Here is a 72,089-nt window from a genome sequence, read left to right as displayed (position 1 = left end):
ATCTTACATCTATTTAAAATTACATGATTATAGTTATCTTATTTTAAATTTAAATAAGGTCAAAATATTTTAAAAAAAAAATTAATTTAAAAAATTTAATATCTAACCTTAAATTTAAAATAAGATAAGATATAATCAAATTTAAAAATAAGATAAATAATTAAGCAAAAAGATAGATATTTACTAATTTCAAATTCAAATTACACTAATATCATGAATTAAATTAAAAAAAAATATTAAATTAATTCATTATGATAATTAGAGTTGAATTAGGAATAGTAAATCTATAAATACAAAACTACACAAAAAATCGGAAGTTAATTCCATGAAAAAGCATGAAAAAATGAAAAAAAAAAAAAGAAAACGAAAAATTTGGGAGCTGTACGGACAGTATGCCAAGCATACTGTCCGCGCGCGTAGCCCTAAGTGACAGCCGAGAAAACTTGGCGGAATAGGGGATGTTGCAGGGTGTCCGCGCGCGTAGGGAGGCACCAGACGAGGTCCGCGCACGTAGGGAGGCACCTGACTCTAGGTCTGCGCGCGGATGAAGGATTCAGACAAGAAATTTGTCTGAATCCCCGCGCTCGTGTGAGTGCATAGTCCCTTATCTTTTTTCAAATCTTCAAAAAATCATAACTAATTCAAATTAAATCGAAATTGAGTTCTGTAAAAAAGTACCTTGCTTAATTTTTTCCATACTATCTAATAAAAATAATTCCAGAAAAAAATTTCAATTATTTTTCACGAAAATTCACAAACATCAATCAATCATCATATAACACTCAATACAACATGAAACCATCCAAATAAAAAACAATCGTTTTAAAGTTCAAATTTCATGCAAGTAAATCAATTACCATGGCTCTGAGGCCAGTTGTTAAAATTTATTTTACCAAGATCTTAGATCTACTCAAAAGTATGTTGTTTAAACACCCTAAATATGAACTTTCTAAAACGATAAATTAAACACATATAAAGTTAAGAAAACCTTACATTGATGCAGCAGAATTAATGTCTCCTTCCACTCAGATCTCTAATTCTTGTGTCCTTTCTATAGCAGAGTATAATCAAGATCTGAGCCCGAATGTCCTTCTTCTTCAAGTTTGATCCTTCATAGTCTTCCAATCTATGATTGAGTTACTGCTTGCTGTGTGTGGGCACTTACTCTTTTACTAGGGTTCGAAATTGATGAAGGAGAAAAGAGGAGAGAGGGTTTCGGCCAGGTATAGAAAGTGGGGAAGGCTCAGTTTTTCTGAAGAGAGAAATTTCTGTCAGAAAACTAATGAAAAGCATGTGATTTGACTGAGCCATCACTTTCTATTTATAGGCAACTAATAGGTTTAGGTTAGGAATTATTTGGCATTAAAATAATGAAAATATCAATTTGAAACTCCTCATTAAGTGGCCGGCCATGGTGTTGTAGTGGGCCCCACTTGATTTTGCAGTTTTATCAAATTTTATTTCTATTTTCTCAAACACGCCAATTTTCCAATTCTAACCTTTTAAATGCCAAAACTAATTATTTAATAACTAAAATAGATTATTAAATAATATTGTCATTTAATTTAATTATTAATTAGACATATAAAGTCCATTAATAAATAAATAAACCTAGAAACTCTTTTCTTTACAATTTCACCCCTGCTTAGTGAAAATTCATAAAATTAGACATAGTCTAACTTTAGAATTTATAATTGATTAATCACGAATCAATTAATGAGTCTCACAAGCAGAAAGTTCTCAACTAGAATGGGGACCATGGATCTATATGCTGAGCTTCCAATAAGTGAACCAAATTTACCAAGTAAATTCCTACTTATTAATTCTTCGTTGAATCCACTCTTAGAACTTAGAATTGCACTCTCAGACTTATATAGAGCATATTGTATGTTCCACGATATCAATATGCTATCTCAATATAGATTCCATATTTATGTTCAGCACTCCCACTCAATCATACTATCATGTTCCCAAAATATACGTATCACCCTAGCCTAAAAGTAGGCTTAACTAATGAATCAAAGAACATGAATAGCACTCCTGAGTTGAGCCTAAGCATATCAGGATTTAGATTCTTTTAATCTTAAGATCAACTACTAAAATTGACTTGGAAAGATATATATATAACGGTAAGTTTGTAATATCTTAACTTAGTTGCAATATCAGTCCAGTCCAATGTATACTCCATACATTCGAAACTAGTATACTTCACTAATGTCCTGGAAAGAACATAACACTTACTCCAAGTGTAATACACATCATCGCTGATTACCACATTTGTGTAAATCCAATAACACTGATGAAACAGGGACCAAGTCTTTTGATTCATATGATCACAATCACATTCCACTGTGTTGACAATACTGTAATTGTTAATAAACATATGATCTAGATTTAACTGATTCTGTGTGTAAATGTAATAAACATATTTAAACCATTAGCATGTAGAATTCATGCAAACATCAATCACTTCAAATTTCTTATATTGATAACTAATCAGATTGTAAAGAGTTTTATTTAGGGCATAAAACCCAACAAAATGATCTTAATCCTGACATGATTAGGTTCGATCTCAAGAGTGTTATTTGTGTTATTTGATTTGTTAGTTAAGCCTACTTTTTGGTCAGGGTGATACGTACATTTTGGGAACACGATAGTACAATTGAGTGGGAGCGCTAAACATAGATATGGAATCTATAGCTTCTATAGGTATTTAGAAGTGAAACGATGATTTCCTTCGCGCTTGCTAAATAGAGATAAATGATTGAGATCTCATTTTAGTGATTATTTTATTTTACTAAAATATCATTTATAGGTGGCAAGTGTTTTAAGGATAAAATACATTGAAAGGGTGTAACGGTAATTTTATCCCTATGCAATATAGATCATCTATAGAGGATCATTGATTATTGAGATTATAACAATGGATAATTAATAGCGTATCTATATCGTGGAACATATAGAGCGTTCTATGTAACTGAGAGTGCAATTCCAAGTTCTATGGTGGATGCAATGAGGGATTAATAAGTTAGTGAATTTACTTTGTAAATTCTAGATCTGCTTATTGGAAGCTCGGTTATATAGACACATGGTCCCCATACTAGTTGAGACAAACTACTTGTAAGACTCAGTTAATTGATTTTAATTAATCAATTATAATTCTAAAATTAGACTATGTCTAGTTTATGAATTTTTTCACTATGTTATGGCTTGATTGTGAAGAAATAGTATTTTAGGGTTTATTTGTTAATTAAGAGACTTTATGGAGTCTAATCAATAAATATTATAAATAATAATTTTATTTGATAAATATTTTAATTATTAAATAAATAGTTTTGGCATTTATAGGTTTGAATTGGAAAATATGGTATTATTGAAAAGAAGAATAAGTGCTTGAAATAAAGTGGTAAAATTGTAACTAGAGATTGGCCCTTTGAAGTGTACGACCAACAAGTTATTTTTGCCCAATATTTTATTTTTTTTTTAATCCATATAATTCAACCCTAACCCTATTGAAGATAGTATAAAAGGATAGCTATGGTCTCTTCATCCAAACTAATGCCTCCAAAGCTAATAACCTAGCTTTTGATGAGACCTCTTCCTTCTTCTTCTTCAATTCGAAAACACTTAGCCTTTCTTCACCAAATTATATTCAGCCTTGAGTGATAGAGTGAGTGCCCACACACATCAAGTGGTATCTCAATCATAGTGTGGAAGACTGTGAAGAATCCAATCAACAAGAAGGAGAATTGGCCAAAAGGAAGGAGAGAAAGAGATCCAGGCTCAGATCTTGCTAATGCTCTGCTACAGAAAGGAATCAAGGGCTAGAGATTTGAACAGAATGAGTCATTATATTCCGCTGCACCCAATGTAAGGTTTTCTTAAACCCTTATGTGTTTATTTCATTGTTTTAGAAATTCATATTAGGATGTTAATGAAATATACTTGTTAGTAAATCTAGACCCTGGCAAAATAATTCTAACAGACTATAGCTTGAATGTCATTTACAATTCTATTAATAGAAAAACAGCAACTCTTATGTACACAATTGTTTCTATTTTTCCAAATCAAATGCACTATAGCAGCAAAAACCAACAGCAACATTGCAGCAACATTCTTAACCTTGCTTGAGTCATTCAAAGTCAGCCAACAAAGGCAACTCTTGTAGGTTTTAGGCCAAACTTCAAACCCAAACCAGTCAAAGACTCCTCTAATAACAGCCTTAGAAGAAACACAGTCAAAAAAGAGGTGTTCATGGCTCTCTTTCTCACCCCAATACACAGGACAGCAGTCAATATCAAGCATAATATGAAACTTTGTTAAAATTGTCTCTCATGAGCAACTGGTTATGCACTAATTGCCACAATATAAACCTATGCTTAGGGAGGGAAAGATTGTTCCAAAAAACTCTATAATATTTATAAGTCTCCAACTGAATAGGGCTGTTATACAATAAGGAAGCAGAAAAATTACCTCTACAAGTCGCATCACTTAGATTAGCCTTACTGAATTTCTTCGTCAAATGACAAATCTTTCTCCAATACCAACTTGAGTCTGTCTTCAAGTCATAACTCTGAAAATCAGCTCCTTTTAAGTAAATTTCATTTATCCATTTAACCCAAAGGATATCATGCTTATCCATGATAGCCCAAACAAACTTGCTAAGGATAGCTCTATTCCAATTAGAACCATTCTTGAACCCGAGACCACCAAAAGGTTTGGGAGACAAACTTTGTCCTAAGAAGCCAAGTGGATCTTACTTCTATCAGCCTTCACACCCCAAAGAAAACCCAGACAAAGCCTTTCTATCTCCTTTATGATGCTTTGAGGAAGTATAAAGATATTCATCCAATAATTGCTAAGCCCCAAGAGCACCAAATGAATGAGTTGAGTACGACCTGTAAAAGACAAATGTCTAGTAGCCCAAGTTAGTTACCTCATTTTGATCTTCTTAAGAATAGCTTCACAATCCTCCCTTCTCCAATTGGTAGGTCTCAAGGGAACCCCAACATATCTAAGAGGAAAAGTTCCCTTAACAAATTGAAGAGCCATTAGAATGTCTTCTTTTGTATTGGGATCAACTCTGCCAAAATAAACCTGAGATTTAGAATCATTTGGACACAACCTTGTCACCTCCGAAAAGTGAAGTAAGATAGCCTTTAGATGTTACATAGCTGAAAGAGTATCTTTGCTAAAAAGAATAAGGTCATCCGCAAAGAAATGACTAACCGAATTCAGATTCTTGCATAAGGGATGGAATCTAAAAGTTTTCTTAGTAGTCTCCATCCTCAATCTTCTAGTAAGATACTCCATTATGAGAACAAACAACAATGGTGACATCGGATCACCTTGCCTAAGTGCCTTCTTCCCCTTGAAATTGCCTTGGAGTCTACCATTCATCATAAGCATATAAGAAGTTCCTTTCAAGCAAGTCATTATCCACATAACAAATTTAGAGGGAAAATTTAGGGCTTCAAGCAAGTCTTCCAGAAAACCCCAATCCACTATGTCATAGGCTTTACTAAGATCAATTTTTATAGCACATCTTAGAGAGATTAGTTTTCTACCATAGTTCTTAAACAGATCTTGAAACATTAAGATGTTATGAGCAATGGATCTATTTTTGATAAAAGCTCCCTAGTTTTGATGCACCAAGTCAGGAAGAACCTCAGCAAGCCTCTTACAAATCAACTTAGTGATGCACTTGTAGATAGTAGAACATCAAGCAATAGGTCTATAGTCAATTGCCATCACATGAATTTCCACTTTAGGAATAAGAGAAATAACAGTTTTATTAAACTGAAAAGGAATTTTACCTGTCCGAAAAAAATCTTTGACTGCATTGCTCACCTCAGACCCTATCTCCTTCCACATCACCTTGAAAAACTCTGAATTAAAACCATTAGGACCCGGGCTTTTAGAGCTAGGAATACTAAATAATTCTTCTTTGATTTCTTTACTAGAGAAAGGTTGAATCAACTTCAATTGTTGAGCTAAATCCAACCTCTTTCCATTCTCTATACATCCCATGTCCAGCTTGTTAGAAATTGAGCTTCTACTCCCATGTAGCTCTTAAAGTGATTAAGATAGTGTTTAACCACATCGGGGTAGTCATCAATCATAGAACCATGACTATCCGTATAGCTCGCTATTCTATTCTCTTCCTTTCTCTTCTTTAAGCAGGCATAAAAATAAGCTTTATTATTATTATTATTATTATTATTATTGTTGTTGTTGTTGTTGTTGTTGTTGTTGTTGTTGTTGTTGTTGTTGTTGTTGTTGTTGTTGTTGTTGTTGTTGTTGTTGACCGAGATTTTCGGCAACCAATTTAATAATATATATATAAGAAAGCTTTAGAAAGTTTAATGCATGGGATTTTTACGTGGTTGGGGCATTAACGAGCCTTAGTCCACGAGTCTTTGTTATTTATGAGAGTATTTATTACAGAGAATGTTCTTGGTAGATATCTCTCCTATTTGCTCTCTTTAATTCTTATGAACCCAGAATTCTCGACCCCTGTCTGAGTGTGTTTGGGGGATATTTATAGTATTTTTCTAGGGGGATCCCTAGAACTGAATCACTTGTCTTTCCGTGCAGGTTCAATAAGGGCACATATTCCTAGCAAATACAAAATAGGAAATACATGACCTATACCGTAGGTATCTTACGAGTAAGATGGATATAATCTTTTATCCCTTCTTGATTGATGTGATACTTCATAAAGTAGTCGTTACTAGCCTTATTAATCATAGCGTAATAGCTGCAAAAGAGGGGTTATGCCGTCAGTCATATTACTTATGGCAGTTCCAATACGTTTTCTCCCATGCGGCATTAAATACGAGGTGACTGTTCAAATATAGTCCAGTACCTCCCGGAGGTGCCTTAGCATGGCCCTGGCCTCCGGGAGTAAAGGGATCCTTCTCATATCTTCTCCGGGAGTTGTCTTCTCATCGACACTCTTGTTGCCAAAGACTTAGTCGATTTCTTTAAAAGTTGAGCCTCTCAGCTCCACGTGTCGTCTTGTCCACCTATTTTAGGCAAAATAAAGGGCAACAATTATTATTATTATTATATCTTAATTTTTTTAAAAAAAAAACCAAAAACGTTAAGATCTATTGATTGATATTTTATGTAGGTATATAAACAAAATTTATGATTAATTATATTTGATTTAAGTTTTAATTTTTTTTAGAATTTATATTTTATTTTCTAACTTTTTTAAAAAATTTATATTTTTATAGAAAAGTTACTAAATAATAGTAAAATATTAATTTGTAGATTTATGCTTTATATTTTTTTTAGAAAATTATTAAAATATTAGTTTGTAAATTTATATTTTTTTTATAGAAAAATTATGAAAATAATAGTAAAATATCAATTTGTAGATTTATGCTTTAATAAAATATTAAAATTAAGAGAATTAAAGAGAGAAGAGAAAAATAATTTTGGAGTGATTTTAAAATGTCATGTCACCGTCTCACACTTGTCTTTTATATATATACTAAGAAATATAACGGTCCGCTGTCTAAATAAAAAGATATTCTGTATAAAATAATTTTTCATACTTATTTAGTAATTATTTAAGAGTTTTAAAAAATATAATAATCATTATTTGACAATAAAATAATATAGTGGTAGAAAAATTTAATTAGTATCATATTTTTTTCGGTAAAATATATTTTTCCTCCATAAATTTTTATTAAAGTAATGTTATTAGTCCAATGTATACTTTTTTTTTCTTAGAGACTAATCTCTAATAAATAATATTTTTAGTTGTAATTTAATTGAGTTTTAATACTCACTCACTAAAGTATCATTGATTGATTATTTTTTAAGAGGATAGGGATGCGTAATTTATATTATTAATGTAATTAATAAATTATTAAAATTAAATAAAATAAATTTATTATAAAATTGAATTGCAACTCAATGAAAAATAAGGTTAATATAATGTAAGCCCAAAAACTCAATCTCATCATGTATTATTGCTGGTCTAATAGACTTAGTAACTCCTTGATTTTATTTTCAATTCTCTTGTAAAGTCCTTTATTTTTTTTTATAGTGAAATGACAGCTAATTAAATATAAAGAATCTTAATGGAGACTCTTTATTTACCCAAAATTAAGTTATGCCTGTAATAGTTCCACTATTTTTCTTCTTGTTGTGTTTGCCTCAATGAATAATTTTTTTCATTCAAAATGTAGAAGTTATTAAATATTAATAATAATAATAATAATAATAATAATAATAATAATAATAATAATAATAATAATATATTTTGAAAGAAGTAATCACATCAATTTACTTTGTGATATTAATTATATTTTCTCCCTTAAGTTATTGTTACTGTGTTGATATTCAAAATTCTGCTCAATAGGTTGATCAAGTAATCAAATTAAGCAGCCATTGAACTCTAGTTTTGAAAAACATGGTTACTTACCAAATATTACCTATGTTGAGTCAAATGTCAAAACAATGACCATAGAAAAAAAGTTCACATTGGTATGTCAAGAGAAAGAAAAAAAAAAGGAAAGACAATCAATAATCATACAAAGAAGGAAATCCATACCATAATTGTTGAAGTAATAGTCACGTCCTTCTCCTATTTTGATATATTCCATGGTAAGAGCATACCTTTCATAGTACAAAACTTGTGGTATAGATCCTTTCCCACAAAACAACTATCACTTCAAATCTTTTTCTCATAAAAAACAACATGAATTACTTTACTGTAAAAATAGAGCTTTAAATCAAAAACATAACTCAGAGTTAATTAATCAAATAAAATTGTTAAATAAAACAAACTATAAGTCATATCACACTTTGTATATTATATGAAGAGTGCTAGGGAAACTCTCTTTTGCACTCTCTTATACACTCTTTTCCTAATTGGGTGACATGTGTAACTTTGTAAAGTATGTTGAAAAATAGTTACAATTATGCCCTTTTTACTTTTCATTAATAATTAAAATGTGTTATCTTATTTACTTGTTTATTTTTTTTTTGGAATATTTTATTAATTTCTCATATTTTTTTATAAAATAATATGTACTACTATGTATCTTTCTTTTAATTTTTTTTATAATGAATATGTAATATTTTATGTTATTAAAAATAAAAAACACTAACTTTTTTTTCAACAAAATTTACATCAGTTTTTTTTTCTTTTCATAATGTATCATTCTTTAAATTATTTTATTTCATATTTGTTATTTATAAAGAAACAATAAAAGAAAAAAAAAATAAACTAATATAATTATGCTTAGTCATTAGTCAATAGTACATGTTAGATCGATTTACTTTTGTTTTATTTTTTTTAGTAAAAAAAATTCTTTTCATGAATGGGCAAAAGAAAATTAATTGATTTAACCTATATATATATAAACATATTCGATTAGAAAGAAATTTGAGAACAATTGTAAAAAAACAAAAAATACGATTTTTTTTTTAAAGAATGATACGGAGTAAAAAAAGAAAGAAAGAAAGAAAAATAATAAAAAAAAAATTGGTGCAAAATTTATGAAAAAAACATTTTTTCCATTTTTTATAAAGTAAATAGCCAATATTTATTATAAAAGAAATTAAAAGAATGATTCATTGTGAATTTGTGATACATATTATCTATTGAAAAAACAAAATTTTAATTAAAAAATATAATTTAATTAAGTTTTTTTTATTATCTGAAAAATAAACAAACAAGTAAATAGAATCAGACATTTTAATTATCAGTAAAAATTAATTAATTAATTATTAGTTTTATATAAAAAAAAAAGTAAATGAGATGACTAATTTTAATTATCATTAATAAAAACTAAATGAGGGTATAATTGTAACTATTTTTCAACATGCTTTAGAAAGTTACACATGTGACTCAATTAGAAAGAGAGTGTAAAAGAGAGTGCAAAAGAGAGTTTCCCTAACACTCCTCTATTTATAAATGCACACTATAAGAAATGTCACTTTTGCCCGCACAATTTGTTAATGCGCTGGAAAAAAATTACTTTTACCAGCGCATCTCGTCAATTACGTTGGCAAAAATTTCACAATTTCACTAGCACAGATTTGTGCTGGCAAAATATATTTTTACCAGCGCAACTCATATTTGCGCTGGCATAACAAGCCATGTAAAACCCTCCCCCTTGATACTTTTTACCAGCACTAAATGTGCGTTGGTAAAAATTACTTTTGCCGGCATCATAGTGTTATGTGTTGGTAAAAGTCACTTTTACCATCGCATCTCACAAACTGCGTTGGTAAAAATATCATAGTTTTACATAATTAATTTTAATTTTTTTTGGAATTTATTTTTTAAATTTTGTAATCTTTGATAATTATTAGTATTATAGGAATAAATAATATTCTAATTTTTTATGTAATATTAATAAAATAAAATAGTTTTGGAGTATATTTATTTAAAATTATTAAAATAAATATTATATATTTAAGTAGAAATTTATAAAATAAATTTATCAAAAATATAAATTTTCATTATTCAAAATATTTTTCCAGTTATAAAATGTGTAGGCACTGATTTTCCTTTTTACTAAATTCCTCTTACAACCTATTCTATACCAGCGCTTTTCACCAACAGCACTAGTAAAAGTTTTTTTTTTCTTAAGCGTTGGCAAAAATAAATTGGTAAATTCGAAATCCCTAATTTTCAGCCACTAGTTCATCTCTCTCTCTCTCTCTCTCTCTCTCTCTCTCTCTCTCTCTCTCTCTCTCTCTCTCTCTCTCTCTCTCTCTCTCTCTCTCTCTCTCTCTCTCTCTCTCTCTCTCTCTCTCTCTCTCTCTCTCTCTCTCTCCCCATTAACATATAAGTTTTTTTTTTTTTTATTTTATTTCTTATTCAGTTCTTCTTCTTCATTTTTTTAGTTTTTCTATTTTTCAGTCACGCTTTTGAGGAGAAAATAAGAGTGTGTTTTTTGATTCTGATTTTCCGAAATTGTTCTTGCAAATATAGCTGTTGTTGCATTTGGTGTTGAGGCTGTTTAGAAGATAATTAGTTTTTTTAGTCCTTTTTTCTTTTGTTTTTTTTTTATTTTAGTGTTGTTTTACGACTATTTTGCCATGATTTATTTATTTGACATCAATTTCACTGCTCATGCTCCATCTCGCCAGAATTAATAGTTGTTTTCCAAATGTTCTCGTGTTGATGTGGTGTTTCTATACGTGTGTGTGGAAGATGGAGGCTATAAATATATATATATATTTTTTGAATTAATCAGGAGATTTATTAAATAAAAAACTCGCTCAAAATAATAGAATGCACTTCAGAGGAACAATCCTCCAACTGAAGTACACAACCTGTAGAGAAACAAGTGTCTCTTGCCAAGCAATGAGCTAACTTATTTCCAGATCGTTTAAAAAAACATAACTCAACAAAAGATAAAGCCAAAAGTAAATTCCTAACATCTTGAACAATAAGACCAAACTGGGAGGCCATAAAAACTTTACTTTGGACTGCTTGGAGACACACCGAACTATCCGTTTCTTACACCACATTGTCCCAAGGATGAGTCGCAATCCAACTCAAAGCTTCTTTGATGCCTATGATCTCAGCAATTTCAGGTTGGACATACCCAACCTTACCCTTCTTGAAAGCTTCTACCAAAGTTCCATGATGATCCCGAGCTACACAGCCCACTCCAAACCGGCCCTCTTGTTCAAATAAAGTCCCATCAACATTAACTTTAATCTTGTTTAACACAGGTGCAATCCAACGCTCACAGTTCCGCCCCCCCCCCCATCATTCAAGGGAGACGACGAAAGGTCCTTCCTTTCCTGAGCAATTTTGTATTGATTAAGCATGTTTCTAGCTGATGTAACAATATTTGAAGCAAGCCAACTCTTCTTTTGCCAAACAAAGTCATTCTGCGCACGCCAAATTGCCCAACTCACCATCGCCGCTTCCACCATTTCACCTTTGTGTCCCCTGGTGAAAAGCCCGAACAACCAGCTACTGAACGTTGCAGCCCCAGCCCCGACGTCCACTATGCTGCGATGCCAAGCAGCCTTTACAAACGAGCAGTCCACCAACGCATGTTGAATAGTTTCAGTACTAGAGTTGCACAAAGGGCAGTCGGGATTGACAAGAACATGACGCTTTTGGAGTTGAAAACAAGTTGGAAGGACACCCGAAGCAGCTCGCCATAAGAAATTACTGATCTTAGGAGGAATTTTTAATGACCAAATCCGCTTCCAAAAATCAGTATTAGCATCAGGACCCCAAACACCCTTAGATTCTTGCAAGAATTTATATGCACTTCTAACCGAATAATTCCCACAAGTCTCAAGTCGCCAACTCCAACCATCAGTAGCGGCCGAATCACTAAGCTGAATAGATAAAATAAGGTCCTGATAACATGCAACAAACAGGTCCCTCACAACATCCTCATCCCACGCGCGAGTACCAACTTTGAAGAGGCAGCTGACCGACTTATTCACAAGAGCAGGGTGCCATGAGACAACATAGTTGTTCAAATTATGTGGAAGCCATTGATCATTAAGAATGGATACATTTTCCCTAGTAGCAATTGTTCTTTGAGCACAGGCGTGGATAAGATCTTTTGCTTCAAGAATACTGCGCCAAATGAAACTAGGATTGTCTCCCAATACAGCAGAATACAGGTTACCAGTAGCATAATATTTAGCCTTATAAAGCCTACTAACCAGAGAATCAGCATTAACCAACAAATGCCAATACTGCTTCCCCAAAAGCGCCAAATTAAAATCTCTCAAACTTCAAAATCTCAATCCCCCTGCATGTTTATGGCGACACAACCGCTCCCAGCTCATCCAATTAATGCCCTTACCGCTACTTGAATCTGAGCGCCACCAGAACTTGGCCATAAGTCGCTCAAGCTCCTTACAAGTGTCTGACGGCAAAAGGAAAACATTCATAGCATAACTTGGCAAAACTTGAGCAATAGACTTTAACAATACCTCCTTTCCCGCACGAGATAAGATACGCCATTCCCACCCTTGAATTCTCTTCTGAAGCTTATCCTTAAGAAAACCAAGGATAGCATTCTTATTTCTCCCAATCGAACACGGTAGACCCAGGTAATAGCCATTCTCATCTTCCTCATAAATTTCCAACATAGCACAAATGGAATCCCACACCTCAATTCCCGTATTATTGCTAAAAAACACAGAAGACTTAGAGAAATTGATTCTTTGCCCCGAAGCCACCTCGTAAGTATGCAACAACTCCTTCACATTGTACGCTTCTTCCTCAGTTGCCTTACAGTAAATGTAGCTTGTTGGGTTTTATGCCCTAAATAAAACTCATTTCATATAATCAGATTTACTTATTAATAAAGATCAGAAATAACATTTTATGTTGCATGGTTCACATGATTTATTTCATGATTATATGTATATAATGTATGAATTCTTTTTAAGTCCAGAACATATGAGTTGGTTAAAGATTATAGTGTTGTCAGCACAGTGGAATATAATCTTAATTATATGTTCAAAAGTTTATTCCCTGATTTGTCAGAACACTGGATTTAGACTGACATTGTATAATCAGCGATATGTATTCTTACACCTTGGAAAAGTGTTATGTCCTTTCCAGGACATTGGCAAAGTTTACCATTATCGGATGTATGGAGTATACATCGGAAGGGACCGATATTGAACTATGATTAGATATATTAAAACTTACCGTAATATCTATTCAATTCAACATCACCTGTTGATCCTAGATCAAATCATCTTAATCCTGATATGGTTAGGTTCAATCTCAAGAGTGTTATCCGTGTTCTTTGATTTGTTAGTTAAGCCTACTTTTGGGTCAGGGTGATACGTACATTTTGGGAACACGGTAATGCAATTGAGTGGGAGCGCTAACATAAATATGGAATCTATAGCTTCTATTTGGCAAATAGAAAGTAAAGGATGATTTCCTTCGAGCTTAACCAAACGAAAATAAATGGTGGAGATCTCATTTCACTTAGTTGAAATATCATTTATACAGGATTAAGTGTTTTAAGGATAAAATACATTTTAGGGTGTTACGGTAATTTAATCCCTTTACAGTGTAAATCATCTATATAGAGGATCATTGATCACATTAGGGTTATAACAATGGATAACTAATGACGTGTCTATATCATGGAACATATAGAATGTTCTATATGACTGAGAGTGCAATTCCAAGTTCTAAGTGTGGATTCAATGAGGAATTAATAAGTTAGGGAATTTACTTGGTAAATTCGATTCGACTTATTGGAAGCTCGGTTATATAGACCTATGGTCCCCATACTAGTTGAGACCATACTGCTTGTAAGACTCAGTTAATTGATTTTAATTAATCAATTAAAATTCTAAAAGTTAGACTATGTCTACTTTATGAATTTTCACTAAGCAAGGGTGAAATTGTAAAGAAAAGAGATTTTAGGTTTATTTATTGATTAAGAGACTTTATATGTCTAAATTAATAAATATATTAAATGAAAATATTATTTAATAATTATTCTTAAGTTATTAAATAATTAGAATTGGGAGTTGAATGGTTAAATTGGAAAATTTGCATTTTTGAGAAAATGGGAATGAGAAATAACAAAATGGGAAAGTTGCAAAGTGAGACTCAATTTCCTTATATGGGCCGCCCACTATGCATAGGCTTTTACCATTTTATTTTTCCATTATTTTAATGCCACACAATTCTAACCTAAACCTAAATAGAAAGTAATGGCTTCAGGAAACAACACACAATTGTATCTCATTCTTTTCAGAGTGAATTCCTGAGCCACCACTTTCCTCTCTCTTTTCTTCTCTAAATTTCGAAAATCCTTGAGTGATGAGTAGTGCCCACACACATCAAGTGGTATCTCAATCATAGTATGTAAGACGATGGAATATTCTGCATCAAAGAAGGAGAAAAGAAGATCCAAATTCAGATCTTGATTATGCTCTGCTACAGAAAGGAATAAAGGGCTAGAGATCTAAATGGAAGGAGTCATATTATTCCGCTGCACCCACTGTAAGGTTTTCTTAACTTTATATGTGTTTATTTTCATTGTATTAGAATTCATATTAGGTTGTTAATAAACATACTTGTTAGTAAATCTAGATCCTGGTAAAATAATTTCCACCAACTGGCACCAGAGCCATGGTAATGATTTACTTTCATGAAATATGAATTAAAACAATTTTTTAAATGTTTCTGTATTGATTTGGATGGTTTCATGGTTGTTTATGTGTTGGTTGATGAATGTATATGTTGTACAGTACCTTTTTCAAAGAAAATTATTTTTTCGATTTTTGAAAATATTTTATTTGGATTCCTTATAAAAATTTAAGCAATTTTGTTTTTTACGGAACTCAATTCCGATAAAAAATGAGAAAGATATGAATTTTGGAAGATTGGAAATCATGGCTGCTGCATACAGCCTTTCCTCACAGCGCCTACAAATTGCGAATTTTTATGGGTTTTCCCCAAAAATCCAATTTTTTCATGGGATTGTTTCCCAAAATTCATTTTTCCATTTTTAAATATTTCTAAATTGAAATGTTTCCAATTTGAAATATTTTCAATTTAGAATTTTTCTAATTTTAAATATTTATATTTTGGAATGTTTCTAATTTTAAATATTTTCTATTATGGTCAGATTTAAAATTTTATTAACTTCTTTAATATTTATTTATTATTTAATTATAAGATTATATATTTTGATATTTAATATATTTTAAATTTAAAGATAACTTTGTCTTTTTATTTAAAATATTATATTAAAATTATCTTATGACAAATTAAATAATTAATAAATTTGAAATTAACATAGATATTTTTATAGATATACTTACCATAATGTTTTTCAAATGCAAAATTTGTTATTTTGTTAAATATTTAATATTTATAAATTATAAGTTTAAAAATGATATTTTTTCTATATATATATATATATATCATTTTTTTCCTTATTAGAAATTTATAAATCATATCTTAAATATTTAAATAACATTGATATTTTTGTAGATATTTGAATATTGCTTAATTTGAGATATTTTGACATATAATTATGGTAATTATTATTCATATATTATTTTATTCCTAAAATAATAATTATCTAACCAAATTTATTTTAAAATTGGTTTATTTTATTAAATTATAAGATCTGAAAGTGATATTGAAGATTCTTTCCTTTCAAATCATTGATCTTATTAGATATTTAATTTAATTTGATTCAAATAAACCTAGATATTTTAAAATTAGTTTCCTTTATTTGGTTAGTTTAAGAATAATAATTTAATTATATTAATATCTTATTTCACATCTGTTACATGGACAATGTTTGTTTATTAATATTGTTTATTCAAACTTTTTTTACAAACCTATTATTTATCTGATCTAAATTGCTATGATTAACTTGTTGACAGATCCAATGATCTGATTTTAATCATAGTCCAATTGACGATAGATCTTATAAATAATTTGTAATAGGTAAATTTTGTACTTCGTTCATCTGTGTAAACCTAGTAACATGATAGGGCCCATCCAAATCATTTGACCTGTGTGAGCCTATATGTTTGCTATTGGGCTTAGATGCATATAAGAAGCCTATTTAATTTTTTACTAAGTAAATGGCCTAGGTTGCTAAAATAAATTTTGACATAAGGAAATTTATTTAGGTCCAATTAGATTTGGGCTTATTCAATGAATAACAATTGTTTATTTAAAGGTTAAATTCCTCTCTTTTGGGCCTTGTGTAAGAGTTGGGGGCCAATAGAAGTGGGTACGACATACTGAACCCAGCTCCCCCTCACATGAACTACCTCAATTGTGAAGGCCCATTTGCCTTATTTAAATAATTGTATTAGGTTAATTATATTAGTCTAACCTAATTAAAATTGAATTAGCAACATAATTAACTTTTAAAATATATGAAATTTATTTTTCATGCAATATTTTAAAGTTAATTTTAGAAAAACACTTAGTTAATGATATATTCTAGATAGTTATTTCTAGTACTAGTTATTATTTCTAATATTAAATAGGAAAATATCATTGATTGTGAAATTAATTGTCTCATAATTAATTTTGGTACAATCTAAGTTTAGTATATTTTCCTAGTATTAAACTAGAATTAATAATTAAGTTTCCTCTATACTTAATTATTTATTTCTTGAATTTAATACATTTAATTAAATTGAAAATTCAATATCTAAGTTGATTTTCATCATGATACTTAAATATTGTTATTTTCATGTTATTTAATTAAAGTTGAAAATTATCTTAAGTTTGGAATCTTATTTCAGAATAACTTAAAGCTGAATAATTTTCAAAATATATTTTATTTTATTTTATTAATCATTTTTCCAAAATTGCGAAATTGCATTTCTTTAATGCAGAAATTTCGAATTTTATTTGAAAAATAGATTAAAGTTGAAATTGTTTATTTAATTTTGGACCAACTTAAATCAATGATTTTTTTTTCATTTAATGATTAATTAAAATAAATGAACTAAAATATATTATAATTAGAAATTGAATTAATTAGTCCATGAAAGTCTAGATAGATAATATCTGTTTTGCTTGAAGTATTTTTCTAATGTATTTAATTAAATAGAAAATTAATATTTAAGTTGATTTTTAATCATGATACTTAAATATTTGAAATTTTTCTTAGATATTTAATTAAATAGGAAAATTATATTTTTTGTTGAAAATTAATTTTTATTAATTTTGGGCCAACATAAAATTAGAGTAATTTTCCAGGATTTATTTTTATTTTATTTTAAAGCATTTTAGAAAGTCGTATTCTTATACACTTCATTTTTCGAAATGCAATATATATTTATAGAAAATTAACTTTGAGTTGTAAATTAATTTAAATTAATTTTGAAACAACTTAAATTGAATAATTTTCTAAATATTTATGGAAATTATTACTAAGATGGAAATAATTCACGTTATTTTCATATCCATCTAAGTATAATTTATAAATATTAAATTAAAATTTATATTTGGAATTTTTCATTCTAAATTGGAAATTTTAATTAAATAAATATATATTTAAAATAAATAAGAAAATACAACATTCATTAAATAATGAGCTTTTTTATTATAAGGATATTCGATCTCCATTGTTAGTTTTACATAGCTATTGTTTTAGTGAGTAATCCTCCCTAATGGAGGAACGTTCATTAGCAAGTTAGCACCGTTTAATCTTGAAAGATAAGTAATCTTGTAAGTTTTTATATAGTTTATGATCACCCTAATGGTGGCGACTGTATAAGACTTGCAAGAATATGAAACAATGGTGGAAGCTCATAAGATAGAATAGCCTTGACTCTCGCCTAAACGGGACAACGCGGATTCCAATCTTGATCGAATAAAAGGTTGCTAGAATGTTGATCATTTTAGATGAGCTGACAACTCTATTCAATGGATGGTAGCTTTGACTCTCGCCTAAACGAGACACTGATATCAGTTTGTTGAAAACCTTGGAAATTATTTAGGATTGTATGTTTTAGTATTTTCACTTGTCATTCCTACTTGCTATATGCTTCATAATTTCTGAATTGTGTATGAATTTGTATTGAACCATGTTATTTTCTGTTATTAAATTGTAGTTTAATTTTGAATCTTCATTGTTGGTCTAACTTGGCTTGTTCTTCTAATGAGATAAATTCCTAATGGATTTTCACCATTAGACTAACATAATAGTGTTAGATCTTGAAAGATAAATATTGTATATGCAACATCTAGCTGTTCATCAATTGATGACACCTTAGACTAGTATTTTACAATATAAAACAAGAAGATTGTATAAATAAGATTACTTTGACTCTCGCTAATCAGAGCATCGTTGGATTCTTATTTAAAACGAAATTATCCTAATTCCTCTTAGCTTATTCATTTCGAATCAGCTTAATAACATAGCATTGGATGAATGGTTTATAAATCATTTCATGTCATTTTATATTTTCTCTTAAGAAATTAAATGACGCATATGATTATATTCCCGAAATTCTATCCCAAAATGATATAAATCCTCAATCTTAGAAATCTCCTACTTGTATGGGCAAATCATCATAGAGTTAGATTAGTAATGGTGGTCCAAGAAAGAATTACTCATTATACAGTTACACATTCACAAGTGTTTCATAACCATTTTCTTTCAATGGATTTAAACTGTATGAGTTTAGTATTCTGTGACCAGAATCCACTTGCACTATTCTAAGAACTCTTTGATGTAACTTATCTTAAGTCATCAAAAGATACAACCACATATTTTATAAATCTATGGCATTTGTATCTTGTTCATAGTGGTTTTGACAAGATCATTCTCTGCAAAGAGTTAATATGCATATATCCACTGAAATTAAGTTCATTCGCAGATGGATGTACATTCAGGGGTGGATATGAGTTTTCGTTGTATTCTTAAAACGATCACTCTAGATTTTACCTTATGCAAAAGAAATTTGAAATGTTTGAAAAATTTCATGAATTTCTAGCAATGGTAAGTGGTTAAAGATCTTGCGAACTGATAGGGGTGGAGAGAAAAAGTTAGTAGATATGCAGTTCAAAGATCATTAATTTGATTTTGAATTATATCCAAACTTACCTCCCCAGAAATTTGAGTTGCATATTGATGATTCGTTACTAGTTGTTGCCTAAATCCTTCTATGGAAATAAAATTTCAGAATGATGCAATGGTTGTATACTTAATGTAAATCATTACTAGATTCATGGATAACATAATCGAAATCTTGAGAAAAGCTAGAACTGCTAACCCTAGTTTGCATGTTTATTAGCTATTCTAAGTGATTAGGGGTGGATCATCCCATAGTCATTAGATAAGAAAGTGTTTGTTTAAACAAATACTACTTTTCTAAGAAAATGACTAAGTCTGAAAATAAAGTAGCAAATAAAGGAGATATTTTTTCTTGATTCCATAAGTGTTCTATCATCTTATTCGTTACAAGATGATCCCACTGCCTCTGTTGTCTTAACACAACCGAAGAGGTCAATACCATTTAGTTTTCTTAGACATAATTCACGGTACCTTGTCGTAGTGGGAGAGTTAACTTTACCTTCTCATGACTTGGAAGATACTAGTGATTAAAATCCATTGTGAGTTTAAACAAGTAATGGATTGTCAAGATAAGAAACTAAGAAGAAAGCCAATAGAACTATGGTTTGATCCATTCACATGGAGTAACCTAAAGTTTTCTATTACAAGGACATGAAAGGAAATTTTCGTTCATAAGTCTATTCAATGGACTTAACAAAACTTCTTCTTCCTAGTATGATAGGTTTGAGTTTATCTAAACCTATGGCTTGTGGTATACCTGGTAATTAGTTACTCTAATCCAAGCATGAGATGCTGAAGCATTTTCTTTCCAATGGCAATCTATAGAAGCTTCACAACTTCTTAGACATAGATTTTATTTATCTAAGGAAAAGTCTCAACTATTCCAGAGAAGATAAAGCCATGAAAGAATTTCTTAAATTAACAGTGAGAGGTCTCAGATATGCTTTTGTATGCCTTAGACCAGACACCTGCTGTTGAGTGGGAGTAATGAGTAGGTATCAGATTAATCCAGGAGAGGAACATTGGAAGACAATCAAGTAAATTTTAAGATTAAGAAGAGGAACTATATGTTAGTCAATAAGGGTGGTTTTAAAACTCTTAGACTACACCACATCAGATTTCGAGACTTGCCTGTGTGCTAGAAAGTCTGCTGATGAGATGGTGATTACTTTAAGGGTGGAGTAGTGATTTTGGAGAAGTGTAAAAACCTATCTGAAATCTCTTACTCCACCAGAGAGAGACTGAATGTTAAAAGTTGCAGGAAAGGTACTTATTCAGTCTAAGGAAAGTTCTATACATATGTGGCAGTGTTCCAACCTGCCTTAACTACTAGGGTTATTTCCTGAATAACCAAGAAGTAGTTGCCCAAAAGTATAGAATCCAGTATCCCAAGAGAGTAGACATATAGAGAGGAATTTCACAATATCAAGGATTTTGTGATTAAGGGAAAGTAATAGTGGAGAAAAGGTTGTTGTTAATTCAACCTGTCAGATCCTATTACGAGGAGTTTACTACTATTACACTTGAATTGTGTATCAAGGTGTTAATGATTATTTGAATTGCACTTTTTGTTTTATATTAGTGCAAGTGGGAGTTTGTTGGGTTTTATGCCCTACATAAAACTCATTTCATATAATCAGATTTACTTATTAATAAAGATCAGAAATAACATTTTATGTTGCATGGTTCACATGATTTATTTCATGATTATATGTATATAATGTATGAATTTTTTTTAAGTCCAGAACATATGAGTTGGTTAAAGATTATAGTGTTGTCAGCACAGTGGAATATAATCTTAATTATATGTTCAAAAGTTTATTCCCTGATTTGTCAGAACACTGGATTTAGACTGACATGGTATAATCAGCGATAGGTATTCTTACACCTTGGAAAAGTGTTATGTCCTTTCCAGCACATTGGCAAAGTGTACCAGTATCGGATTTATGGAGTATACATCGGAAGGGACCGATATTGAACTTTGATTAGATATATTAAAACTTACCGTAATATCTATTCAATTCAATATCACCTGTTGATCCTAGATCAAATGATCTTAATCCTGATATGGTTAGGTTCAATCTCAAGAGTGTTATCCGTGTTCTTTGATTTGTTAGTTAAGCCTACTTTTGGGTCAGGGTGATACGTACATTTTGTTAGGTTTTATGCTCTAAATAAAACTCTTTACAATCTGATTAGTTATCAATATAAGAAATTTGAAGTGATTGATGTTTGCATGAATTTTACATGCTAATGGTTTAATATGTTTAATATGTTTATTACATTCATACACACAAAATCAGTTAAATCCAGATCATATGTTTATTCACAATTACAGTATCGTCAACACAGTGGAATGTGATTGTGATCATATGAATCAAAAGTTTTGGTCCCTGCTTCATCAGTGTTATTGGATTTACACTAATGTGATAATCAGCGATGATGTGTACTTACACTTGGAGTAAGTGTTATGTTCTTTCCAGGACATTAGTAAAGTATACCAGTTTCGAATGTATGGAGTATACATTGGACAGGACCGATATTGCAACTAAGTTAAGATATTACAAACTTACCGTTATACATATCTTTCCAAGTCAATATCAGTAGTTGATCTTAAGATTAAAAGAATCTAAATCCTGATATGCTTGGGCTCAACTCAGGAGTGCTATTCATGTTCTTTAATTTATTAGTTAAGCCTACTTTTGGGTCAGGGTGATACGTATATTTTGGGAACATGATAGTATGATTGAGTGGGAGTGCTGAACATAAATATGGAATCTATAGCTTCTACTGGTGTATAGAAGTTAAGTGATGATTCCCTTCGAGCTTAGCAAATAGAAGTAAATGGATGAGCTCTTGTTTAACTGACTAATTATTAGATCACTAAACACCATTTACAGGTAGCTAAGTGTTTTAAGGGGCAAAATACATTGAGGGGTGAGAACGGTAAAGAAATCCCATCTCGATGTAAATCATCTATATAGAGGATCTTTAAATCACAATAAGGTTATAACAATGGTTAAATGAGATAGTATATTGGTATCGTCAAACATACAATATGCTCTATATAAGTCTGAGAGTGCAATTCTAAGTTCTAAGAGTGGATTCAACGAAGAATTAATAAGTAGGAATTTACTTGGTAAATTTGGTTCACTTATTGGAAGCTTAGCATATAGATCCATGGTCCCCATTCTAGTTGAGAACATTCTGCTTGTAAGACTCATTAATTGATTCGTGATTGATCAATTATAATTCTAAAGTTAGACTATGTCTGATTTTATGAATTTTCACTAAGCAGGGGTGAAATTGTAAGGAAAAGAGTTTTCTAGGTTTATTTATTTATTAATGGACTTTTTATGTCTAATTAATAATTAAATTAAATGACAATATTATTTAATAATGTATTTTAATTATTAAATAATTAGTTTTGGCATTTAAAAGGTTAGAATTGGAAAATTGGTATTTTTGAGAAAATAGAGATAAAATTTGATAAAATTGCAAAATTAAGTGAGGCCCATTAACACCATATGGCCGGCCACTTAAGAGGCTTTTTCAAATTAATATTTTCATTATTTTAATGCCAAATAAATCCTAACCTAAACCTAGTAAGTTGCCTATAAATAGAAAGTGATGGCTCATTCACAACACATGCTTTCATTAGCTTTCTGACAGAAATTTCTCTCTTCAGAAAAAGTGAGCCCTCCCTCACTCTCTACCTTGGCCGAAATACTTCTCCCTCTTTTTCTTCATCTTTTCCGTGACCCTAGTGAAAGAGTAAGTGCCCACACACAGCAAGCAGTAACTCAATCATAGATTGGAAGACTGTGAAGGATCAAAGCTTGAAGAAGAAGAAGATTCGGGCTCAGATCTTGATTATACTCTGCTACAGAAAGGAATCAAGGGTTAGAGATCTGAGTGGAAGGAGACATTTATTCCGCTGCATCAATGTAAGGTTTTCTTAACTTTATATGTGTTTATTTTATCGTTTTAGAAAGTTCATATTTAGGGTGTTAATAAACATACTTGTGAGTAGATTTAAGATCCTGGTAAAATAATTCCCAATAACTGGCCTCAGAGCCATGGTAATTGATTTACTTACATGTAATTTGGACTTTAAAACGATTGTTTGTATGTTCTTTGGATGGTATCATGTTGTATTGAGTGTTATTTGATGATTTATTTATGATTGTGAAATTTTCGTGAAAAATAATTGTTATTTCGGTTCTGGAATTATTTTTATTGGATAGTATGGAAAAAATTAAGCAAGTTAGCCTTTTACAGAACTCAATTTGGATTTTATTTGAATTAGTTATGATTTTTTGAAGATTTGACAAAATCGGAAATTTTGTCTTGATAGTTTCCTGCGATCGCAGAACTGTCCGTACAGTTTCGAATTTTTTCAATTTTCTTCAATTTTTCATACTTTTTCATGGAATTAACTTCCAATTTTTTGTATGGTTTTATATATATACTATTACTATACCTAATTCAATTCTAATTATCATTTTGAATTAATTTAATTTTTTTTAAATTTAATTCAAGATATTAGTGTAATTTGAATTTGAATAGAACTAGTATTTATTTTTTTGCTTAAAAATCTATCTTACTTTTAAATTTGATTATATTTTTTTTAAATTTAAGGTCAGATTTTTTAAGATATTTATAATATCTTTTAAGATATTTATAATATCTTTTAAGATATTTAAAAATATCTTATCTTTTAAGATATTTTAAAAATATCTTATCTTTTAAGATTTTTTAATTAAATCTTTTTAGATATTTTGACCATATTTAAATTTAAAATAAGATATTTATAATCATGTAATTTTAAATAGATATAAGATATTTTGCTAGCTTTTAAATTTTGTTATTTTATTTATTTAAATTAAATTTAAAAATCTGAAAAGATATTTTATTTATCTTTTCCATTTTTATTTAATTTTTATTTTTAAAATAACATTTAATTTTTAAAAGTCATTAGCAAATTTTGAAATGATATTTAGGTTGGTTGAAACCTAATTTTTCAAATAGTAGGTTTAATTTTAAATATTTATTTTTAAAATAATTTCGAAATTTAAATTTATTTCATTTTCGAAATTAATTAAATTTTTTTTATTTTTCGAAATTAATTAAAATTTTTTTAATTATTTATTTTTCGAAATTATTTATTTAAAATTAAATAAATCCTACTTCCAACTATCCAGCTAACCTTGTTGCAGGAGTATATGGTTTTAGCTTGTGTGTAAGTTTTCAAAACCTATTATTACTTGATTGCAAATAGCCATGGTTACCTTTTGCCAGATCTATTGATCTGATGGCTCCTTTGGTCAAGTTAATAATTTGTAACAGGTAAATTTTACAATCTTCTTTCATCTGTGTAAGACCTAGCAACATGATAGGATCCATCCAAAGTGTGCCTGTGTGAGCCTATGTGTTTATTTTATTATATAGATACATATAGGTTGTTGCTAAATAAAATGTCACACCATGATAGATTTTATTTAGGTCCATTTAGTTTTTGGACCTATTCAATTAATAACAGTTATTCATTTTAAGGTTAAATTCCTCTCTTTTGGGCCTTGTGTGAGAGTTGGGTGCCATAGAAGTGGGTACGACATACTGAACCCAGCACCCCCTCACATGAACTACCCCAATTGTGAAGGCCCATTTGCCTGATTTGAATAACTGTACTAGGTTAATTATATTAGTTTGACCTAATAAAATTGAATTAGCAACATAATTAACTTTTAAAATATATGAAAATTTATTTTCATTTTAATATTTTAAAGTTAATTTTAAGAAAAACACTTTTAGTTTTAGATATTAATTCTAGACAAACTATTTGTATTTTTCTTGTATTTAATTAAATATAGAATTTTAACTAACTAAGATTCTTTCTGGAGCTTATTTAATTAAATATTCCTATTTAAGTTATAAATTAGTTGTATCAACTGATTTTTCTTATCTAACTTAAATTTGAATATTTGATTTAAATTTTAAATCAAGTTGAGGAATCTTAGGCATTAGTTATTAAAGATTCTTAAGATATTTTTTAAGTTAATATCTTTTCAAATATTAACTTGAAATGGAATATCTTAAATATTTTTTGGTTAATATCTTTTCAAATATTAACTTTAAAAGATATCTTCAAATTAAGTGGTTACAACTTAATTTGTGATATTTAATTAAATCTAGATTTGAAATTATTTAAGTTTTAGATTTTTTCTATACAACTTAAATTAGATATTTTTCAAATTTTGAAAAGATACTTAGTCAAATAAGATATTTTCTAGATAGTTATTTCTAGCCTACTTATTATTTCTAATATTTAAATAGGAAAATATTATACTTTTGTGAAATTAATTATTTAAATAATTAATTTTGGTACAATTTTATTAAGTATATTTTTCCTAGTATTAAATAGAAATAAATAATTAAGCCTTCTCTACACTTAATTATTTATTTCTTGAATTTAATACATTTAATTAACTTGAAAAATCTAAATATCTAAGTTGATTTTCATCATGATACTTAAATATTTATTGATTTTTCATGACACTTAATTAAATAAGAAAATTATTTTTAGGTTGAAATTTAATTTTTCAACTTAAATTTAAATAATTTTCAAAATATATATTTTTTATTCTATTAATCAATTTCGAAATTTGTATTTAATTTATGCAATATTTTCGAATTTTATTTTGAAAAATAGATTGAGTTGTAAATTAATTATTTATTTTAATTAATTCTTGGACCAACTACAATCAATGATTTTTTCATTTAATTGATTAATTTAAAATAAGTGAATTTAAAATATATATATTATTAGAAATTGAATTAACTAGTCAAAAGAATATCTAGATAGGTGATATTTTTGCTTGAAGTATTTCTTTTCTATTTTTTATTATTTTCGAAAATTGTATTTTCATATACTTTAAATTTTCGAACCCAATAAATATATTCTCAAAGGAAATTTTTAAGTTGCTAATTATTTATTTAATTCAACTTAAATTAATTTCCTTAATATTTATATTTAAGATTATTACTAAGATGGAAATAATTAATTTTATTTCAATCACCATCTAAGTATAATTTTATAAATATTATATTAAATTCTTATTTTTTGAATTTTAATTCTTAAATAGAATTTAATGAGATTTATTTATTAGAATAATAAAGAAAATACATTTTAAATAATGAGCTTTATTATTATTAAGATATTCGATCTCCATTGTGGGTTTTACACCGCGTTTGTTTTAGTGAGTAATCCTCCCTAATGGAGGAACGTTCGTTAGCAATTTCGCACCGTTTAATCTCGCATGATAAGTGGTTTGTAAGTGTTTTATATGGTATAGATCACCCTAATGGTGGAGACCATATTTGACTTGCAAATTGCGAAACAATGGTAGAAGCTCATAAGATAGAATAGCCTTGACTCTTGCCTAAACGGGACAACGCTGGATTCTGATCTTGATCGAATAAAAGGTTGCTAGAATGTTTAACATTTTAGATGAGCTGACAACTCTATTCAATGGATGGTAGCTTTGACTCTCGCCTAAACGGGACACTGATATCAGTTTGTTGAAAACCTTGGAAATTATTTAGGATTGAATTTTTAAGTATTTTCTCATATCATTCCTACTTGCTATGTGCTTATAATTTCTGAATTGATTTTGTGTATTAAACCATTATTAATTTCTATTTGTTGATTTCTATTATTTTGTAGTATCCTGTTTTGTCAAAATGAATCCCATGTTATCACTGTTAACTGAAAATAAGCTGAATGGATCTAACTTTAATAAATGGAATGAGAACATTAATATTGCTCTCATAGGAGAATGTGCCTTGTTTGTTTTAACTGAGCCGTCACCTGAAGTGTCTGGGGATAATGCATCCAAAGCTGTGAAAGAAAAGTATGAGCGTTGGCAGAAGGCAAATGACAAAGCTCTATACTTTATGCTTTCTAGCATGGTTGACACCCTCAAAACTCGGTTTTCTAAAACTGAGAAGGCTGCTGAAGTTATGACGAAGTTAAATGAGCTATTCGGTAAGGCATCACTTCAGTCACGCTTTGACGCGACTAAGAAGTACATTAACGCACGGATGGAACCTCATCAAAACGTGCGTGATCATGTCCTCCTCATGTCCAGTTATTTCCAAGAAGCCCAGGATCATGGTGCTGAAATGGACAGTGCTACTCAAGTTAGTCTTATCTTGAACGACGACTCCGCATTTCTACCATACACATCAAATTATGTCATGAATAAGAAGGAAATTGACTTTCATGAATTAGTCAATGACCTTCAAACTTATGAAAATTTGATTGGAGGACCCAAGAAGAAAGGGAGTAAACCTCACAATCCTGGTAATGGTAATGGGACGATGAAACCTGAAGCAAATGTCGTCTCTGCTTCAAAGCCCAAATCGAAGAAGAAGTGGAAAAACACCAAGAAGCGAACAAAAGTCATGAAAAAGACTGCTCCTTCTGGTGATGCTACACTTAAAGGAAAGTGTTTCCACTGCAATGAAAAAGGTCATTGGAAACCCCAGTGTCCTAAACTTCTTGCAAAGAAACAAGGTATTTCCATTTATAAACTTTAAGAGTTTAGCGAATTGTTATCCAATTGGATTTATGATTCTGGACTAAACTTTGTTTATTTGTTTTCTTCTTCTTATACGCCAAGCTACTTGAACTCAATTGAGTTGGATCAGAAAGCTGGACCAAGGGTGAAATCGTCCAGATGAAGATGAAGCTCTTCAATTTTTGAATTAATTGTTTTAGTTTAAAGACAATTTGGATTTCAAATTTTAGTTAGGGATATTTATCCCTGTTTTTTCTCATATTGTTGCAATACATTTTTTTTATTAATAAAGTTTTATTTTTTTTCGAAATTCCCTATTGCAAATTATGAGATTGAGCTTCATTTATTTTATCTTCATCAATTATTACCAAATTATATTTGTATGTTTGTATGTGTAAGTGTTTTTATTATTGATGCAAATTCTATAATATTTACAACTCTTCATAGAGTTATATTATATAAACACTAGAAATTATTTCTATGTTTATCAATAATTGTTAATTCTCATACAATTATTAAGAATTTGTTTAATAAAAGGATCTTATGATCTGATAGGGGTGGAGAAAAGTTAAGAAAACTATGCAGTTCAACGATCTTTTATATCTAATGAACTCTGGATAGTATTCAACTCCACATAAACTCTATCACACTAAGAGAATCATGATCTTTACAACCTTTAGGGGTGGATCATAATCTCTATATTCTTAGGGGTGGAGTCTATTCCACAATTCCCTATGAAACACATATCTTGTTTAAACATAGAAGTAATATAATGAGTCAGCTATTGTCAATATAAATTCTTGATCTTGATTGTATGTTCCATTTTGATTTTACTGTTGTAAGTAAAAGTTTGATACGTCTGAAAGTTCTTTGTTAAAGTTTCACACTACCTTAATTGAGTGGGAGAATTTTAAAGTTCTATACCCATCTTCATTAGGTTGATAATTGTGATAGGTACTTAAGAACACTACTGAAAAGCAAATCTAACCATTCACATGGATAGGTATAGCTTATCAGAATTATGAGAATAAGATAAAGAACTCTAGTTCAGTCCATTCGAATGACTTGAACCAAGAAATCTTAATCCTCATAAAATTTGATGGTATCTTAATTTTGATTACTTTATCTCTGGCATGTATTTTTCACTTCAAATACTAGTCTGCTATGTTGATGACTTAGTCTAAATTTAAAGTTTCAGACTAACACAAAAGTCACAACTAGGTAACTCTCTAAACAATCAGAGGTTAAAAGTATTATTTAACCAGACATCTGCTATTGAGTGGGAGCTATCTGAGATGTAATCAAATAGGGAACATTAGAAGATATTCAAGAAGGATTTATGAAAGTCATCTATATGTCAGATATTAAGGAACTGTGTATCAGTTGTCTTTGTATCTCACCATCTAATTTCGAAATTCTATAAGATGGTGCTTACTTTGGGGGTGGAGGAATTATTGTATAATAATTCAAGCCTACCAGAGAAGAACTATAACTTGGTCTATTCGAAAATACCAGAAAGTTATATCACTGAAGAAATGTCTACACTGTATTATCTCAATTACATATTTTAAAATATGAGAGATATGTCCTCTGTTAATTCAGATGTACTTTTAAAACAGTAAAGATTTCAGTATCCCTTGATGAGTAAAGCATATAGTAAAGGATGTTTCATAAGAGTATTTATGAACTAGTTCCAGAAGTTTGGGTGGATTCAAATATACTACACTTGATCTGAAGATCAAGACATCAGATTGACCTATTTACACAGTTTGTTTTATATTAGTGCAAGTGGGAGTTTGTTAGGTTTTATGCTCTAAATAAAACTCTTTACAATCTGATTAGTTATCAATATAAGAAATTTGAAGTGATTGATGTTTGCATGAATTTTACATGCTAATGGTTTAATATGTTTAATATGTTTATTACATTCATACACACAAAATCAGTTAAATCCAGATCATATGTTTATTCACAATTACAGTATCGTCAACACAGTGGAATGTGATTGTGATCATATGAATCAAAAGTTTTGGTCCCTGTTTCATCAGTGTTATTGGATTTACACTAATGTGATAATCAGTGATGATGTGTACTTACACTTGGAGTAAGTGTTATGTTCTTTCCAGGACATTAGTAAAGTATACCAGTTTCGAATGTATGGAGTATACATTGGACAGGACCGATATTGCAACTAAGTTAAGATATTACAAACTTACCGTTATACATATCTTTCCAAGTCAATATCAGTAGTTGATCTTAAGATTAAAAGAATCTAAATCCTGATATGCTTGGGCTCAACTCAGGAGTGCTATTCATGTTCTTTGATTTATTAGTTAAGCCTACTTTTGGGTCAGGGTGATACGTATATTTTGGGAACATGATAGTATGATTGAGTGGGAGTCTTGAACATAAATATAGAATCTATAGCTTCTACTGGTGTATAGAAGTTAAGTGATGATTCCCTTCGAGCTTAGCAAATAGAAGTAAATGGATGAGCTCTTGTTTAACTGACTAATTATTAGATCACTAAACACCATTTACAGGTAGCTAAGTGTTTTAAGGGGCAAAATACATTGAGGGGTGAGAACGGTAAAGAAATCCCATCTCGATGTAAATCATCTATATAGAGGATCTTTAAATCACAATAAGGTTATAACAATGGTTAAATGCGATAGTATATTGGTATCGTGAAACATACAATATGCTCTATATAAGTCTGAGAGTGCAATTCTAAGTTCTAAGAGTGGATTCAACGAAGAATTAATAAGTAGGAATTTACTTGGTAAATTTGGTTCACTTATTGGAAGCTCAGCATATAGATCCATGGTCCCCATTCTAGTTGAGAACATTCTGCTTGTAAGACTCATTAATTGATTCGTGATTGATCAATTATAATTCTAAAGTTAGACTATGTCTGATTTTATGAATTTTCACTAAGCAGGGGTGAAATTGTAAGGAAAAGAGTTTTCTAGGTTTATTTATTTATTAATGGACTTTTTATGTCTAATTAATAATTAAATTAAATGACAATATTATTTAATAATGTATTTTAATTATTAAATAATTAGTTTTGGCATTTAAAAGGTTAGAATTGGAAAATTGGCATTTTTGAGAAAATAGAGATAAAATTTGATAAAATTGCAAAATTAAGTGAGGCCCATTAACACCATATGGCCGGCCACTTAAGAGGCTTTTTCAAATTAATATTTTCATTATTTTAATGCCAAATAAATCCTAACCTAAACCTAGTAAGTTGCCTATAAATAGAAAGTGATGGCTCATTCACAACACATGCTTTCATTAGCTTTCTGACAGAAATTTCTCTCTTCAGAAAAATTGAGCCCTCCCTCACTCTCTACCTTGGCCGAAATACTTCTCCCTCTTTTCCTTCATCTTTTTCGTGACCCTAGTGAAAGAGTAAGTGCCCACACACAGCAAGCAGTAACTCAATCATAGATTGGAAGACTGTGAAGGATCAAAGCTTGAAGAAGAAGGAGATTCGGGCTCAGATCTTGATTATACTCTGCTACAGAAAGGAATCAAGGGTTAGAGATCTGAGTGGAAGGAGACATTTATTCCGCTGCATCAATGTAAGGTTTTCTTAACTTTATATGTGTTTATTTTATCGTTTTAGAAAGTTCATATTTAGGATGTTAATAAACATACTTGTGAGTAGATCTAAGATCCTGGTAAAATAATTCCCAACACATTTTGGGAACACGGTAATGCAATTGAGTGGGAGCGCTAACATAAATATGGAATCTATAGCTTCTATTTGGCAAATAGAAAGTAAAGGATGATTTCCTTCGAGCTTAACCAAACGAAAATAAATGGTGGAGATCTCATTTTACTTAGTTGAAATATCATTTATACAGGATTAAGTGTTTTAAGGATAAAATACATTTTAGGGTGTTACGGTAATTTAATCCCTTTACAGTGTAAATCATCTATATAGAGGATCATTGATCACATTAGGGTTATAACAATGGATAACTAATGACGTGTCTATATCATTGAACATATAGAACGTTCTATATGACTGAGAGTGCAATTCCAAGTTCTAAGTGTGGATTCAATGAGGAATTAATAAGTTAGGGAATTTACTTGGTAGATTCGGTTCGACTTATTGGAAGCTCGGTTATATAGACCTATGGTCCCCATACTAGTTGAGACCATACTACTTGTAAGACTCAGTTAATTGATTTTAATTAATCAATTAAAATTCTAAAAGTTAGACTATGTCTACTTTATGAATTTTCACTAAGCAAGGGTGAAATTGTAAAGAAAAGAGATTTTAGATTTATTTATTGATTAAGAGACTTTATATGTCTAAATTAATAAATATATTAAATGAAAATATTATTTAATAATTATTCTTAAGTTATTAAATAATTAGAATTGACATTTGAATGGTTAAATTGGAAAATTGGCATTTTTGAGAAAATGGGAATGAGAAATAACAAAATAGGAAAGTTGCAAAGTGAGGTCCAATTTCCTTATATGGGCCGCCCACTATGCATAGGCTTTTACCATTTTATTTTTCCATTATTTTAATGCCACAATTCTAACCTAAACCTAGAGGGCATTCTATAAATAGAAAGTAATTAATGGCTTCAGGAAATAACACACAATTGTATCTCATTCTTTTCAGAGTGAATTCCTGAGCCACCACTTTCCTCTCTCTTTTCTTCTCTAAATTTCGAAAATCCTTGAGTGATGAGTAGTGCCCACACACATCAAGTGGTATCTCAATCATAGTATATAAGACTATGGAATATTATGCATCAAAGAAGGAGAAAAGAAGATCCAGATTCAGATCTTGATTATGCTCTGCTACAGAAAGGAATCAAGGGTTAGAGATCTGAATGGAAGGAGTCATATTATTCCGCTGCACCCACTGTAAGGTTTTCTTAACTTTATATATGTTTATTTTCATTGTTTTAGAATTCATATTAGGTTGTTAATAAACATACTTGTTAGTAAATCTAGATCCTGGTAAAATAATTTCCAACATAGCTATCATCATCAAAGAGCATATGAGAGATTACCGACGCACCCCGAGCAATTTTACACCCTGTGAGTAAGCCACTTTGTTCATAACTCTGCAACAAACTAGAGAAACCTTCAGCACAAAGAATAAACAGATATGGTGATAAAGGATCCCTTTGGCGCAACCCTTGTTGAGCAACAATGGGCCTCAACTCCTTCCCACCATGTGAAACAGTATAGGAAACAGAACATACACATTGCATAACTAAGTTAATCCAGAGACCATCAAAGCCCATCCTTACCATCATCGCCCGGAGATAACCCCACTCAAGCTTATCATAGGCTTTACTAACATCTAGCTTGAGTGCCATATAACCATCCCTCCCTCTCCGTTTCCTCTTCAAATGATGCATAATCTCATAAGCAATCATGATGTTATCCGAGATCAACCGGCCTTGCAAAAATACACTTTGAGTATCAGATATGAGAGACGGCATAACACTCTAAAGTCTATTAGCAACCACTTTGGACAGAATCTTGTACAGAACATTGCATAGCGCAATGGGTCTTAAATCTCCCATATCCATACGCTGCTTCTTTTTAGGGATTAAGACCAAAATGGTCTTGTTAAGGTCTGTAGGAAGGGAACCAGTATGAAAAAATTACTTAACCATGTTGATGACATCATCCTTCACAATCGGCCAACACTTCTGAAAAAAAATTCGGGGTCATTCCATCAGGCCCTAGAGATTTAGCCGGATGCATTTGGAACAAAGCTTTCCGAACTTCTTCATCTGAAACCGCTGACAGTAGCTCAACATTTTGCTGGGATGATACACGAGTTTGCACACTGCTTGTGACTTCTCTCCAGTCGGTTTGGGAAGAGGAAAAAAGCCCGTTAAATAAGAAACCATAAGATCATCCAAACCACTATCTCAGTCAACCCATGCACCCGAATGATCTTTACGTTTTGCAACAAAATTATTCCTTCACCTCGTAGTTGCAGAAGCATGAAAATACTTGCTATTATTATCTCCCTCTTGCAACCACAATTGCTTCGATCTTTGACGCAAAAAAACTTCCCGTTGCACATAACATTTGGCCAAGTACTTCTTTGTTTGTTTATAATTGGCTACAGAGACCTTGTCCCGACCCAATTTCCACTTCTACACTTTATTTTTACACTTTTTCAACCTTTCCTTAAAGTTGCCAGTAACCTCCTTACCCCAAACAGCCAGCTTATCCCCACAAAACTGAATTTTATGCATAACATCATCAGACTCACAAATCTCCCAGCTATCATTTACAACCTGATAACAAAGAGGTTCCCTCAACCACGCATTTTCAAACTGAAACCGCTTAACAGAATTGTGGCCTGCAGCAGGAACCATGACCAAAAGAATCGGAGCATGGTCTGAAGTTGAAATTTCAAGATTATGGAGCTTAGCAGAAGTGAACATGTTCAACCAAGCAAGATTAGCAAGCCCCCTATCCAAACGAACTTCTATCCAATGATTAGTACCCCGCCCACGCTCCCAAGTAAATGGATAACCACATAACTCCATATCTTGAAGCCCACTATCATCCAAAGATTGTTGAAAACCTTGGATTAAAGAGTCAGGGTATCTATTACCGCCCTTTTTGTCATCATGGGATAAAATATTGTTAAGATCACCCATCACACACCATGGAAGATTAGACCGATTAGCAAGGGTATGTAACAGATTCCAAGTAGAAGCACGCCTACTCCTATTTGGTTCCCCATACACACCAGTGAAATGCCATTCCTGCACACCTTCAGAAGCAACTCTCACATCTATATAAGCATCAGAAAACCTAAGCAAAGACACTTCCTCCTCAATTTTCCATAATAACGCAAGACCTCCACTCCTACCAGTGACATCAACGACTATCATACCATCAAATCCAAACGTCACACGCACTCTCTCCATCTGAGAACGATTGGAGAGAGTCTCACAGAGAACCACAATACTAGGCTTCTTTTGGATCACAAGATCCTTTAGGAATTGTAAAGTCCATGGGTTTCCAAGCCCATGGCAATTCCAAGATAAAATATTCATAATGATTGGTGGGCCTGGACACCAGTACCCACCAAACTCGAGTTCTTTGAACCGTTTACCTCTTCACCTGTTGCCACATCACCCCTCACATGGGCCCCATCAATATCTTCCAAAGTCGTTCTTCTCCTTTTCGTATCAAGAACCAAAAGACAAGCCTCCTCGTTGATATCATCAGATAATTCCTTATGCATAGCAGCTGGTAAAATATCTTCCAAAACTATGGGTCCCCATTAACAACCTTTGATGCTCCTATCCCTACCTCACGTTGACCCACACTTTCCTCCACTATCATCAGACTCGACCCCAGCACACCACGATTCCCCTCAACCATTGCCATCGTCGACCGAGAGACCTCACCACAAACCGTGGTTTTTACCGCAGCAACATCATCGTCCAAAGCAGCATGAAACTGCTTAAGCCATTTAGCTCCGATCATGTGGTTTCTACGTATAGGTCTAACTCGCATCCATTCCCCATACGGTTTGATCATTTGACCCTCTCCAACCTTGAACCTCCGTGGGCAAAAACTTTCGGAATGCCCCATAATTCCACAAATAAAGCAGAAAGTGGGGAGATGTTCATACTTAAAGTTAGTCCAGAACTCAATCCCGACAGTATTGCGAAGCTTCATACGTCTCTTCAATGGCTTCGTAACATTTAAAGTCACACGAACATGAAGATAATCCCGCCATAAACCCATGAAATTCCTTTCATCCGACTGAACAAACTTCCCAATATAGTTGACGACATCCTTAACAACCGTAGCAGTTTTAAACCCCGATCTAAGATCATGCAATTGCACCCACATATCAACTTCATCCAAGACAACCAACCTTGGATCCTCCCCCCGCTGCAACCTTTTGAAAACTAACAAGAACCTACTAAAAGTCCAAGGACTTCGATTCATCATACTTTGGATGTCAATCTCATGATAAAATTGAAAGAGATAGCGATTAGTACCCAATTCCTTGACAAACATCCCCTTCCCCGGCTGCCACAATGAAGCCATCATATGCTGCATAGCCTCAAAATCAATTTGTCTGTCAGTCAAGAACCTTCCAACAATACACCACCTATCATCATAGTCATTACCATCCGTAACACTAGATCATAAGACAAAATAGCCTCCTCCTCCTCCTCAAGAAAAGCATGCGCTCCTGTACCGTCTTCCATAATTGTATCTCAACCAGCAGAATCCCAAAAACACCAAAGAAAAATAAGAACCAACAAACGAACCAAAAAAAGAAAAACTAAAAAACCATGTCAAAAGACAAGACTAATGGGGAAACAAAAGTTTGAACACATAAACTAAGAATCTAACCCCATAAAAACCTAATTAGAATTAAATAATAACAGTAAAAATAGAAGCAACAAAATTAAACACAGAAATTAAACCAAACTCAAAACAACATCCCCTTGTCGCTGCCTACGTCGCTGCGAAATCCCATCGTCGAAATCATGGTGCGTGATCATCAAACAACCAAGGACTTCAATAACAGAGACCAACGTCATCACTACAACTTTGTCGCTGCCGTTGTCGCTGCCATCGTCGCTGCCGTCGTCGCTGCTGTCGTCACTGGAAGCGGCTGGAATCACATGGAAGCAAGATCCCGTCACTGTGTTCGACTGCGAGATGGAAGGAACTATCCAGCATCGTCACTGCCTTCGACTGTGACTAGGAGAATCGACCGCCGACGCACTGTCCAGCACCGTCGACTGCGAAGGGGAAGGTGTCGCCGTCTGCCAATCGACCAGGCCAAACGATGAAACCCTAGCCTTTGCTCTCTCTCCACGTGTCTTTGCTCTCGAATCGGTACGGTTTTCAAATTCATTATAGGCTATAAATATATTTATTCTTCCTTCTATATGACTGTTTTTGTGTTTTTTTATTCTGTTTCTCCTATAAATACATTTGACAAGCTCATTGGCAAAAAAATTTTGAGGGGTGTGGTTCTTTTATATTTTTTTTTAAGTGGTACATCTGCTTCATTGTTTTGCATTTATTTTTGTGTTGTTTAAGTAGTTTTTTTTATTATTATTTTTCAGGATAGGGCTGGTAAATATAGCCGCTATTATATCTAGTATTGAGGCTGTACAGAAGTGTTGGGTTTTATGCCCTAAATAAAACTCATTTCAATATAATCAGATTTACTTATTAATAAAGATCAGAAATAACATTTTATGTTGCATGGTTCACATGATTTATTTCATGATTATATGTACATAATGTATGAATTCTATTTAAGTCCAGAACATATGAATTTGTTAATGATTATAGTGTTGTCAAAACAGTGGAATATAATCTTAATTATATGTTCAAAAGTTTATTCCCTGATTTGTCAGTTCATTGGATTTAGACTGACATGATAATCAGCGATAGGTATTCCTACACCTTGGATAAGTGTTATGTCCTTTCAAGGGTATTGGCAAAGTTTACCAGCATTAAATGTATGGAGTATACATTGGAAGGGACCGATATTGAACTTTGATTAGATATATTAAAATTTACCATAATATCTATTCAATTCAATATCACCTGTTGATCCTAGATCAAATGATCTTAATCCTGATATGTTTAGGTTCGATCTCAAAAGTATTATACATGTTCTTTGATTGTTAGTTAAGCCTACTTTTGGGTCAGGGTGATACGTACATTTTGGGAACATGATAGTATAATTGAGTGGGAGCGCTAACATAAATAAGGAGTCTATAACTTCTATAGGAATTTAGAAGTGAAACGATGATTTCCTTCGAGCTTGGCTAAACAGATATAAATGGTGGAGATCTCATTTCACTTCGGTGAAATATCATTTATACGGAGCTAAGTGTTTTAAGGATAAAATTCATTGAAGGTGTAACGGTAACTTAGTGTCTATTCAATGTAGATCATCTATTAGAGGGTCATTGATCAAATTAGGATTATAATAATGGATAACTAATGACGTATCTATATCGTGGAACATATAGAGCATTCTATATACTGAGAGTGCAATTCTAAGTTCTATTCGTGGATTCAACGAAGAATTAATAAGTCAGTGAGTTTAAGATATAAATTCTTGATTTGCTTATTGGAAGCTCGGATATATAGACCCATGGTCCCCATACTAGTTGAGACCATACTGCTTGTAAGACTCAGTTAATTGATTTTGATTAATCAATTATAATTCTAAAGTTCGACTATGTCTACTTTGTGAATTTTCACTAAGCAATGGCGAAATTGTAAAGAAAATAGAATTCTAGGTTTATTTATTAATTAAGAGACTTTATATGTCTAATTAATAAATATATTAAATGACAATATTATTTAATAATTAATTTTTAGTTATTAAATAATTAGAATTGGCATTTAAATGGTTAAATTGGAAAATTAGCGTTTTTGAGAATATGGGATGGAAAAATGATAAAATGGCAAAATTGCAAAGTGGGCCCAATCCACAATCCATGGCCGGCCACACTTAGTGTATTTTACCATTTATTTTTTCATTATTTTAATGCCAAATAATTTTAACATAAACCTAGGTGGTTACCTATAAATAGATAGTGATGGCTCTCATTCAACCTTAACTTTTGTTAACTCTGTCAGATGAAAGTTGAGCCTCCTATTCTATACATAGCCGCCACTTCCCTTCTCTCTTCTTTTCCTCTTCAATTTCGAACCTTGAGTGAATGAGTGAGTGCCCACACACATCAAGTGGTATCTCAATCATAGTGTGTAAGACTGTGGAAAATCAACCAACGAAGGAGATTCAGCATCAAAGGAAGGAGAGAAAGAGATCCAGGTTCAGATCTTGGTGATGCTCTGCTACAGAAAGGAATCAAGGGCTAGAGATCTGAGCGGAAGGAGTCATTATATTCCGCTGCACCCAATGTAAGGTTTCTTAAACTCTTATGTGTTTATTTCATTGTTTTAGAATTCATATTAGGATGTTAATGAAACATACTTGTTAGTAAATCTAGATCCTGGTAAAATATTTCCAACAAGAAGATGGTTAGCTTTTTTTAATTTTTTTTCTTTTATTTTTTTTAATTTGTTTTAGTGTTGTTTTATAGTTGTTTTGTCATGATTATTTATTTGAGGTCAATGTCTCTATTTTTGTTCCATCTTGCCGAAATTAATGGTTGTTTTCAGTTGTTCTCGTATTGCTGTGATAGTTCTGTATGTGGGTGTGGAAGATAGAGGCTTAGTATGCATTTTTGGCATCTACAATATAAAAGGGAAAAAAAAAAGACAAAGACAGTATAAATATAATTTTTACCGTGTGACAATATAAATGTAAACATTTACTCAAAATCTAGGGGTCGTTTGGCAAAAATTTTTAAAATTAGTTTTTTAAAAAACTAGAAAACAGAAACATCAAAATGTTGTTTTCAATTTTAAAAAACAATTTTATTTTGTCTAACATATTATATTTCATATTTTTGTTCACATACTCGGATCCTAAACACGAACCAAATCCAAACTCGAACCCAAATGGGTTCATGTTATGGTATGGTGTTAAAATATTGGTTTTTTTTAGTAAGAAAAAATTTAAAAATAGTTTTAAAAAACTTGTGCCAAACACTTTTAAATTTTTATAATGATAAAAAATTGTTTTCTATTCTCACTTTTAAAAACGCAATTTTAAAAACTAAAAACTGAAAACACAGCCAAACAAGCTCGAGTATTTTGTAAGTTTCTTAAAAAAATTCCCAAAATAGAACTCCCCTGCACACATACACCCTTAGTAGTATCAAAACAAAAGGAAAATTTGCATGATATACTAACTTTTGCTATTTTTTTACAAAAATACTGCCAGACGGTATTTTTTACTTTTTACTGTGTTTTTTTTTATAACTTTCATACTGCAGTATACTGTGTTAAGTTTTCACTGGTGTTCTACTAGTGTTTTTTAGTTGTTCTACTGTTGTTTTGAGTTGTTATGCTTTGTGTTTTGCTGGAGTTTTGTAAAAATAGAGTATTTTTGAAAACTTTTCCGTGTGATAATATTTTTGTAAAAATTAATCAAAATTCCAATATTTTTGTAAGTTTCCCAAACAAAAAGGTGGTTGTTTGAGTTAGCCCAATATGAGAAGCCCAATTATAAAACAAAGTGGGTTTCATTTCATGGTTCTAACTTCCAGGTCATAGCACCCAACTTCTTCCTTACTCAATTAATCTCTCTATCGTCCTCTAAGGCTTTCTTCGGTTCTGTCACTAACTCTTCAGGGATCGGAGATCAGAGATCGGAGAGGAGGAATTCCGCTTCCCTCATTGGCCGGATTAACAATTACTTTACTCACAACAGGTACTCTACTTACAATTTTGAGGTTGCTAACGAGGATTAAATACATAGAAACGATGGAAACTTTGTCTGGCTCTTTCAATTTTCTCAATTGATTCTATCTGTTTTGTGTAGAATTCTACATTCGAATTCTATAGGGCTATGATTTAAATTTCATCCAATTCTCTTTTCATTTCCTCTCCTTTTTAATAATAGTTAGGTTTGTCATAATTAGTTTATAATGTTTAGTTCTAAGATTTAGAAATTGTGTATATTATTACCTTTGAAACGTTATAATATGAATACGTGTTAATATTCATTCGAGATTTTCTTCTAATCTGACTGGTTCCGGAATATTTTTCACAATCTCTTTCCATTTGAAACGTAAGGACCAGGGTCGAAGAAACTTTCGTAATTTTCTGATTTTGGTTCAATAAAAGAAAAATTCTGTTTCTTTTCATGTGAATCCCATTTTTATGGTATTTGTTCCTACGTATATTTTATTTCATTACTGTGTTTAAGTTTGGGATCATTCTATATCTTGGTGTTGATGAAGTATTTGCTGACATTGAGAAACTTCTCTAGGCAATTTGAATTGTAATTACTTTCACTACTCATAGTAATAATATTAGTTACCTGGAACAATGTTGTGTTGTTGATTGGAGGGATAATTTGTACTTGTTTCAAATTTTATCTGGTATTTTAATAGGAGAAGCAAAATAGGCAATGCTTCGTTGAATAGTTACCAATTAATAATCTTTTTAGAGAAGTTTTGAACCAAAATGAGCAATATTTTGTTGAATAGCTACCAACTAACAACCTGTTTCGAGATGTTGTGAACAATTATGGTTTTTTCATTTGCATTTCTTCAGCGTCATTGTTTGTATTTGACATGTTCCTGTTAAAGTTAACAGAATTTTTAAAATATATTCTGGTGAGCCACTAGAAATTTTGTTCGATAAGATTTATTATATAGGTATTATATGTATATATAAACCCATAATCTTTATTGACTGAACCAAAATGTGATATCTGGATTTCGCAATGAAATTGACTCTCCTTGTCTACAATAAAAGACATTTTCATTCCTTTTTTAATGAAAGGAGAATTTTAGAAATATTTCATTTTGGTGAATTGAGTTACATAAATGTATATCAACCAACCTTGTTCGTTTTATTACGGATTTATTTTGAAAGAAAAGTTAGAATAATGAAGTGATTATCCTCAGCTTTGTCTGGAGAATTCTAGTAGATCTGAGATGATAATGTATGCATTTTTGCTTATCCTCTACTTTATTTAGTATAATTTAATCAAACCCATTTTTCGGAGGTTTTCTTTCAGATACAATGGATGGAGAGATAATCAATATCAAGAAATGGGTAGTTATATACCCAGTCTATATAAATTCAAAGAAAACTATACCTGAAGGGAGGCGGATTTGTGTGAGCAAAGCATGTGAGAATCCTACTTGTGCTGAAATTGGAGATTGTTGCAGCCATTTCAAACTCCCTTTTGCAATTGAGGTATCTGACATAATTGTTAACTCAAGTTTATCTTGTAAAAAATAATATTTTGAGCTATTGCTTAGTGTCTTGTCAAAGAGTATGAAGTTTCAATGCTTTTTGTTGGTCTAAGATAGTTTTTGTTACATTTGAATTTGATCGACATTTATTTTTCATTTCATATGTGTTTTGAATTTATAGATAGATAAAGCCTATCCACGGGATTTCATGCAAAGAGGAAGGGTAAGGGTGCTGCTGAAAAAAGAGGATGGGACTCTCTGTAATCCAGCTATTTCTTCAAGTAAGATCATTTACTTTTAAGAATAACTTTTAGGTACTTGAAATTCAGGTGCTTTATAATGTGTGTTTTGTGTGTGCGTGTAAATATATAAAGGCTATAGCATGATCTTGGTCAAATGTATTTGTGAATGGATAAGAATGAGATATATTTCCTTACTATGAGCAGGCCATTATCTTATCTGTCTTCATAACTTGTTTGTCTTAAAAGAATAAAATATTTATTCACTCAGATGCGTAGAACATGTTTGCAGTGCCATTGTAATTACTGTTATGTGAATCTCTAATGGCAGCAAACAGATTCTCACTTCACTAACATGGTAGATGCTACCAAAACCAATGATTCTTCATAATATAAATGCATCTCTGCCTTATGGCACTGGACTGCTACCCTTTTAGTGAAATAGTAATTGAGAGTAGCTGGCCTGTTGCCCTGCTGTGCGGTTTGATTCCCCCATTTACTTCATAATTTGCTGGAGTTTCATGCCAGGAAAAATAATTAATAATGTTGCGCGTGTTACATTTATGAAGGCAAATTAAACTATGTCGGTATTGATAATCATTTATTTTGAAGTCTGAAATCACAACTCATCCAGCAATCTAAGGTACATAAACATATGGAATTACTAGCTTTAGAGAAAAACCAATTAAGAAGTTATTTCAGTATGCCATAGGAAAACAAAGTAAAAAATCTGTATTATTCTTCTTGGAAGTGGTGTGTTAAGAATTTATTTTGAATTGCAGTTTGATCTGTATTTGAGTGTAAATTTAAAACATAAAACTTGCATTTTTGTGTTTGATATTTGACTCTTTATAAGCATATTTTGCAGGGAAACAGCTGATGCTGCGAATCGCAGAGTTAGTGCCAAGACATCCTGGGAGGACAAAGAAGCCAGAGCCTGCATCCACATCAAATGCTACAACTTCAAAATCTGGAAAGGGTGGGAAAAAGAAGAGATAGCTGTAGTTTTATAGATAGCATATGGTCTTCCATGTTTACTTGTGATCAGACACAACAGCATCGGTAGGCAACGTTAGATCCTGAGGCTCCATGAGGTTTGGGATTCAGTTCCTCATGGGAACCCACCTTGCATGTGTTTCTTGCTTCAAAGATTTCACTGTTTTTAAAATGAGAAAGAACAATGGATAGGCATCATTAAAAAGTTCATGCTCTTTAATAGATACACGTGTGGGTTTAGAACATTTTACTTGTTTGACGTAATTGTGGTTTCAAGATACATACCAAAGTACTGTCATAAGTTTTCTCTGGGATGATTTCGATAATCGGCCTAGCATAATTTACAAGTTTTAACAAAATAGAATTTGAATATGAAAATGAAAGTGTCATCGCGGCCATGGGACTCGGGTATTCTTTCTATTTCTAAAAGCTATGTATACTAGTAGAGGTCGTGCGGTTATCGACCCTAGTTTTGTTGTACTTACATTTTTAGTAGACATAAGATCATTAATATATTGTTACAAACAGAAGCTTTTTATATACAACCAAACACTAGGTTATAGGTAAAAGCTTATTTACTACCTTTAGCTAAAAGCTAACTTACTGCCAAATTGAAATAAAAGTAGGCTTATATACAATCAAAAGAAAGCCCAGAACACTTAGCTTATGTGCAATAACAGCTTAGTTAGATGCAAAACTTGAAAGACTTCAAGTAAGACTCATTATGTAGTTGATCCTTATACAGTTGGTTTGCTAGTTTTTTCCAAGGGCTGAGGAAAAGGCATCTGGTGCATTTGTGAGTGTTGTTTTATTTGGCAGTTTGAGAAGTGTGTTGATAGTGTATTTGACTTAGATCAATGTCGTGACCATATGTTGCTGATTTAACATAAGCTGCAAACTCTTGATTGTTTGCAAAAGAAAGACAGCTTGGAATACCATCATTTGGTTCCCGAATTTTAAAAGTTAATTGAAATTAGAAGATAATAATAGGTACTTATATTTTAATAACAAAATTTTATTTGATGTACCTTTGTTTCTAAGCTGTGGGTCATAAGAATCAATGCAGAGGAAGAGAAACTGTACAACATTGTTACAATAATTGTAAATACGTGTGTCGTGTTGACTCAATTCATATTTTGAAAAACTTATAATAATATGGGCCATGTTGTGCCGACCCATAAAAAAATATAGATCGTGTCGTGTCAATATTTTAAAAGGTAAGTCTGACACGACCTGTAAGCCTATATCTTCGTGTTGTGCTTTATTTGAACTGGCTTGTTTTTCATAAGTAGGTCAGCCCATTTTCTTATATGTGCTCAAATTTAGGTTTCACTTGTTATTTCTTTTTACAATTAATGAGTTAATTACCAAATTATATGTATTTTTTTTATAATTTTAATTATTTTTATATAACTTTTCAACAATTCTTTACACATAATCATATACAACATTAATTAGAATGATTAAAATTTAAATATTTATTATTATTATTATTATTATTATTATTATTATTATTATTATTATTATTATTATTATTATTATTATTATTATTATTATTAACATGGGTTTTTAGATTAGTTTATTTATGCTTACGCTTCGTGTCGTGCTGTGATTAGGTCTATTTTCTGTGTTGTGGTCTGTTTAAGCCTATTTTTGAACTAACATTATGTCGTGTTGTGCTCAAATATATTTTTTTTTGTATCAAGTTATGTTCGTATATCCTGAACTCGTACCAATTTTATGTCGTGTCATAAAGATCGACATGATTCACAACATTGGTAGGCAACTAGGGTTAGGTCCACATCAGCATAAGTCTAAGTGCATCTGAGAGCGAGTATGAGGGCTTCCGGAATCACAGACCAAGGCACTCGCTGAGGTGACTTCCTAGATAGGAAAGAACTAGCTGGAGTCAACTAGCCGGGACTTTCTTCTAGGAGGAATAACTAGCTATCCGGAACTCTCTTCCAGAGGGGGACTAGCTTTCCTAAAGCCTACACCCTGAGTGGACATGACAGTCAACCAGGAACTCCCTTCCAGTTGGCAACTATCATTCCATGAGACTCATTTTTGGCTGGACTAGTTAGCTATCCGAGAACATACTTCGAGGAGATAACTAAGCATCCATTACTATGACAGTCAAATGGAGATCGTTTTATTTAGAGGAACTATACTACAAATTCCACCTTGTTACTTTAATATTAAAAGAATAATAATGATGAAGAAAAAATGCATCCATCATGATTGGTGTGCTAGGAATCTTAGTATACTAATTTCTAAGATTGATCAAGTATCAAGTTGAACTTGTTTACCGTCAAGACCTTAGTCCCAACATCAGCATGATGATATTTTTCTATCAACTCTTGTTTTACCTTATAGAAATCTATAAGACCACAATAATCAACACAACTTCTGAACCTCTCCATAGCCTCCTAACCACAATCTTTGCCCCCTCTCTTTTCATTATTGTCCATAATTTTGTTGAAATCACTGATGCAAAAACACACTCCCACAATAGAATCCTTTATCATTCTTAAAAGCTTCCGAGAATCCTCCCTTAAAGACTAGTTTGAATTACCATAGAAGCACATTAAGAAAAATATAAAGTATAAAACGTTTGCATTACCATGAATTTCTGGCTAAATGTGACTCTTCCTCAGCCCCCCCTTCGCTTCACTATGATCAATCTTTAGGAGCCAAAATTCGAATTACCTCAAATCCTTTTTACATTGCTTGCTCAAGGACTCGGCTGAGGCCACATATAGCTAACCCCACTTCTTTGGCCCCTCCTCCTCCTTATCGGTTTCACCAACCTCCAATCATCTCGGAAGGCCTATTCAATGAGCCCACAAACTACTCTTCTGGGGCTCTATATGGCTCAATCCTCATCCCATATGATCACTCCCCCCACCCATAACCTTAACCAACCTCCTCCAGTTACTACTACATGGCTCTATCCCCAACCTACTGTGACCGTTACACAAACTGCTACCACCCAAAGTGTTTCCCCTGCCATCTCTCAAAATAGCACCATCCCCTCTAATCCAGTATCCTTTCCACCCATTACCACTGCTGAACAACTTGCTACACCTCTTCCCACGGTTGTTTCCACTTCAGCCGAGACTTTGGTGGCCACCACTAGAGCATCCCAACATGTGGTGCCCGTCTCCCAAGATTTCTCTACCATTTTGGCTGATCTTCATCCATCTCAACCACTCCGATTTGCTGTTGGTTCCTCTGCTAATCCTGCTCCCAATACTGCTCGGGTTCGCAAGTTCAAACCCCAGCGACCCGACTGCCTGAATGCTGCTGAATTTAGAAGAATGCTCAAACGCACACGCAATTTAGCCAAGTCCCTTGAAGAAGAGACAGTTGAAGAGGCGGGTGACGCTCAGCGTACCCGCCTAGAGCCATGAGCATCATCAGTTGGAATGCTCGTGGATTAGGGAGTAAACGAGCATTCCGTTCTCTCTCCCTGTTAGTGAAGTAATACCGCCCAACACTTTTGTATATAATGGAGTCTAAACTCCCTGTTGGAGCTTTAAATAAATTTGCTTCGTGTCTTAAATTTCCTAACAGTCTAGAGGTCCCACGTGTCGGGCTCAGTGGTGGTCTTTTGTTGCTCTAGACACATGATGTGGATGTAACCTTACTTTCTTATAATATAAGTTATTTTCACTGTTATCTTAAATTTCCCAATTCTACTGCTTTTACTTTTACAGTTTTTTATGGTGCACCACACTCTCAAAATAAGCTGCATTCTTGGCATTTAATTGACCGACTTGGTATAAATTCTCGGTTACAATCTTGGCTCATTATGGGTGATTTTCATGATTACCTTTCCCTTTCTGACAAAATAGGGGGTGACATGTCTCGTGCTCCATCCACACAATTTCAATCCTTTGTTGATAATCATGCACGTCACCCTATTTCTCCTTTAGGTAATCTTTTCACTTGGACTAACCGACAAAAACAACCGTCTCACACCCAGGAAAGACTTGACTGGTGTCTCTCCAATGCTAATTGGGATGTCCACTTTCCTACTCCTCGTCTTTATCATGGCGATTTTTTTGGCTCTGACCATCAGCCACTTATTATCACATTGCATCACTCTGTTGACCAATCTCATCATGTCCCCCGATTCATCTTTGATAGGCTTTGGATGTCCGAACCTGATTTTGAGACTTGCCTTCGCGATGCTTGGATGCTGAACAACCAGAATCATCATTCTAATCCATTGATTGGATTCAATGAAAAATTGTCTAATTGTTCGTCCCGGCTTAAGCAATGGAAGCAATCTTTGGGACCTCCGCTTGCTACTCAAATTCGTGAAGTTCAATCTCAACTCAAAGTTGTTCAATCCTTCCCTCGACCCACTAATGATAAATTAGATCAGGGAAGGAAGCTTGAAAAGGAATTAAACAGTTTGTTGCAGAAAGAGGAGGACTACTGGCAACAACGATCCCGTGTCACATGGCTCTAGCTTGGTGATAAAAATACTCGATACTTTCATCGTATGGCTTCTATGAGGCGTAACACCAACAAAATTCTTTCTCTTCAACGCTCGGATGGTTCCATGGCTAATGATACATCCTCCATTTTAAACACTATTGAGAAGTATTTTACTCACTTGTTTCAAAGCCAATCCCATGAGGATGAGATCATCAACTCTGTTCTTCCAGGCATTATTGAATGTCTTACTGAGGAAGAAATTGAACTTCTCCAAGCCACCTTTTCTGCTAATGAAATTAAGAAAGCTACATTCCAACTTGCTCATGATAAAGCACCGGGTCTGGATGGGTTCAGTGGTTGCTTCTTTCAAAAGAATTGGCACTTGTTCGGTAAAGATATCATCACTGCTGCTCTAAACTTTCTGAATGGGGATGCAGACTTAGCGGCCATCAACAAGACGCTCATTGTTCTTATTCCTAAACGGCCAAATCCTAAACAGATAACAGATTATCGCCCTATTAGCCTTTGTTCCACGTTCTACAAAATCATCTCTAGGGTTCTGATCAACCGTCTTAAACCAATTCTTAGTCGCATAATCTCTCCCACCCAAAGTTCCTTCCTTCCACACCGTTTAATCTCCGATAACATTATTATTGGACAAGAGGTTATGCACTCCCTTTCCCACCGTAAATCGGGTCGATTGGGATGGATGGCCCTAAAGCTTGATATGGCCAAAGCCTTTGATCGTGTTGAATGGGTTTTTGTTCGTAGAGTAATGGAGAAATTTTCTTTTCCCCAGCGTTTCATTAACCTGGTCATGGCCTGTGTATCTACTACAACTTTTTCCTTCTCCATTAACCAACAGGTTCTTGGACAAGTTAAGCCTTCCCGGGGAATTCGCCAAGGGGATCCGCTCTCCCCATACTTATTTATTCTTTTCTCTGAAGGTCTTTCATCTCTCATTCATCACAAAACCCAGCAACGCCAGCCACGCCGACATTCACTTAGAATTAAAATTGCTAGGAGAGCCCCGACTATTTCACATCTTTTCTTTGCTGATGATAGCCTTCTTTTTAGATCTGCTTCTCCTGAAGCTGCGACTGTCATCAAGCATATTCTTCATGATTATAGTCTTGCCTCTGGACAATTGGTTAATTTTACTAAGTCGGCTTTATTCTTTTCACCGAATACGACCCCTGAGATCCAGAACCCAGTCGCTACTATTTTTGGCATTCTTGTTTGAGAGAACATGGACAAATATTTGGGCCTTCCTCAAACTTTTGGAAGAACTAAAAAGGATGCCTTCAATTACATTAAGGATCGTGTTTGGTCTCATTTCAATAAATAGAATTCCAAGCTTTTTTCAAAAGGAGGTAAAGAAGTCCTTTTAAAATCGGTTGTTCAAGCCATTCCTTCATATGCTATGGCTTGCTTTAGGCTCCCTGCCTCCTTTCATTCTAAGCTTGAGTCTCTGATGGCTCGATTTTGGTGGGGCGAAACCGAGCATAACCAGAAAATTCATTGGAAAGCTTGGTCCTTCCTTTGCTTTTCAAAATTCCATGGAGGTCTTGGATTTCGATCTATGAAAGCTTTCAATCAGGCGATGTTGGCTAAACAAGCTTGGCGGCATCTTCAATATCCTCACTCTCTTGTTGCCACTCTCCTTAAATCCCGTTACTTTCCACACTCCAGTTTATTTAACTCTGGCAAGGGCCATAGACCCTCCCTTGTTTGGTCCAGTATCAATTGGGGCAAAGAATTTCTCCAGTCAGGTCTTCAAAGATCAATTGGTGATGGTACCACCATCTCCATCTTTAATGATGCCTGGATTCCAGGATATGGCAAACTTCCTTATCTTAGATATCACTCAGATGCCAATATGACAGTGTCAGATCTTCTAACTGTTGGAATTTATTTTACCAGGATCTTAGATCTACTCACAAGTATGTTGTTTAAACATCCTAAATATGAACTTTCTAAAACGATAAATCAAACACATATAAAGTTAAGAAAACCTTACATTGATGCAGCGGAATTAATGTCTCCTTCCACTCAGATCTCTAACCCTTGTATCCTTTACGTAGCGAGTATAATCAAGATCTGAGCCCGAATGTCCTTCTTCTTCAAGTTTGATCCTTCACAGTCTTCCAATCTATGATTGAGTTACTGCTTGCTGTGTGTGGGCACTCACTCTTTCACTAGGGTCACGAAATTGATGAAGGGAAAAGAGAGGGATGATTTCGGCCAGGTATAGAAAGTGGGGAAGGCTCAGTTTTTCTGAAGAGAGAAATTTCTGTCAGAAAAGGTTATCGAAAACTTGTGATTTGTCTGAGCCATCACTTTCTATTTATAGGCAACTACTAGGTTTAGGTTAGGAATTATTTGGCATTAAAATAATAAAAATATTAATTTGAAATCCCACAATAAGTGGCCGGCCATGGTGTAGTATTGGGCCTCACTTGATTTTGCAGTTTTATCAAATTTTATCTCTATTTTCTCAAAAACGCCAATTTTCCAATTCTAACCTTTTAAATACCAAAACTAATTATTTAATAACTAAAATACATTATTAAATAATATTGTCATTTATTTTAATTATTAATTAGACAAATAAAGTCTATTAATAAATAAATAAACCTAGAAACTCTTTTCTTTACAATTTCACCCCTGCTTAGTGAAAATTCATAAAATTAGACATAGTCTAACTTTAGAATTATAATTGATCAATCACGAATCAATTAATGAGTCTTACAAGCAGAATGTTCTCAACTAGAATGGGGACCATGGATCTATATGCTGAGCTTCCAATAAGTGAACCAAATTTACCAAGTAAATTCCTACTTATTAATTCTTCGTTGAATCCACTCTTAGAACTTAGAATTGCACTCTCAGACTTATATAGAGCATATTGTATGTTCCACGATATCAATATACTATCTCATTTAACCATTGTTATAATCTTATTGTGATTTAAAGATCCTCTATATAGATGATCTACATCGAGATGGGATTTCTTTACCGTTCTCACCCCTCAATGTATTTTGCCCCTTAAAACACTTAGCTACCTGTAAATGGTGTTTAGTGATCTAATAATTAGTCAGTTAACAAGAGCTCATCCATTTACTTCTATTTGCTAAGCTCGAAGGGAATCATCACTTGACTTCTATACACCAGTAGAAGCTATAGATTCCATATTTATGTTCAGCACTCCCACTCAATCATACTATCATGTTCCCAAAATATACGTATCACCCTGACCCAAAAGTAGGCTTAACTAATAAATCAAAGAACATGAATAACAATCCTGAGTTGAGCCTAAGCATATTAGGATTTAGATTCTTTTAATCTTAAGATCAACTACTGATATTGACTTGGAAAGATATGTATAACGGTAAGTTTGTAATATCTTAACTTAGTTGCAATATCGGTCCAGTCCAATGTATACTCCATACATTCGAAACTAGTATACTTTACTAATGTCCTGGAAAGAACATAACACTTACTCCAAGTGTAAGTATACATCATCGCTGATTATCACATTAGTGTAAATCCAATAACACTGATGAAACAGGGACCAAAACTTTTGATTCATATGATCACAATCACATTCCACTGTGTTGACGATACTGTAATTGTGAATAAACATATGATCTGGATTTAACTAATTTTGTGTGTATGAATGTAATAAACATATTAAACATATTAAACCATTAGCATGTAAAATTCATGCAAACATCAATCACTTCAAATTTCTTATATTGATAACTAATCAGATTGTAAAGAGTTTTATTTAGGGCATAAAACCCAACAAACTCCCACTTGCACTAATATAAAACAAACTGTGCAAATAGGTCAATCTGATGTCTCGATCTTCAGATCAAGTGTAGTATATTTGAATCCACCCAAACTTCTGGAACTAGTTCATAAATACTCTTATGAAACATCCTTTACTATATGCTTTACTCATCAAGGGATACTGAAATCTTTACTGTTTTGAAAGTACATCTGAATTAACAGAAGACATATCTCTCATATTTTAAAATATGTAATTGAGATAATACAGTGTAGACTTATCTTCAGTGATATAACTTTCTGGTATTTTCGAATAGACCAAGTTATAGTTCTTCTCTGGTAGAGCTTGAATTATTATACAATAATTCCTCCACCCCCAAAGTAAGCACCATCTTACAGAATTTCGAAATTAGATGGTGTGATACAAAGACAACTGATACACAGTTCCTTAATATCTGACATATCGATCACTCTCATAAATCTTTCTTGAATATCTTCTAATGTTCCCTATTTGATTACATCTCAGATAGCTCCCACTCAATAGCAGATGTCTGGTTAAATAATACTTTTAACCTCTGATTGTTTAGAGAGTTACCTAGTTGTGACTTTTGTATTAGTCTGAAACTTTAAGTTAAGACTAAGTCATCAACATAGCAGACTAGTATTTTGAAGTGAAAAATACATGCCAGAGATAAAGTAATCAAAATTAAGATACCATAAAATTTTATGAGGATTAAGAATTCTTGGTTCAAGTCATTCGAATGGACTGAACTAAAGTTCTTTATCTTATTCTCATAATTCTGATAAGCTATTCCTATCCATGTGAATGGTTAGATTTGCTTTTCAGTATTGTTCTTAAGTACCTATCACAAGTATCAACCTAATGAAGATGGGTATAGAATTTTAAAATTCTCCCACTCAATTAAGGTAGTGTGAAACTTTAACAAAGAACTTTCAAAGGTATCAAACTTTTACTTACAACAGTAAAAACGAAATGGAACATACAATCAAGATCAAGAATTTATATTGACAATAGCTGACTCATTATATTACTTCCATGTTTAAAGAAGATATGTGTTGCATAGGGTATTGTGGAATAGACTCTACCCCTAAAAATATACATATAGGGTACTTGTGGATAACCTCCACCCCTAAGTATATAGAGATTATGATCCACCCTTAAAGGTTGTAAAGATCATGATTCTCTTAGTGTGATGGAGTTTATGTGGAGTTGAATACTATCCAGAGTTCATTAGATATAAAAGATCGTTGAACTACATAGTTTTCTTAACTTTTCTCCACCCCTATCAGATCATAAGATCCTTTTATTAAACAAATTCTTAATAATTGTATTAGAATGAACAATTATTAATAAACATAGAAATAATTTCTAGTGTTTATTTAATATAACTCTATGAAGAGTTGTAAATATTATAGAATTTGCATCAATAATAAAAACACTTACACATACAAACATACAAATATAATGTGGTAATAATTGATGAAGATAAATTAAATGAAGCTCAATCTCATAATTTGCAATAGTAAATTTCGAAAATTATAAATTTTATTAATAAAAATGTATTGCAACAATATGAGAAAAACAGGGATAAATATCCCTAACTACAATTTGAAATCCAAATTGTCTTTAAACTAAAACAATTAATTCAAAAAATTGAAGAGCTTCATCTTCATCTGGACGATTTCACCCTATGGTCCAGCTTTCTGATCCAACTCAATTGAGTTCAAGTAGCTTGGCCTATAAGAAGAAGAAAACAAATAAACAAAGTTAGTCCAGAATCATCAATCCAATTGGATAACAATTCACTAAACTCTTAAAGTTTATAAATGGAAATACCTTGTTTCTTTGCAAGAAGTTTAGGACATTGGGGTTTCCAATGACCTTTTTCATTGCAGTAGAAACACTTTCCTTTAAGTGTAGCATCACCAGAAGGAACAGCCTTTTATTGGCTTTAGTTCGCTTCTTGGTGTTGTTCCACTTACTCTTCGATTTGGGCTTTGAAGCAGAGGCAACATTTGCTTCAGGTTTTATCGTCCCATTACCATTCCCAGGATTGTGAGGTTTACTCCCTTTCTTCTTGGGTCCTCCAATCAAATTTTCATAAGTTTGAAGGTCATTGACTAATTCATGAAAGTCAATTTCCTTCTTATTCATGACATAATTTGATGTGTATGGTAGAAATGCTGGAGTCAGGCTATTCAAGATAAGACTAACTTGAGTAGCACTGTCCATTTCAGCACCATGATCCTGGGCTTCTTGGAAATAACTAGACATGAGGAGAACATGGTCACACACGTTTTGATGAGGTTCCATTCGTGCATTAATGTACTTCTTAGTCGCGTCAAAGCGTGATTGAAGTGATGCCTTGCCGAATAGCTCATTTAACTTCGTCATAACTTCAGCAGCCTTCTCGGTTTTAGAAAACCGAGTTTTGAGGGTGTCAACCATGCTAGAAAGCCTAAAGTATAGAGCTTTGTCATTTGCATTCTGCCAACGCTCATACTTTTCTTTCACAGCTTTGGAAGCATTGTCCCCAGGCACTTCAGGTGACGGCTCAGTTAAAACAAACAAGGCACTTTCTCCTATGAGAGCAATGTTAATGTTCTCATTCCACTTATTAAAGTTAGATCCATTCAGCTTGTTTTCAGTCAACAGTGATAACATGGGATTCATTTTAATAATACAGGATACTACAAAAATAATAGAAATCAACAAAGAGAAATTTAATAATGGTTTAACACAAAATCAATTCAGAAATTATAAGCACATAGCAAGTAGGAATGATATGAGAAAATACTTAAAAAATTCAATCCTAAATAATTTCCAAGGTTTTTCAACAAACTGATATCAGTGTCCCGTTTAGGCGAGAGTCAAAGATACCATCTATTGAATAGAGTTGTCAGCTCATCTAAAATGTTAAACATTCTAGCAACCTTTTATTCAATCAAGATTGGAATCCAGCGTTGTCCCGTTTAGGCGAGAGTCAAGGCTATTCTATCTCATGAGCTTCTACCATTATTTCGCAATTTGCAAGTCAAATATGGTCGCCACCATTAGGGTGATCTATACCATATAAAACACTAACAAACCACTTATCATGCGAGATTAAACGGTGCGAAATTGCTAATGAACGTTCCTCCATTAGGGAGGATTACTCACTAAAACAAACGCGGTGTAAAACCCACAATGGAGATCGAATATCTTAATAATAATAAAGCTCATTCTTTAAAATGTATTTTCTTTATTATTCTAATAAATAAATTCTCATTAAATTCGAAATTAAGAATTGAAATTCAAAAATAAGAATTTAATATAATATTTATAAAATTATACTTAGATGGTGATTGAAATAAAATTAATTATTTCCATCTTAGTAATAATCTTAAATATAAATATTAAGGAAATTAATTTAAGTTGTATTAAATTAAATAATTAGCAACTTAAAAATTTCCTTTGAGAATATATTTATTGAGTTCGAAAATTTAAAGTATATAAAAGAAATATACTATTTTCGAAAATAATAAAATTAGAAAAGAAATACTTCAAGCAAAAATATCATCTATCTAGATTTTCTTTTGACTAGTTAATTCAATTTCTAATAATAATATATATATTTTAAATTCATTTATTTTAAATTAATCAATTAAATGAAAAAATCATTGACATGAGTTGGTCCAAGAATTAATAAATAATTAATTTACAACTCAATCTATTTTTAACAAAAAAAATTCGAAAATATTGCATAATTAAAATGCAAATTTCGAAATTGATTTATAAAATAAAGAAAAATATATATTTTGAAAATTATTTAAATTTAAGTTGAAAAATTAAATTTCAACCTAAAAAATAATTTTCTATTTAATTAAGTGTCATGAAAAATCAATAAATATTTAAGTATCATGATGAAAATCAACTTAGATATTTAGATTTTTCAAGTTAATTAAATGTATTAAATTCAAGAAATAATAATTAAGTGTAGAGAAGGCTTAATTATTTATTTCTAGTTTAATACTAGGAAAAATATACATAATAAAATTGTACCAAAATTAATTATTTAAATAATTAATTTCACAAAGTATATTATTTTTCCTATTTAAATATTAGAAATAATAAGTAGTCTAGAAATTACTATCTAGAAAATATCTTATTTGACTAAGTATCTTTTCAAAAATTTGAAAAATATCTAATTTAAGTCATATAGAAAAAATTTAAAACTTAAATAATTTCAAATTTAGATTTAATTAAATATCAAAAATTAAGTTGTAACCACTTAATTTGAAGATATCTTTTTAAGTTAATATTTGAAAAGATATTAACCTAAAAAATATCTAAAATATTCCATTTTAAGTTAATATTCGAAAAGATATTAACTTAAAAAATATCTTAAGAATCTTTAATAACTAATGCCTAGGATTCCTCAACTTGATTTAAAATTTAAATCAAATATTCAAATTTAAGTTAGATGAGAAAAATCAGTTGATACAACTAATTTATAACTTAAATAGGAATATTTAATTACATAAGCTCCAAAAAGAATCTAGTTAGTTAAAATTCTATATTTAATTAAATACAAGAAAAATACAAATAGTTTGTCTAGAAATAATATCTAAACTAAAAGTGTTTTTCTTAAAATTAACTTTAAAATATTAAAATGAAAATAAATTTCATATATTTTAAAAGTTAATTATGTTGCTAATTCAATTTTTATTAGGTCAAACTAATATAATTAACCTAGTACAGTTATTTAAATCAGGCAAATGGGCCTTCACAATTGGGGTAGTTCATGTGAGGGGTGCTGGGTTCAGTATGTCGTACCCACTTCTATGGCTCCCAACTCTCACACAAGGCCCAAAAGAGAGGAATTTAACCTTAAAATAAATAACTGTTATTAATTGAATAGGTCCAATAACTAGATGGACCTAAATAAAATCTATCATGGTGTGACATTTTATTTAGCAACAACCTATATGCATCTATATTAAAACAAAATAAACATATAGGCTCACACAGGCACACTTTGGATGGATCCTATCATGTTGCTAGGTCATACACAGATGAAAGAAGATTGTAAAATTTACCTGTTACAAATTATTAACTTGACCAAGGGAGCCATCAGATCATTAGATCTGGCAAAAAGTAACCATGTCTATTTGCAATCAAGTAATAATAGGTTTTAAAAACTTACACACAAGCTAAAACCACATACTCCTGCAACAAGGTTAGCTGGATAGTTAGAAGTAGGATTTATTTAATTTTAAATAAATAAATTTCGAAATTAATAATTAAAAAAAAATTTAATTAAAAATTAATTTAATTTTTGAAAATAAAAAAAATAAAATAAAATAATATTTATTTTTCGAAATTTTAAAAAAAAATTATTAATTTAAATTTCGAAATTATTAAAAAATTTAAAAATTAAACCTACAATTTTGAAAAATTAAGTTTCAACCAACCTAAATATCATTTCAAAATTTGCTAACTACTTTTAAAATTTAAATGTTATTTTATAAATAAAAATTAGAAAAGATAAGTTAAATATCTTTTTCAGATTTTAAATTTAATTTAAATAAATAAAATAACAAAATTTAAAAGTTAGCAAAATATCTTACATCTATTTAAAATTACATGATTATAATTATCTTATTTTAAATTTAAATAAGGTCAAAATATCTAAAAAAGATTTGATTTTAAAAAAAAAATATATAAAATCTGACCTTAAATTTAAAAATAAGATAAGATATAATCAAATTTAAAAATAAGATAGATTTTTAAGCAAGAAGATAGATACTAATTCTATTCAAATTCAAATTACACTAATATCTTGAATTAAATTTAAAAAATATTAAATTAATTCAAAATGATAATTAGAATTGAATTAGGAATAGTAATAGTATATATACAAAACTAAACAAAAAATCGGAAGTTAGTTCCATGAAAAAGCATGAAAAATCGAAGAAAAACGAAAAAATTGTGAGCTGTACAGACAGTTTTCGCGATCGCAGGAAAAATTTCAGCAGAGCTCCGATTTTTTTCGAATCTTCAAAAAATCATAACTAATTCAAATAAAATCGAAATTGAGTTCTGTAAAAGGCTAACTTGCTTAATTTTTTCCATACTATCCAATAAAAATAATTTCAGATACAGAATCGCAATTATTTTTCACAAATATTTACAAACATCAATCAATCATCAAATAACACTCAATACAACATGATACCATCCAAAAACAAACAAACAATCGTTTTAAAGTCCAAATTTCTTGCAAGTAAATCAATTACCATGGCTCTGAGGCCAGTTGTTGGAATTTATTTTACCAGGATCTTAGATCTACTCACAAGTATGTTGTTTAAACATCCTAAATATGAACTTTCTAAAACGATAAATCAAACACATATAAAGTTAAGAAAACCTTACATTGATGCAGCGGAATTAATGTCTCCTTCCACTCAGATCTCTAACCCTTGTATCCTTTCTGTAGCAGAGTATAATCAAGATCTGAGCCCGAATGTCCTTCTTCTTCAAGTTTGATCCTTCACAGTCTTCCAATCTATGATTGAGTTACTGCTTGCTGTGTGTGGGCACTCACTCTTTCACTAGGGTCACGAAATTGATGAAGGGAAAAGAGAGGGATGATTTCGGCCAGGTATAGAAAGTGGGGAAGGCTCAGTTTTTCTGAAGAGAGAAATTTCTGTCAGAAAAGGTTATTGAAAACTTGTGATTTGTCTGAGCCATCACTTTCTATTTATAGGCAACTACTAGGTTTAGGTTAGGAATTATTTGGCATTAAAATAATAAAAATATTAATTTGAAATCCCACAATAAGTGGCCGGCCATGGTGTAGTATTGGGCCTCACTTGATTTTGCAGTTTTATCAAATTTTATCTCTATTTTCTCAAAAACGCCAATTTTCCAATTCTAACCTTTTAAATACCAAAACTAATTATTTAATAACTAAAATACATTATTAAATAATATTGTCATTTATTTTAATTATTAATTAGACAAATAAAGTCTATTAATAAATAAATAAACCTAGAAACTCTTTTCTTTACAATTTCACCCCTGCTTAGTGAAAATTCATAAAATTAGACATAGTCTAACTTTAGAATTATAATTGATCAATCACGAATCAATTAATGAGTCTTACAAGCAGAATGTTCTCAACTAGAATGGGGACCATGGATCTATATGCTGAGCTTCCAATAAGTGAACCAAATTTACCAAGTAAATTCCTACTTATTAATTCTTCGTTGAATCCACTCTTAGAACTTAGAATTGCACTCTCAGACTTATATAGAGCATATTGTATGTTCCACGATATCAATATACTATCTCATTTAACCATTGTTATAATCTTATTGTGATTTAAAGATCCTCTATATAGATGATCTACATCGAGATGGGATTTCTTTACCGTTCTCACCCCTCAATGTATTTTGCCCCTTAAAACACTTAGCTACCTGTAAATGGTGTTTAGTGATCTAATAATTAGTCAGTTAACAAGAGCTCATCCATTTACTTCTATTTGCTAAGCTCGAAGGGAATCATCACTTGACTTCTATACACCAGTAGAAGCTATAGATTCCATATTTATGTTCAGCACTCCCACTCAATCATACTATCATGTTCCCAAAATATACGTATCACCCTGACCCAAAAGTAAGCTTAACTAATAAATCAAAGAACATGAATAACAATCCTGAGTTGAGCCTAAGCATATTAGGATTTAGATTCTTTTAATCTTAAGATCAACTACTGATATTGACTTGGAAAGATATGTATAACGGTAAGTTTGTAATATCTTAACTTAGTTGCAATATCGGTCCAGTCCAATGTATACTCCATACATTCGAAACTAGTATACTTTACTAATGTCCTGGAAAGAACATAACACTTACTCCAAGTGTAAGTATACATCATCGCTGATTATCACATTAGTGTAAATCCAATAACACTGATGAAACAGGGACCAAAACTTTTGATTCATATGATCACAATCACATTCCACTGTGTTGACGATACTGTAATTGTGAATAAACATATGATCTGGATTTAACTAATTTTGTGTGTATGAATGTAATAAACATATTAAACATATTAAACCATTAGCATGTAAAATTCATGCAAACATCAATCACTTCAAATTTCTTATATTGATAACTAATCAGATTGTAAAGAGTTTTATTTAGGGCATAAAACCCAACAAACTCCCACTTGCACTAATATAAAACAACTGTGCAAATAGGTCAATCTGATGTCTCGATCTTCAGATCAAGTGTAGTATATTTTGAATCCACCCAAACTTCTGGAACTAGTTCATAAATACTCTTATGAAACATCCTTTACTATATGCTTTACTCATCAAGGGATACTGAAATCTTTACTGTTTTGAAAGTACATCTGAATTAACAGAAGACATATCTCTCATATTTTAAAATATGTAATTGAGATAATACAGTGTAGACTTATCTTCAGTGATATAACTTTCTGGTATTTTCGAATAGACCAAGTTATAGTTCTTCTCTGGTAGAGCTTGAATTATTATACAATAATTCCTCCACCCCCAAAGTAAGCACCATCTTACAGAATTTCGAAATTAGATGGTGTGATACAAAGACAACTGATACACAGTTCCTTAATATCTGACATATCGATCACTCTCATAAATCTTTCTTGAATATCTTCTAATGTTCCCTATTTGATTACATCTCAGATAGCTCCCACTCAATAGCAGATGTCTGGTTAAATAATACTTTTAACCTCTGATTGTTTAGAGAGTTACCTAGTTGTGACTTTTGTATTAGTACGAAACTTTAAGTTAAGACTAAGTCATCAACATAGCGTACTAGTATTTTGAAGTGAAAAATACATGCCAGAGATAAAGTAATCAAAATTAAGATACCATAAAATTTTATGAGGATTAAGAATTCTTGGTTCAAGTCATTCGAATGGACTGAACTAAAGTTCTTTATCTTATTCTCATAATTCTGATAAGCTATTCCTATCCATGTGAATGGTTAGATTTGCTTTTCAGTATTGTTCTTAAGTACCTATCACAAGTATCAACCTAATGAAGATGGGTATAGAATTTTAAAATTCTCCCACTCAATTAAGGTAGTGTGAAACTTTAACAAAGAACTTTCAAAGGTATCAAACTTTTACTTACAACAGTAAAAACGAAATGGAACATACAATCAAGATCAAGAATTTATATTGACAATAGCTGACTCATTATATTACTTCCATGTTTAAAGAAGATATGTGTTGCATAGGGTATTGTGGAATAGACTCTACCCCTAAAAATATACATATAGGGTACTTGTGGATAACCTCCACCCCTAAGTATATAGAGATTATGATCCACCCTTAAAGGTTGTAAAGATCATGATTCTCTTAGTGTGATGGAGTTTATGTGGAGTTGAATACTATCCAGAGTTCATTAGATATAAAAGATCGTTGAACTACATAGTTTTCTTAACTTTTCTCCACCCCTATCAGATCATAAGATCCTTTTATTAAACAAATTCTTAATAATTGTATTAGAATGAACAATTATTAATAAACATAGAAATAATTTCTAGTGTTTATTTAATATAACTCTATGAAGAGTTGTAAATATTATAGAATTTGCATCAATAATAAAAACACTTACACATACAAACATACAAATATAATGTGGTAATAATTGATGAAGATAAATTAAATGAAGCTCAATCTCATAATTTGCAATAGTAAATTTCGAAAATTATAAATTTTATTAATAAAAATGTATTGCAACAATATGAGAAAAACAGGGATAAATATCCCTAACTACAATTTGAAATCCAAATTGTCTTTAAACTAAAACAATTAATTCAAAAAATTGAAGAGCTTCATCTTCATCTGGACGATTTCACCCTATGGTCCAGCTTTCTGATCCAACTCAATTGAGTTCAAGTAGCTTGGCCTATAAGAAGAAGAAAACAAATAAACAAAGTTAGTCCAGAATCATCAATCCAATTGGATAACAATTCACTAAACTCTTAAAGTTTATAAATGGAAATACCTTGTTTCTTTGCAAGAAGTTTAGGACATTGGGGTTTCCAATGACCTTTTTCATTGCAGTAGAAACACTTTCCTTTAAGTGTAGCATCACCAGAAGGAACAGCCTTTTATTGGCTTTAGTTCGCTTCTTGGTGTTGTTCCACTTACTCTTCGATTTGGGCTTTGAAGCAGAGGCAACATTTGCTTCAGGTTTTATCGTCCCATTACCATTCCCAGGATTGTGAGGTTTACTCCCTTTCTTCTTGGGTCCTCCAATCAAATTTTCATAAGTTTGAAGGTCATTGACTAATTCATGAAAGTCAATTTCCTTCTTATTCATGACATAATTTGATGTGTATGGTAGAAATTGAGTCAGGCTATTCAAGATAAGACTAACTTGAGTAGCACTGTCCATTTCAGCACCATGATCCTGGGCTTCTTGGAAATAACTAGACATGAGGAGAACATGGTCACACACGTTTTGATGAGGTTCCATTCGTGCATTAATGTACTTCTTAGTCGCGTCAAAGCGTGATTGAAGTGATGCCTTGCCGAATAGCTCATTTAACTTCGTCATAACTTCAGCAGCCTTCTCGGTTTTAGAAAACCGAGTTTTGAGGGTGTCAACCATGCTAGAAAGCCTAAAGTATAGAGCTTTGTCATTTGCATTCTGCCAACGCTCATACTTTTCTTTCACAGCTTTGGAAGCATTGTCCCCAGGCACTTCAGGTGACGGCTCAGTTAAAACAAACAAGGCACTTTCTCCTATGAGAGCAATGTTAATGTTCTCATTCCACTTATTAAAGTTAGATCCATTCAGCTTGTTTTCAGTCAACAGTGATAACATGGGATTCATTTTAATAATACAGGATACTACAAAAATAATAGAAATCAACAAAGAGAAATTTAATAATGGTTTAACACAAAATCAATTCAGAAATTATAAGCACATAGCAAGTAGGAATGATATGAGAAAATACTTAAAAAATTCAATCCTAAATAATTTCCAAGGTTTTTCAACAAACTGATATCAGTGTCCCGTTTAGGCGAGAGTCAAAGATACCATCTATTGAATAGAGTTGTCAGCTCATCTAAAATGTTAAACATTCTAGCAACCTTTTATTCAATCAAGATTGGAATCCAGCGTTGTCCCGTTTAGGCGAGAGTCAAGGCTATTCTATCTCATGAGCTTCTACCATTATTTCGCAATTTGCAAGTCAAATATGGTCGCCACCATTAGGGTGATCTATACCATATAAAACACTTACAAACCACTTATCATGCGAGATTAAACGGTACGAAATTGCTAATGAACGTTCCTCCATTAGGGAGGATTACTCACTAAAACAAACGCGGTGTAAAACCCACAATGGAGATCGAATATCTTAATAATAATAAAGCTCATTCTTTAAAATGTATTTTCTTTATTATTCTAATAAATAAATTCTCATTAAATTCGAAATTAAGAATTGAAATTCAAAAAATAAGAATTTAATATAATATTTATAAAATTATACTTAGATGGTGATTGAAATAAAATTAATTATTTCCATCTTAGTAATAATCTTAAATATAAATATTAAGGAAATTAATTTAAGTTGTATTAAATTAAATAATTAGCAACTTAAAAATTTCCTTTGAGAATATATTTATTGAGTTCGAAAATTTAAAGTATATAAAAGAAATATACTATTTTCGAAAATAATAAAATTAGAAAAGAAATACTTCAAGCAAAAATATCATCTATCTAGATTTTCTTTTGACTAGTTAATTCAATTTCTAATAATAATATATATATTTTAAATTCATTTATTTTAAATTAATCAATTAAATGAAAAAATCATTGACATGAGTTGGTCCAAGAATTAATAAATAATTAATTTACAACTCAATCTATTTTTAACAAAAAAAATTCGAAAATATTGCATAATTAAAATGCAAATTTCGAAATTGATTTATAAAATAAAGAAAAATATATATTTTGAAAATTATTTAAATTTAAGTTGAAAAATTAAATTTCAACCTAAAAAATAATTTTCTATTTAATTAAGTGTCATGAAAAATCAATAAATATTTAAGTATCATGATGAAAATCAACTTAGATATTTAGATTTTTCAAGTTAATTAAATGTATTAAATTCAAGAAATAATAATTAAGTGTAGAGAAGGCTTAATTATTTATTTCTAGTTTAATACTAGGAAAAATATACATAATAAAATTGTACCAAAATTAATTATTTAAATAATTAATTTCACAAAGTATATTATTTTTCCTATTTAAATATTAGAAATAATAAGTAGTCTAGAAATTACTATCTAGAAAATATCTTATTTGACTAAGTATCTTTTCAAAAATTTGAAAAATATCTAATTTAAGTCATATAGAAAAAATTTAAAACTTAAATAATTTCAAATTTAGATTTAATTAAATATCAAAAATTAAGTTGTAACCACTTAATTTGAAGATATCTTTTTAAGTTAATATTTGAAAAGATATTAACCTAAAAAATATCTAAAATATTCCATTTTAAGTTAATATTCGAAAAGATATTAACTTAAAAAATATCTTAAGAATCTTTAATAACTAATGCCTAGGATTCCTCAACTTGATTTAAAATTTAAATCAAATATTCAAATTTAAGTTAGATGAGAAAAATCAGTTGATACAACTAATTTATAACTTAAATAGGAATATTTAATTACATAAGCTCCAAAAAGAATCTAGTTAGTTAAAATTCTATATTTAATTAAATACAAGAAAAATACAAATAGTTTGTCTAGAAATAATATCTAAACTAAAAGTGTTTTTCTTAAAATTAACTTTAAAATATTAAAATGAAAATAAATTTCATATATTTTAAAAGTTAATTATGTTGCTAATTCAATTTTTATTAGGTCAAACTAATATAATTAACCTAGTACAGTTATTTAAATCAGGCAAATGGGCCTTCACAATTGGGGTAGTTCATGTGAGGGGGTGCTGGGTTCAGTATGTCGTACCCACTTCTATGGCTCCCAACTCTCACACAAGGCCCAAAAGAGAGGAATTTAACCTTAAAATAAATAACTGTTATTAATTGAATAGGTCCAATAACTAGATGGACCTAAATAAAATCTATCATGGTGTGACATTTTATTTAGCAACAACCTATATGCATCTATATTAAAACAAAATAAACATATAGGCTCACACAGGCACACTTTGGATGGATCCTATCATGTTGCTAGGTCATACACAGATGAAAGAAGATTGTAAAATTTACCTGTTACAAATTATTAACTTGACCAAGGGAGCCATCAGATCATTAGATCTGGCAAAAAGTAACCATGTCTATTTGCAATCAAGTAATAATAGGTTTTAAAAACTTACACACAAGCTAAAACCACATACTCCTGCAACAAGGTTAGCTGGATAGTTAGAAGTAGGATTTATTTAATTTTAAATAAATAAATTTCGAAATTAATAATTAAAAAAAAATTTAATTAAAAATTAATTTAATTTTTGAAAATAAAAAAAATAAAATAAAATAATATTTATTTTTCGAAATTTTAAAAAAAAATTATTAATTTAAATTTCGAAATTATTAAAAAATTTAAAAATTAAACCTACAATTTTGAAAAATTAAGTTTCAACCAACCTAAATATCATTTCAAAATTTGCTAACTACTTTTAAAATTTAAATGTTATTTTATAAATAAAAATTAGAAAAGATAAGTTAAATATCTTTTTCAGATTTTAAATTTAATTTAAATAAATAAAATAACAAAATTTAAAAGTTAGCAAAATATCTTACATCTATTTAAAATTACATGATTATAATTATCTTATTTTAAATTTAAATAAGGTCAAAATATCTAAAAAAGATTTAATTTTAAAAAAAATATATAAAATCTGACCTTAAATTTAAAAATAAGATAAGATATAATCAAATTTAAAAATAAGATAGATTTTTAAGCAAGAAGATAGATACTAATTCTATTCAAATTCAAATTACACTAATATCTTGAATTAAATTTAAAAAATATTAAATTAATTCAAAATGATAATTAGAATTGAATTAGGAATAGTAATAGTATATATACAAAACTAAACAAAAAATCGGAAGTTAGTTCCATGAAAAAGCATGAAAAATCGAAGAAAAACGAAAAAATTGTGAAATTTGTACGGACGAGTTTTCGCGATCGCAGAAAAATTTCAAGAGAGCTCGATTTTTCGAATCTTCAAAAAATCATAACTAATTCAAATAAAATCGAAATTGAGTTCTGTAAAAGGCTAACTTGCTTAATTTTTTCCATACTATCCAATAAAAATAATTTCAGATACAGAATCGCAATTATTTTTCACAAATATTTACAAACATCAATCAATCATCAAATAACACTCAATACAACATGATACCATCCAAAAACAAACAAACAATCGTTTTAAAGTCCAAATTTCTTGCAAGTAAATCAATTACCATGGCTCTGAGGCCAGTTGTTGGAATTTATTTTACCAGGATCTTAGATCTACTCACAAGTATGTTGTTTAAACATCCTAAATATGAACTTTCTAAAACGATAAATCAAACACATATAAAGTTAAGAAAACCTTACATTGATGCAGCGGAATTAATGTCTCCTTCCACTCAGATCTCTAACCCTTGTATCCTTTCTGTAGCAGAGTATAATCAAGATCTGAGCCCGAATGTCCTTCTTCTTCAAGTTTGATCCTTCACAGTCTTCCAATCTATGATTGAGTTACCGCTTCTTTGTGTGTGGGCACTCACTCTTTCACTAGGGTCACGAAATTGATGAAGGGAAAAGAGAGGGATGATTTCGGCCAGGTATAGAAAGTGGGGAAGGCTCAGTTTTTCTGAAGAGAGAAATTTCTGTCAGAAAAGGTTATTGAAAACTTGTGATTTGTCTGAGCCATCACTTTCTATTTATAGGCAACTACTAGGTTTAGGTTAGGAATTATTTGGCATTAAAATAATAAAAATATTAATTTGAAATCCCACAATAAGTGGCCGGCCATGGTGTAGTATTGGGCCTCACTTGATTTTGCAGTTTTATCAAATTTTATCTCTATTTTCTCAAAAACGCCAATTTTCCAATTCTAACCTTTTAAATACCAAAACTAATTATTTAATAACTAAAATACATTATTAAATAATATTGTCATTTATTTTAATTATTAATTAGACAAATAAAGTCTATTAATAAATAAATAAACCTAGAAACTCTTTTCTTTACAATTTCACCCCTGCTTAGTGAAAATTCATAAAATTAGACATAGTCTAACTTTAGAATTATAATTGATCAATCACGAATCAATTAATGAGTCTTACAAGCAGAATGTTCTCAACTAGAATGGGGACCATGGATCTATATGCTGAGCTTCCAATAAGTGAACCAAATTTACCAAGTAAATTCCTACTTATTAATTCTTCGTTGAATCCACTCTTAGAACTTAGAATTGCACTCTCAGACTTATATAGAGCATATTGTATGTTCCACGATATCAATATACTATCTCATTTAACCATTGTTATAATCTTATTGTGATTTAAAGATCCTCTATATAGATGATCTACATCGAGATGGGATTTCTTTACCGTTCTCACCCCTCAATGTATTTTGCCCCTTAAAACACTTAGCTACCTGTAAATGGTGTTTAGTGATCTAATAATTAGTCAGTTAAACAAGAGCTCATCCATTTACTTCTATTTGCTAAGCTCGAAGGGAATCATCACTTGACTTCTATACACCAGTAGAAGCTATAGATTCCATATTTATGTTCAGCACTCCCACTCAATCATACTATCATGTTCCCAAAATATACGTATCACCCTGACCCAAAAGTAGGCTTAACTAATAAATCAAAGAACATGAATAGCACTCCTGAGTTGAGCCTAAGCATATTAGGATTTAGATTCTTTTAATCTTAAGATCAACTACTGATATTGACTTGGAAAGATATGTATAACGGTAAGTTTGTAATATCTTAACTTAGTTGCAATATCGGTCCAGTCCAATGTATACTCCATACATTCGAAACTAGTATACTTTACTAATGTCCTGGAAAGAACATAACACTTACTCCAAGTGTAAGTATACATTATCGCTGATTATCACATTAGTGTAAATCCAATAACACTGATGAAACAGGGAGCAAAACTTTTGATTGATATGATCACAATCACATTCCACTGTGTTGACGATACTGTAATTGTGAATAAACATATGATCTGGATTTAACTGATTTTGTGTGTATGAATGTAATAAACATATTAAACATATTAAACCATTAGCATGTAAAATTCATGTAAACATCAATCACTTCAAATTTCTTATATTGATAACTAATCAGATTGTAAAGAGTTTTATTTAGGGCATAAAACCCAACACTAACACCTAGCAAGGAATGGAACCATGCCCTTATCCAAGCCACCTTCCCTACAGATTTTTCACAAGCTATCTTGACCATCCCTCTCACCAACATTTCTGCACCTGATACATACTTTTGGTCCCTTACCCCTCATGGCACATACACTGTCAACTCAGGTTAACACCTAGCCACGAGTCAGCTTCATCAAAATGACCCAACACCCTCGGATACCAAACCCTCACACACATGGTGGAAACAGTTATGGACACTCCATCTGCCTCCCAAACTGAAACACTTTCTTTGGCGTGCTTGTTATGATATTCTCCCTACTAATCATAACCTGTTCAATCGAAAGACCAACCATTCTCCACATTGTAGCCGATGTCACTATCATGATGAGACCCTAGAGCACGCTATTCTCAGATGCCCTGCTGTCCAGAAGGTATGGAAATTAACTAGATTTCATGATTTTATTACTAAACATTTTTCACTGACTTGTCTGGATTTATTACATCTTGCTCCCACTGTGTTTGCTACTGGAGATTATCACTTCTTTGTATGTTTGTTGTGGAAGATTTGGAACTGCAAGAATAGTTGGATACATGCTGGTTTCTCTTCTTGTCCAGAACAGGTTCTGCGTGAGGTTACAGACTACATTGACCAATGCCAAAGTTGCAACAAAAAGGTTTCAACTACAACACAGATTCAAGATGATCTGTTACTGCCCACTGCAAGTATCCCTTCTGCTCCTACTTTCACCCATCAGCTTTATGTGGATGCTGCTCAAGATTCACAACTCATCAAAATGGGTTTTGGTATGTCCATTCATTCAAATACAGGGGAGGTTCTTTTAAACTTGGCAATGCCATGGCGTGGAATTACTACACCTTTGTTAATGGAAGCACAAGCCCTTCATTTTGCTCTTTCGTGGTGTCATGCTCACTCCCTTTACCCAGATAGTATTGTTTTAGATTGCAAGGTTTTGGTGAATTATATTTGAAATAATGACACTCATAATCTGCATCTTAACACTTTTGTTACTGAAATTAAGAGCTTGCTATCTTATTTCCCTAAAGCTTATCTTAGCTACATCCCAAGAGGGGCAAATGAAACTGCCCATTGTTTAGCTAGGACAGCTTTAGGCCTAGATCAGGAAGCTTTGTGGAAGAATTCCTCTTTATAATTGTAATTATATCATGTACTTGCTGATTTTATCTAATGGATACAGGTTTTTTTTTTCTCAAAAAAAAAATAAAAGAAAAAAAAAACGTTTGACATTTTACTACAACTTACTTTCTTTTTTTAAATAAATAAATAAATAAAATGGTACCCCATCTATTTTTTATTAATTTTTTTGACATTTAAATAACATGTATTTTTCAGTTATTTAGTATAGGAAAAAATTATAATACACTTTCTAAAGGAGTGTTTAGATAGTTCTTCTTCTTCTTCTTCTTTTTTTTTTTTTTTTTTTTTTATAAGAGTTTTTTAGTTTAATTTTTTATCATCATAATTGTGTATGTTGTAGTTATTTAAGATTACATGTTAATTTTCAAAGATTGGTAGAAAAAAAATATTTGAGCATTGTTTTCAACACAATAAAGTATTTAAAATTTTTAAAAATTTACAAGTGCTACTAAATAACTACAACGTACATGATAATGAAAAAAATAAATTTTAAATTATTCTCCTAAATACCTAACAAGATTAAAGGTCTAACAAAATATTTTTAGGAGTGTACTATTTTCCCATTAGTATACAATCAATTTTGTTACAAACAAAACCTATAAATATGTAGGAGTAGAATGTTGTAAAGTGGAGCACATAATAAATAAAGGGCCATAACATCAGTGATTATAATATATATGCAGTTTGATTTTTTTGTAGTGCAATTGCGGTTTGTATTTTGACCAAATCGCGTGATACAGTGCGGTTTGTAGTTTTAAATTTAATAATTACGGTTGAAACCACACTACACTATATATTACAAAGTTACCAATTTTTAATATAATTTTTATTTTTTTATATAAAAATATATATATATATATATAAGGGATTTTTTTTCATTTTTACACATCAAAATATTTTTTTTTTTGTATTTTTACGGAATTCTACATAGAAATCCCTATTACAACTAATGAAGCAACCTAAATCGCAACTAAAATCCATATAGCAACCCACATAGATGCTGGAAATATTTTACTAGGATCTAGATTTACTAACAAGTATGTTTATTGACATCCTAAATATGAATATCTCTAAAACAATGAAATTAAACACATAATAGTTTAGAAAACCTTACATTGATTGCAATGAAATATAATGACTCCTTCCGCTCAGATATCTAACCCTTGTTCCTTTCTGTTGCAGAGTATTATCAAGATCTGAGCCTGGATCTCTTTCTCTCCTTCGGGTTTGGTTACCACCGTCTTACTAACTATGATTGAGTACTTGACTTACTATGTGTGGCCATGGCACTCTATCACTATAGGTTCAAATATGAAGAACAATGAAGGAGGCTTAAAAACTGTATAGAAGGTGTCTCTCTACTAGTTTTCTGACATAGTTAGAAACTAAATTTTGGCAAGTTGAAAATCAAGTAGATGAAATGAGAGCATCATGTTCCTTTTATAGTGTTTCAACTAGGGCTTAGAGTTGAATTATATGGATAAAAAAAGAATAAAATATTGAGCAAAAATGACTCTAAGGCCGGCCACAAAATGAACCACTCTCTAGTTACAATTTTGCCACTTTATTGCAATCAAATATTCTTCTTTCAATAATACCATATTTTCCAATTCAATCCTATATATATATTAAAACTATTTATTTAATAATTACAATTAATTATCAAATAAAATTTCCATTTATTTTATTTATTAATTAGACCATACAAAATTTCTTAATTAATAAATTAACCACAAAACTTCTTTTCTTCACAATTAAGCCCTTAGTGAAAATTCATAAATAAGACATATTCTAATATTAGAATTATAATTGATTTATTAAAAGCAATTAACTGAGTCTGCAAGAAGTATTGTCTCAACTAGTGAGGAGACCATGGGCCTATATAACCGAGCTTTCAATATGTAGATTTAGAACTTATCAAGTAAATTCCCTAACTTATTAATTCCGCCTTGTGTCACTATAGATTTGGAATTAAATACACTCTCAATTATATAGAACGCTCTATATGTACCACGATATAGATACGTTATGATTATCTATTGTTATAATCCTAATAGTCAAAAATCCTCTATAGATGATCTACATCGAATAGGGAAAAATTTACCATTCTACCCTTCAATATATTTTATCCTTAAAACACTTAGCTACCTATAAATAATATTTCAGTAAACTAACATAATTACTGAAATGAGATCTTAATCATTTATCTCTATTCAGCGAAGCTTGAAGGAAATTATCGTTTCACTTCTAAAGACTTATAAAAGTTATAGATTCCATATCTATGATCAGCGCTTCCACTCAATTGAACTACCATGTTCCCAAGATGTAAATATCTGCCAGAACCATTGGTTAGCATCCACGAACAACTTGAAGAACATGCATAATACAACTAAGTTAAACTTAACCATATCAGGATTAATATCCATGGACATAAGATCAACCATTGATATTGACTTAGAAAGATATAACGGTAAGTTTATGATATCTTATCCAAGATCAATATCGGTCCCTTCCAATTTCTCTATACATCTGATACTGGTAAACTTTGCCAATGTCCTGGAAAGGAAATAACACTTATCCAAGGTGTAATTAGTATACCTTATCGCAGATTATCATGTCAGTCTAAATTCAGTGAACTGAAAAATCATGGGAATTAAACTTTTGAACATATAATCATGATTATATTCCACTATGCTGACGACACTATAATCATGAACAAATATATATATTTATACATATGTTTTGGACTTAATAGAATTTATACATTAAACATAATCATGAAATAAATCATGTGAACCATGCAACATAAAATGATTTCTGATCTTTTATTAATTAGTAAATCTGATTATATTGAAATGAGTTTTATTTATGGCATAAAGTCCAATAATAGAAACCACCGGAGAAACCCAAGCCGTAAATTTAAAAAAAAAAAGTTAAAAAAATATATATGAGGTAATTTCCCTATATATAATATATGTGTATATTACTTTATTTTGTAGAGACAACTCAATATAATGACTTGATG

General features: G+C 31.2%; 3 protein-coding genes across 4 annotated transcripts; 2 read left to right on the top strand and 1 right to left on the bottom strand.

Moving 5' to 3' along the window:
• Positions 1-4,737: 4,737 nt before the first annotated feature.
• LOC115696282 (uncharacterized) lies at positions 4,738-6,030 on the bottom strand. The gene is made up of 4 exons (XM_030623191.1): positions 5,817-6,030; positions 5,171-5,585; positions 4,937-5,083; positions 4,738-4,822 (listed from the first exon to the last, which is right to left on the bottom strand). Exons 1-4 carry the CDS (start codon positions 6,028-6,030, stop codon positions 4,738-4,740), a joined length of 861 nt encoding a protein of 286 aa, XP_030479051.1.
• Positions 6,031-40,299: 34,269 nt separating this feature from the next.
• On the top strand, positions 40,300-43,598 carry LOC115698021 (signal recognition particle 19 kDa protein). 2 transcript variants are annotated; one of them, XM_030625202.2, is made up of 4 exons: positions 40,300-40,487; positions 41,805-41,986; positions 42,167-42,266; positions 43,093-43,598. In XM_030625202.2, the coding sequence occupies exons 2-4, from the start codon at positions 41,810-41,812 to the stop codon at positions 43,221-43,223; spliced, it is 408 nt and encodes a 135-aa protein (XP_030481062.1). In that variant the 5' UTR covers positions 40,300-40,487; positions 41,805-41,809; the 3' UTR covers positions 43,224-43,598. The 2 variants fall into 2 exon arrangements, with proteins under 2 accessions (XP_030481062.1, XP_030481063.1); XM_030625203.2 differs by having other exon boundaries at positions 40,301-40,487; positions 41,793-41,986.
• A 3,436-nt stretch (positions 43,599-47,034) lies between these two features.
• On the top strand, positions 47,035-47,700 carry LOC115696284 (uncharacterized). The gene has a single exon (XM_030623193.1). It carries the CDS (start codon positions 47,035-47,037, stop codon positions 47,698-47,700), a length of 666 nt encoding a protein of 221 aa, XP_030479053.1.
• The last annotated feature ends 24,389 nt before the right edge of the window (positions 47,701-72,089 follow it).

The sequence above is a fragment of the Cannabis sativa genome, chromosome 7 (assembly GCF_029168945.1).
Source record: "Cannabis sativa cultivar Pink pepper isolate KNU-18-1 chromosome 7, ASM2916894v1, whole genome shotgun sequence".
NCBI lineage: Eukaryota > Viridiplantae > Streptophyta > Magnoliopsida > Rosales > Cannabaceae > Cannabis > Cannabis sativa.
This window is presented reverse-complemented; position numbering and strand designations above follow the sequence as displayed.

Excerpts from the sequence above, each read along its gene's own strand:
- LOC115696284 (XM_030623193.1), top strand. The coding sequence starts at position 47,035 with ATGGGTGATTTTCATGATTACCTTTCCCTTTCTGACAAAATAGGGGGT.
- LOC115696282 (XM_030623191.1), bottom strand. The coding sequence starts at position 6,030 with ATGGGATGTATAGAGAATGGAAAGAGGTTGGATTTAGCTCAACAATTG. Across the intron at positions 5,084-5,170 it reads AAAGATACTCTTTCAGCTAT|AGTTGATCCCAATACAAAAG; the intron begins GTAACATCTAAA and ends TTATTTTGGCAG. Across the intron at positions 4,823-4,936 it reads CTTAAGAAGATCAAAATGAG|CATCATAAAGGAGATAGAAA; the intron begins GTAACTAACTTG and ends ACTTCCTCAAAG.
- LOC115698021 (XM_030625202.2), top strand. The coding sequence starts at position 41,810 with ATGGATGGAGAGATAATCAATATCAAGAAATGGGTAGTTATATACCCA. Across the intron at positions 41,987-42,166 it reads AACTCCCTTTTGCAATTGAG|ATAGATAAAGCCTATCCACG; the intron begins GTATCTGACATA and ends TTGAATTTATAG. Across the intron at positions 42,267-43,092 it reads TAATCCAGCTATTTCTTCAA|GGAAACAGCTGATGCTGCGA; the intron begins GTAAGATCATTT and ends CATATTTTGCAG.